Here is a 72,089-nt window from a genome sequence, read left to right on the forward strand (position 1 = left end):
TAATCCGTTCATATAACATTCTAGACACCATAACCATCATCCATGCATATCAATTACACCATACATACATGGTTAGGGTTTTATTTGATCTCAAAATCAAAGACACAACAATTAACATGTAATAATATCAATTCTAGTTATCAAATCATCATCAATACATCATCAAATCTAACAAAGATCATATGAACACAATATATGAAATTTCCAGATTTTAGGGTTTATAATTATACCTTCAAAAGCGCAAAAATAAGCAAGAGGAAGGTAGAAGATGACTAGAATCGGGTGTAAGAGGCTTCAATTGTGAAAAACAAGATCAAAAACCAAAAGATATGTGTGTGTGTGTGTGTGAGCCGATCATGAGGAGGGGGAAGGGGGGCTGGCCGTCGGTTTTGGGAGGAGGGAAAGGGAGGAGAGGTTAGGGTTTATATTTATTAATAATAATAACATGTTACACTTTAGTCCCTCAACTTCTAGTTTGTACTTTTTTAGCTTAAATAACTAGTTCTAGCACATTGAGTTAACGTTTATAACAATGTTATCACATAACACATAAGTCTAACACATAATTATCACATAATTATTGTTTTGACGTTTTTCGTTTATGTGACAATTGTTTGCGTCAACTCGTTTGCGTTTCGGTGCAATTCCCGAAAGACTACACATGTAGTAAGTGTCAAGCGTCATTTAAACCCTAGTTTAAATGTAATGAGGTGTGCGTTATAGATTCAGTGATCTTTAAGTTTAAATTGACGGAGTTGAGTTAACGGAGTTAACCTGAAATTGACGATTGTCACATTGTTGTTGTGTCGGGAGGAGTTGGAGTAGTTTATAGCTTGTGGTGCGGATTCAATCTTGGCTTGGGGAGCGGGCTCGGTTTTGGCTTTCTCGATTGTTTTCTTGAGGGTTAGGGTCCTCCTTCACGTGATTTTCCGATAGCCAACTGGCTAAAGTGATGGCTTCCTCAAGGTTCGCGGGTTTGCTACTCATGACTGAGTCCCGGATTTTTCATCGGTAAACCCCCAATATATTTGTCAATTTCACGTTCGGTTGGGGTGACCAAGTGAGGTACAAGAACGCTTAGCTCGTGGAAACGGAGCGAGTAAGCGGCGTTATCACCACCTTCTTGTTTTAGGTCCCAAAAATCTACCTCAAGCTTTTGGAGCTCGTGTTTAGGACATAATTTCTTCTTCATCAGCGCCTTGAGCTCGGCCTATGGAAGAGCCATGGCCACATCCGTACCTTGGAGGTGCATGACACTACCCCACCATGTTAGGGCGGTTCCCTTAAACATGCTTGAAGCGAAGTTTGTTTTTTTCGCTTCGGGGCATTCGCTGTGTAAAAACACATTCTCCACAGATTCGAACCACTGCAACAACGTAGTCGCACAGTTGGTTCCATATAATTCGGACGGGTTGGCACTAGTAAATTGTTTAAGCAGGTAGGATGCGGGTTTGGGCTCAATAGGTGCAACAACGGGTGCGGGTTGGTTTGCTTGTATTTGGGTTATTAGTTCGGGAATCACAGCGGCCATTTGCTTGGCGATGATGGCGGCCATACGTCGAGTGGAGTTCTTGCGCGGTTGGCGTCTTAGCGGAGGCATGCTAAAAAATTATAAAGAAAATGGGATAAGTTTTTGGGTAAAAAGGAAATGAATATAAAGGTGTATAAAATAAAATAAGATTTCAATTTTTGATTTGTGAATCCTAGAGTTAGTATGGAGAAGATGTTAGTGTTAGATAAAATATAAAACTTTGTTTATAAATAACAAAACCGAAAACAATAGTAAATGGTTTTTTTTTTTTTTGAGAATTTAAAGCTTAAAAATTTGAGATTTTGAGATTTATAGAGTTGGAAAAATCGTGCATGAACCACCATGACTTGATATTCTAACACTAAAAAGTTTTATAAAACAACATATTGGAGTCTAAACATGTGTACGAACCACCGAAACTTTTTCATGTTTTCGACTCAAATAACGATAATAACAAAATAAATCGAGATACAACGTCATGTCAAAACACTAGTCCACGAAATCACCGTAGTTCTATTGTTTTAACACCGAAAATTAGGATGGCGACCGGAACGCTCGCATTCGACTACTTAAAGCATTGACATTTATAACACGATTTATGGCCTAGAAAACGAGCATTATAACTCAACCATCCCAGGTAAGTAAATCACCTTCGATTCTTGGAATCTTTTTGTCAAATGGTCATTTTATAATTTCTCGTTTCATTTGATGGCTACAAACCCGAAATAAACGCAACCTTTAAGGGATTTGAAACAACGGGATCCAAGTTAATCTTGTAATCCATAAAACACAATGAAAATCTACTTTTTGCGTTTTAAGGTAAGGATACCTTGGAAATACTATGAAAGTGTGTGTATGTGATCATTTAGGATATTGGTGAATTTTAAACAAGTTAATAAATAAACATGCGATATGAACAATTAGATAGAGTAAACACGTATGAACACACGTATATGACCCTAAGCATAACAATTCTAGGTCGTTACGTCTAACCACCTATCTTAATTGTCATGGCTCTGATACCAATCTGTCACACCCCGACCAAAGGCGGCGGAACATGCCGGGGTGCAACGATTGCTCATAAGCGCATGACACTATTTAAAGCAACAATATTTAACAAACTCATTTCATTTCACATCATCGAAAATGTCACATAACCAAATATTCATAACTCAAATACAACAAAATATAGCAAATCAAATATTGTTCAGTTTTGCTAATATCCTAACGGTATTTGTGACGTTTTCTTCACCGAACTCCATAATCAACCTAGATGCAAACCTGTAACATTTCATAAAATAAAGTTTATCAACACAAAGGTTGGTGAGCAATTCATAAGTTTGAACAATAGATATATAGTATGAAAAGCCACAAAACTAGTATACAAAACCATAAATAATAGCTATAAACTTGGATAAATAGTTATCGCTAACAAGTTAGCGACACCCAACTATAAGGGGTTGCCAAATAGTTTAGGATTTTATAGTTATCGTTAATTGCATTACGTTAACGACACCTTGCCATGAGGGGTTGCCAAATGGTCTAGGATTTATAGTTCCACCATCCAAAAGCGATAAACACATAGTCAAATAAGCATAGAACACCAAATCGAGCAATTATTCAAGTAAGGTATACAACAACGTTTGTGGTTTAAGACCCAAGTATAAAACATTTAGTTTAGATAAGTTGAAATGTCACCCCCAAAATAAAAGATAGAAAACGGGGTATGAAGTTACTCACATTCAAGTAATAAACTTGAAAGATTGATTATTTGGAGATTTGCCGGAACGACGAGTTTAACGTATGAAGCCTAAATAAAAGAAAGTCTTGGATTTAGAAAGGTTGTCTTGAAGATCTTTAAATAAAATAATTGTTGCAAAAACTAATCAATTAAAGTTCAAGGTTTAAAATGTAACTATTTAAGAATTTATAATAATAACCCTTTTAAAAAATGTAAGTTTGCTCAAAACCGGGTTAAAGTATCTAACCTTAATATTTACTTAACCAATGTTAAGTAATAAGGTGGGGAAAATGCTAAAATGCAAGTTCCATTAGGCTAAAGATACTAAAACGGGTTTTTAACGAGTGTTCAGGTTGTCGGTTCGTGTCTTGACAAATGATCAGACCCAAAGTCAACTTTCCAAAATATTAATTGTTATGAGATAACTCATTAAAACATACTAACACTTAACCAAGTATGTAGATCTATTGTTTAGAACTAACAACGCACGTTAAGCGAGTGTTCGGTTTTGTCGGTCCAAGCTATGTTATGAGATCAAGTTGGATCAAACTTTTCCAAGTACTTAAGAAAATAATTAAAATCAGTTTGTAAACTATTTTTTAAAGAAATATACAAGTCTTGATAACTAAAAACACACTTGTGTGTCTTAAGCGAGTAAAAGTCGGTATAGTTCGGTCTCCATCTCACAAATAGTTCATAGATGGTTTCTACATGCCCAAATATCATAGAACTTGTATATTGGTTTATAAATGAAGAAAACTTAAATTTTACAACAAAAAAAGTTAACTACAAATCTTTTAAGCAAAAGTTTTGGTTTAGTTTGGTTTACATCTCCCAACGAGTTCATAGATGGATTCCATATGCTTAATATCAAAGAACTTGTAAAAATGATTTTTGAAACTCAAATCTAGCAATAAACATGTTTAAACAACTATTTTAACAAAACTAGTAAACAAAAGTTCGGTTTCCGGTTTGGACTAGTTTCGGTTAAACCGATGTTAGTCTTATACAAACCCACACCATGGAACTTGTAAATAAGATGAACAAACTAAAGGGTTAGAAGTTAATCATAAGTGATATGTATAATAAGTTATGTGTGTGTAAATATATATCAAGAACACGAAGTCCTCCATGAAGCCTTGCCTTATGACATTCGAAACTTAACCAACCACAGTCGGTGAAGTAACAAATAAAGGAAACAAGGGCTGTGTATTATATATATGTTGTACCACCATATTCAAGAGTTAGTAATGTTAGATGAACAAGTTAGAATGAAAGACTATAGTTAGTTTGACTTGAGAAGTCAAAACTTCAAGAATACATAAGAAATAACAACCTTGAATCTATGGAGTTTGAGAGAGTTTTTGGAGATGTAGCAAGAGTAAAATGAAGAAGATGGGTGTGTATATATAGGGAAGGAGTGAAGGGTTGGGTATAAAGATTCTTTTATGGTTTGCATAAAAATGGGTATGTTTAAATGGTCAAACAATGCATAATAAAAAAATATATTTTATATATATTATATATTTTAAATGACAAGATCCAATATTTTATATATTTGAAATGTTCGGGTTACAAACGGGTCGGGTTTACATAACAAAAGTGACCCGAAATTGACGAATGTCACATGATGACCGTCGTTTGAGTCAATCAAAAACCTAATTATTCTAAATAGATAGAGCAAGTAAGGTATCGTATCACAAGGAGTTGTGGTCAATGCAATTCGTGTAACAGATTTATAATTATGAAGTAATTGGTTTTAGTGCTGATCACACAAGCAATAGTTTGAATTAAAAGAACTAAGCAACGAACGAACAGGCGAGTTGTAAACAATTAACAAAACAAATCACACCCGGGAATTCAAGTATGCAACCAAACAGTATCTCATGCAACCTAACAGATTGATTATCAACGATTAACTGAAAACTGATCAACCAGACAAAACCTTAGACGCCAACAATTACTTTACACACGACAATGGTTATCAAACAGTCATTGCTAGTGTGACTCGGTTAAGGGTAATTGCACGTTTTATCGTATTCAATCTAACCAAACAGTTATATGACTAATTATCTAGCAACTGGTAACAGATCGTTCAGACCAACGTAAACCTAAACCTAAACCGACCGAACACACAGAAATACTAAACATCAATAATCATATATCAATAATCAATAATCAAAACATGAGTATTCTTAATCACAAGAGAAAACTGTAAAGAGTTACAAACTATACATCCCGGGTGCGATTCTAGGAGATTAGCCGAGCCTAGACATCATCAAGTCTTCGATACGGATGATATGGATCATGTAGAAGGTCTTGACACAAGCTATGATGGTGGAATCGCCTATTGAAACTGCTGGAAATCGCATCTCTTCTTCTAAAACCAAGTTAGGGTTTCTTATGATGAAAAATATGTTAATAACCAAAAATCCCGTATGCACTCGCCATCGCGATACGCGATGGGGTCTTCAATGCGCGATGGACCAAAAAGTCAAAGATAATTAACACCCTATAGCGATACGCTATGGGTGTTCAGGGAGCCCATCGCGTATCGCGATGGGTCTCCTCACCAGCAAAAATATTTAAACTTCTCGTTTCGCGTGCTAGACATCCCGGGTCTTCATTCCGTGCTACAACAGGTCCATATTGAGTACTTTAACGCCTATGACATGAAATCCAATAATACACGTATGAAGTATCGATAGTTCTAGAATAAACAGTTAAAACTAAACAATAAACAAACTAAAACATATACAAATTAACCGACCATCAGTAACCCGTGTAGACTTTTAATTTAAAAAACAAATAAATATACACTCATAAAGTCATAATCCTAAAGTCATACTTATACACAACATATCACTCATGTCCGTCAAAACCCTTTATTATAATATTAATTGATGTTATAAGGTTTTTTGTTTCAAGTATTTATGTTTAATTTGTGGTTTTTCGTTCCATATATGTTAAGGATTGTGGTTTTTGTTTCAAATATGCTATGGATTATGTATTAATTAAGACTTCTATGATTCTTTGGAAAAATTTTGTTTCATTCCAAATGTATTAGTCGTTGTATGTTTAAACAGGTCCCTTAACATGTATTAACAGGTTAACCTGTTACTAAACAGGTTTGTGTTTAGAAAAAATGACACGATTAATTATCGTGTCGTGTTCGTGTTTAGTACCACGGATAATCGTGTCTTATCGTGGCATGCCCGACATGTTATGACAGCCCTACCTCCAATATTGTCACATACTCTCGTGATCACCACCCACCGACACATCCCATTGCCACCAACTACCTTAAAAAATAGGGGCGTACCTATTTTGATGTTTTTTCTACGCCGTCTCAGTCTTGACTTCGTTTTGATCATAAATTGTTTTGTCTCAAATCGACATGTTACTTTTTAAAACAACTCTTAACTTTTTTTAGTATGATTAATTAATACTATGTAAAAAGTATTGTGTTTTGAATAATATAATTTGGCACTTTAACATGTCAAGAGAAAAATATAGCCCGCGTTAAATCGTTTATAAGTAAATAACTTATAACCATCACATTAGGGTATGTTTGGTTGAAAGGAATGGAATGGAAGGAGGAATGGAATGGACAAAGAAATGAAATGAATCATTACCATTCCTTTGTCTTGTTTGGTTAACATATGGAAATGAAATGAATAATTACTTTATATTGTTTGGTATCCGAAAAAATATTTAGGAATGAAATAGAAATAACAAAAATATTCTTATCCCAAAATATATATTTTTTACAAAAAATAAAAAATAAAAAAACTGAAATGCCGACGATGGTGGTAGCTCTGGAGATGAAAATGGTGGTGGCGGTGGCGACGGTGATGGTGGTGGCGGTCAGGCGGCGTGGGTGGTGGTTGTGGTGGTGGTGGTCAAGCGATGGTAGCATTGGTAGTGATAGCGGTAGTAGGGTGGTGATGACGGTGGTGGTTGTCAGACAGTGATAGTGGTGGTGACGGTTATGGTCGGGTGACGATGGTGACAATGGTTGTCGTGGTTATGACGACGATGGTAGCGGTGGTAGCTTTGGTGGTAAGGTGGCAATCAGGTGGTGGTGGCGGCAACGGTGATGGCGGCGGAGGTGGTGGTGGTGACGGTGGCGGTCAGGTGGTGGTGGCGGCGCCGGTGGTGGCGGCGGAGGTGGTGGTGGTCACGGTGGCGGTCAGGTGGTGGTGGCCGCGACGGAGGTGGTGGTGGTGACGGTGGAGGTAGTGGTCAGATGATGGTGGTGGCTATGGTAGTGGTGGTGGTGGTGTTGGCGATGGTTGTTGTTAGATGATCGTGTTGTTGAGAAAGTAGGTTGAAGGAGGAATGGAATGAAAAAAAGAAGGGGGGTGGGAAGGAATGGTTTTGATGGAATGGGATTCCATGTGTAATGGATGATTCCATTCCATTGTGCAACCAAACACCTCTTATTTCATTCCCACGTAATAAATCATTCCATTCCGCCTGTCATTACTGCATAACAAACGCTACCTAAAACTTCTAGGAGTTTTAACTTTTCTTTTCCTTATTTACAAAAATATTAGGTGTGTGAACGTGATAGCGAACTTGCTTCCCAACATGTAACAAAAGTTTTTCCGCAGGAAATTAACATGAGTTTTTTCGTTTAATACATAAGCTATGTGATCAATGATCATGACAAACAAATATTGGTATTTTCCGATTATATATAACTTGAAGATGGAAAACTGTTGGCTCGTCGCCTACCTCATTGTTACGTGACAATCTGGTATTCAAGCTATAAGATTTATAAATAGAAGTACACTTATGAGAAGAAGAGTATAGCCCAATTCAATTCATCGATATCTTTTTATTCATAAGATTGTGTACTTAACTAATACAAGAGTGCATGTGTGACCGTCATACTTTGCTATTATCACAACTGCGGAATACGACCCCCCCCCCCCCCCCCAAAAAAAATCTCTCTCTCTCTCTCATAGCAGAGACATAATTCTCAATTTCTCATGGGCATTGGGTTTTTCTTTTTTAGTATTGGGTCTGTCAAGAAAATGATGCCCAGGCCCCAGGGTAATCTATTTTCATCCTGGGCTTCATCATGGGGGTCGGGGTTGACTATTGGGCTGCGATTGTCTTGTCTTTCATGTTCATATGTGTTACAGAATACAGACGATGGTGTACAAAAAAAAACGGTTTGGGACCGGTTTCAGACAAACCAAACCAAACCGGTTTGGGTTTAACACCGGTTTCACGCAAACCGGTTCCCAAACCGATCCAAACCGTAAGTTTCAGGACCGGTTCCCCTTAAGATCTACCAAACCGGTTTGAGAAAAACCGGTATAATACTGGTTAAAACCGGTTTATAAACCGAACCGACGTGACTAAGCCGGCCTATCTTGCTTCTAAACCGGTTTATAAACCGAACCGGTTTTGACCCGTCGTTGACCAAACTGGTTTGGTTTATAAGCCGGTTCGGTTTGGGTTTAAAACCAGATTTGTACACCTCTACCTACAACATTGTTTTTTTTCCTAACCTGCCTAAATTGATCTTCTTTGAATTGGTAGGTTACCGGTCAGACTGACCAAACCATAGAACGAGTGTTAGACCATATTACAAAAAAATATTTTATTTGTTCTTTTTTTTTTAGTAAACTGTGGTTTTCGTCTCTGTGATTTGTCTAAATTTGCGGTTTTAGTCCAATAGTTTTACATTTGCGATTTTTGTCCCTTTGGTTTCATTTTACTTGCAATTAAACCCCAATTCACTAACTCCGTTAAGTTTGGTTGTTAAACTCATCAGCGTGCCCCTCACGTGAAGGACAAATTTGTCCTTTTTCTCTCCAAATACAACCCATCCATCACGTGAGGGGGCTTGCGAATTAGGATTGGGGTTTATTTTGGGAGAAAAAGGACAAAACTGCCCTGACGTGAGGGGCACGCTGATGGATCTAACGACCAAACTTAACGAGGTTAGTGAATTCGGGTTTACTTGTAAGTAAATTGAAACCACAGGGACGAAAATCGCAAATTTAAAACTATTGGACTAAAACCAAAAATTTGGACAAACCACAGGATCAAAAACCGCAGTTTACTTTTTTTTTTACAAAATCATATATATACCGATTCATTTACAACTTCATGTTTCATATTTTTTTGTATATATCGGTTTTATTAACACTTAAATCCGTATCAAATCAAAAGATAAAATAATTTTGTATCATATTTTTTAATTTAGTTACATATATGCACACACTTTTTTATTACTCCCGTTGGATTTGATTACAATGTATTTAATTAAGATTGCTAAAGTCTTGATGAGATGCATTTTAATACTCATTATTGGAAGAAATTTGGGAATGAGGATGCAAAACAACGGATTATGTGGTAGTGGCTAGTGGGGTCAGGCCACACATGCTTGTGCAACCTTTGGGCGAAAATGATTACCATACTATTTCAATCATTTTAGTGACAATAGATTTAATTAGATTTAAATATTTAAACATGGATGGTTGGATTGTTATATTCAATTTTCTGACAACCTTTTATGTTATGAAAAAACACTTTACAATTTTGTTTCTATTAATATTTGTATAAAAAAATTGAGCGAGACTAAATGTACTTTACACACTGAGCGTATTTCATTGGGGTCCTGAAAGGACACACCTTTATACGCCCCGTATAGAACTGTACGGGGACGTATAGGACTCCTTAAGACTATGCAGGCGAGGTAACACCCGACCCCCCCCCCCTTCCGGTATAGCCTATAGAAGGGTGTATGTTGTCCCTAAAAAACCTCTTTCATTATGACTAAAAGTAGAAATCAGACATGACAGATTTAATTAGAGGGGGTACTTTTTGGTAAACATAGGATGGTACATTTAACATAACCTGTATTTTATACATCATAACCAACAAACTTTTTAATTAGCTAATAAATCAAACTACTTTCCCTAAAAGTAAACTATTAAAAGATATTTTTTTTATTTACAATAGAACTAATTTGTTGAAATAAACTAATGAAAGTATCATGTAAACTAAGACTACCCGCAACGGAACTACGGAAGCGCCTTTGAGTGCGCTTACTTAAGGTGGCAATGTATGTCAGGAGTGCAACATTGGTGCTACACTGCTACATGCATTTGGAGGTGATGCACTTGTATGGTGGGCCACGTTGTATTTATAGTATTATTTTTTATTTAAATCTTTTACATAGTTATTTTTAATAACTAAATTTAGTAAATAATAATTAATAAAAAGTTTTAACACAAAATAAAAAATAAATCACATAAATAAAAACGTTTAAACAAATAATAATTTAAATAAAAAACTAAGTAAATATTAATTAATATTTTTAAGTTTCCAACTGTAACTAATAATTTATTTTTTAATTTAAGTTGTTAAATAAAAATAAATAAATAATGGTGATGTAAAATAACAAGTAGGTTTTATGTGAGAAGAATTAATATGGTAGCGTTGAGGGTAAAATGTGTATATGAAAAGAATAAGTAGAAAGCTGATATGACATGTTGACTAAGCCTGCATATTATAAGTGCGTTTGATGTTGTGAATAGTCTAAACAAATTAAACCTACCATCTGATCCAGTACGAACAATGGTTAAAAATGAATATTAAAACAATGTTGTCCTAACTCTTTATGTTCAACTAACGGTAAGCAGGTGAGCCACTGTTCTCATGTTCTTCAAAAAAAATTTGGTTTGCTATAATGATAAGATTTGAAACTCTAAACTCAAATTATAAACGTTAGATTTTCTAGTACAACTTTTCTAAAGAAAAATTAATAAAACTCTACTTTCTGGAGTAACTAAATCAAAGGCTCTAATTATAATAAGGTGTTTCTAAGAAAAGGATAAAAAAATGGTTTCCCTATACGTGTTATAAGTGAACAAACTAATGTAAAGTTTTAAAATTGAACGCAACATGGTTTTAAATATGACAGTTCAAACAATAAGAAAGCAAAAACCAATAATTAAAACTGAATTCTATAATATTTATGTAAAGGAACTATTTATCTATGCAAATTTTCGATACATAAGCGATAAGTTGTTTTTCTTATAAATTCGATTTTGAAAAATAAATTTGCATAAAGACTTACAATTCACATTTCGTATGGTTCAAGTAAATTGGGGAAACATTGCTCATAGACATGCAAGTTTTTAATTTTAGACAAAAAAAAAAACGTGAACGTACAACAAAGGAATAATTATGCTTTGTGAGGGTTATCACAACTTATGATACCAGTATACACCGTTGCGCTTGCTATCTTGATCAGGCTCGATGTACATCCATTCCTTAGCCTCTCTCCACGTAGCTTTGAAGATTGGAGTCCTATCGATCTTATAGTAATCACCCAAAACAGGTTTGATCGCATCCCTAGCTTCTTTTGCATGATAATGTGGAATATATGAGATGAGATGATGCAATACATGAGTGTGCGTAACGTCATGGAATACCCTATTTAGAAATCCAAAATCTCTATCGATTGTCGATAATGCTCCTTTGGTCCCGTTCCACTCGGTGGAGTCATAATGCGGCAGGGAGAGATGGGTGTGGTGCAAATAAGTGATCAAAACGAAGAAAGCATGCACACCTAACACAGGAACGAGATACATGCATGTCACCCAAGTGAATCCTTTCACCACTACAAGCAGCCGAAGAGCATAAAGAACTACAAGAATACCAAGATCCGAGAGCAGAACCTGAATTCTTTCACGCTCGGTGAAAATGGGACTTAATGGTTCGCAAATCTTTGGTATTTCTTCCCAGAAACATTAGTCAAGAGATACAAAGGAAACCCGAGGGTCAACCTAAATACCAAAGTGAAGACTCGGCCAGGTGGGTTGTTAAGAACTTTCGAATAAATCATGATTTTGGATTTACGTTTAGGGATGTAAACTTCATCATTATCAAGTGAGTTTGTGTTGGCATGGTGACTTCGATGGCTGTACTTCCAAGAGAAATAAGGGGTACAGAGAGCCGAATGGAGGATGAATCCAACGGTGTCGTCGACCCACTGGTATTCACTAAAGGCGTGGTGACCACATTCGTGACCAATCACCCACAAGCCAGTCAGGATGCTAAGTAAGCTAAAGGAGCAGGGAGAAGGGGAATGTAAGTGTTTGCAAGGAAGTAAAAGACGTAGGTAACAATAAGATCTTGAACAACATAGTATGATGAACGATCGCTCGAAGCAATTATCTGGGATTACTTTTTTCAGATCACTCAATGAGAATGGCGGGTCAACCGGGACACGTTTGAGGATATCATTCACCTGATCAGATGAATCGGACATCCGGCCACCTGCTCCCATGTTTTTGAAATTTGATAGTGAATACAAGAACAGAAGCTCGATCAAGGAAGAAGAAGAAGGCCCTTGAAAGAGAATATATGTTACTTTGTGTTCTTGTTCTCTGTTGTTCCACATGCATGCTTAGTATTCATGGTCACTAGTGGTCAAAACTGACGGCTCAAATAAAGATTTTAGTCCTGCAAATACTCTCACTTTTGGAGGCTATGAAATTTCTTCGTCTTTTCCTTAGCATATCTAGTTAGTTATATGAATAAAATAATTATATATAATTATATCAAACAAGTTATTTTATTCTTCAATGCAACAACTTGGCTTCAGTCTTTTTGTACATACCACTTGGTGGAGTCAATTAATTGAATAGGCAAATTGACATTATTAATAATACTCATATTAATAAAATAATAAATAAAAATAATCCAATTAGTAGCAAAGCTTGGGCTAAGACACCGAGGGGGGTTTCACAAACGAAGGGGGTCGGGCTCAAAATTTTGGCCGAAAACGGCTAAATTTACACTACGTATAAGAAAATTCGGACGAAAACCGGGAAAATTTACAATACTATGCAAAAAAAAACGGGGGGCCAAGGTCATCCCCGACCCTAACTAACCTTCGCCAAGAATCCGATATTGTTGTAACAACAAAATCACAAACAATGAACCACTAATTTGAGTACAATCAAGCAATAAATTAAAGATAAATGATAGCTGCAAGCAGTTGGAAAATTCCACCACCACACTAGCGCCCCGTTAACAATAGATGACCCCACACCGGAGCATTGACATCAGCACACAACCGCCGCCTAGGGTTCGTAAATAGATACCGACAACAATAGACGATGGTGGCAATAACTAGAGGTGCACAAATCGAGTTTTTTAAATACCCGGGTTCGGGTATAGAATCGGGTTCGGGTATGACCGGGTACGGGTATGACCGGGTATTGGCAATAATCGGGTAGGGTTCGGGTCGGGTATAGAACCAGGTATTCAAAACCAGATTTTTGAATACCCTATTATCAAGTATTTAAAAAACCCTATTTACAGGTTTTTTCGGGTTTTTTCCCGGTATTTTTCGGGTACAGGTTGGATTTTTTTAAAGTTTGTATTTTTTAGGGGTATTTTCGGGTATTTTAAGGTATTTTTCGGGTATACATCGGGTATTTGAAATACCCGGTTTCGGGTATTGGAAAAACCCGGTTCCGGGTATGGAACCGGTTCGGGTTTTCGGGTATTACCGGGTACAAATCGGGTTCGGTTCGGGTTCGGGTTTTAGTGCCAAAATGCATACCCTATCCGTACCCTACGGGTAGGGTCGGGCACAGGTTTGGGTATTAAAAACCCGGGTATTAAAAAAACCGGTTACGGGTTTTTATTTCGGGTCTGGTTCCGGGTTCGGGTTTTTTTTTGCACCTCTAGCACTAACCGATGGAAAACAAAGAGGACGATGTCATGTCGGCGACCGCCGGAAAACAAAAGGCACCACCCAAATGTTAAAATGCAATTATTAGATGGAGTGCATTAGCAGGAAGAAACGACAGAGACATGACACGTGTAAAAGTGCGTGGCCCATCATCACGCATTATTACTTATAACTCTCACAAAAAATGGGAGCACTATAACAATAACAAACTATGAGTGCCGTGAACTTTGAAATTAATATATATATATATATATATATATATATATATATATATATATATATATATATATATATATATATATATATATATATATATATATATATATATATAATATGACTGAACTTGATTAATCAACTAAATATATCAACAAAAACATTTATACATTTAGTTTAAATCAACAAACACATATGCGTTTGGCTAAAAGAGAGAGATCACTATTACTAGATATAATAAATAAGTGAACGAAAGCAATGAGCGATTGATGACTGAGAAAAAATGAGTGGAGCAACAAGGAAGGCGGAGCATGATGATCAGATCAAAGCAATTGTCCATACTTCACTTTGATCCTTGGTTAAATTGAACAACAGAGTGATGTAACGGTATCACTTCGTCAAAATAACTAAACTATATAATTTTTAAATTCTAGTCTTCTATCATCTATCTATTGTAATCTAACCCTCTATTGTAATAACAAGTCAACCTTTTATTTAATTGGATCATTTTATTTAATATATAAAGTATTTCCAATAACACACCTCGCAATGAGAAGATTACCGCGCTAATAACTCCTAACATTAGTAAACCTTTTTGGAAAGAAAAATGCAAATTGAACTCTTATAATTATATAGATTCAGATCGGGTGATAATTTCATAAAATAATAAACGTAACATGTTTTCTTATTAAGTGGCCGGTCATAGAAGGATATACGAAACAATTTATTCTCAAACTTTTTTTTGATAAACCCTTCATATATTAAATAAAATGATCAAATTACAATAGATAGTTGAATAAACGGACAACAAGCTTCTCAAGATGATACAACCTTTTTTTAATTTAATTATTGTTTTAATGTAGAAATAGTTATTTCTTCATTACCTAAAAGTTTTAAATATTAATATTTCTTTTTTGGGGGAAAGGTCGGTGGTAGCATCCTTGGCCGGATCCGAGGGGTGAATTGGCGAGGAATCCAAGTTTGACTTTTGACCCTCATCGATGAATGATAACGGTAATATGGTATTATTATCATTTTTTAATATTATATTTATTATAGTTTATCAAATTAAGGGAACATTGCATGTCTTATGTCAAAAATTGGAGGGCTCTAACTAGTTTGGGGCTTAAAAATAGTTGCTAAATTAAGCGTAATAATTTAATAATAGAGTTATGTTTGTCAAATGTAGTTATTAAAATACGTGTGATAAGTTAATATTAGAGTTATTTCCCATTTTAATTGTACTATGACAGCTAAATCACCTTTTGTGTACCCCTTTTGGTTGTATATGCTAATTATAATTCATTGCAGTTGTGGAATGGCTACGGACGAATGGAGACAATTTTGGTGGTCTGTAAAGAAAATAAGTATGGAGTTTCGAGAGCAAAGAGCAAGCGAGGCCATAGTGTGTGAGAATCTTTTAAATCTTGATTTTTTATATAAAAACAAAGATATTACATCAACATAGCAGGTAGGCCGGCAACAAGCACGCCTAAATTCTCTAAAAAATTTGTTTTTACTTATAGTTAGTCGTTCCCTAAAAAAGGATGGGGTTGTCATTTGTCAAGTAGTCTTTGAATTATTATTTAATGGTCCATTGGTTTTGTGTAAGTCGATATCGCATTTCCATTGAACATAATAATAATCTAACAAAGTTACTAATTAACAATATAGGAATGGTTAAAACTTGTAAAACACATGCCATAAAGACAACACAAAAAATGGCATTCTGATTTAGGGATGAGATCGGGACCGTACCGGTACCGACCGGTCCCGGTCCCGAAAATCCCGGTCCCAATCGCGGATTCTTGGTACCGGTACCGGTACCGAAATATTCGGTTAGGTACCGGGCCGGGACGGTACCGGTATTTAAAGTAAAATTTCAAGAAATTTCGGGAAATACCTGTCCCGTACCTTACCGGTACCGGTCCCGGTACCGAAACTCAAAACGTTGGTACCGATTTCGGTACCGGGTACCGATACCAGTCCCGAATTTGACCGTCCCTGTTCTGATTCACCTTTAGAAAACTCATGTCCTCACCACACTTGTCTTTTATATTCTTTTTAAATGCAAGCCATGAATAGACATGAAGTTTACAAAACTAATCAAATAACAAACATAAGATTTCTCCAAAAGTGACATTCTCTCTCTACTTAATTACAACCATTGCTTACAAACATTAAAATTCCAAATATTATCACAAGTCCTTCGATACATGCATGGGTTTCTTGTCAAGTTGATCGTCACACGGAGCTTTATCTTTGTCTAGTTGACAAGCATGAAGGATTTCGTTTGCCAATTGAGTGACGAGTTAGCCTGTAGTCGCACCCATAAATGATATAAATACTACTGCTGTTTTTTTGCCCAGCAACTCTTTTGATCGAATGCTTGTCCAAATAACGGAATATATGATAGTCTAGGGGCGAGCAATAACCGAAACCAAACCGAAAACCGACGAAACTGAGCCGAAAAAACTGAATTTGTTATTAATTTAATTTTCATGTATTAACTGCTTAATACTATCATTTTCATATATTTACATCTTCATTTCATCTACTAATATCTCAATTTCATATATTTCTACCTTCATTTCATGTAGTTATACATTCATTTCACGTATTTTTAAATAAAGTTTTAGCCCAAGTTTAACATTGATTATTAACCAAAATTAATCAACCAAACCGATAATCGATTAATTCAGTTTAGTTAATGCCAATAACCAAATCGAACTGAACCGTGTACACCCCTATATGATACATCATATATCACAATTTTAGAAAGGAAAAAAATGTTCCATATAGTGTAAGCAGAATGCATGGCATTTGTAATTTAGGGACCCATTGTCTTATTTTTATTTTTAAAGTATTTATTTAAGAGAATTGAGTCACCACCGTTTGATCATGGTCCTCTCTGGATTCACGTGTACAGCGTTTTCATTGAAACACAACCCCCCGACACCTGTTGCCAATAATCACATGAACGAGGTCACATGGGACACTTATTCAATTACAAATATAACCTCTTCGCCACCTTAAACCGCGTGTCCTTCACCGTTATTAGTGGCAGCCTCTAGACACAAAACCTGCTTCCCAAACAGTAAATAGTTTAGTAAATTTAAAATCAAAAAATAAAATAGTCAGTCACCTTACACTATATATACATTTTTTTATATTTTCTTTCATGACCGTAAGTGCTACTACAACCATACAAATCTGGTTACCTCGTTCATGTGATTATTATTCTAATAACAATACAACTATAATACGCTAAGTCATTTTGTTAAGGAATACAAAGGTGATACACTGACACGTGTAACACAATTAGAGTCTTTAATTCATTCAAATCATTCAAATTATGAACCAAAGAGGCTCAGGCAACATTGTCGTCTACAATACCCATTTAGCTATATGGGTCGTTTTTGGTTGAAGTTGTTATGTTCGCTAGTTGACCCTTTAAGTTTTAAACCACGTATAGTCTTAAACTCCTCCAAGTCAACAAAAATATTAACCAAAAAGGCTCAAGCAACATCATCATCGCTATCAAACCTGGTTACCTAAAGGGGCTATGTGCAGTTGAAACTGAAGGGGTTCACACGTTAACCAGTTTAACCCAATTACGGTATTTAATCGATTCTAGCCATAAAATACAGGAGCTAAAGAGGCTCAAACAACATCAACGCCTATAAAGCTCAAAAACCGTCATAACTTTTAATAATCTTAGCAAAAATCATATGCGTATAATTAGCAGCATATTGTAATTCCAAAACACAAATTTTAAACCAAATCTAAACGCGTTTGGTATGAACCAAGGAACCAAGCCAATACCCCAAATCAAACACCATTAAAGAACGAAAGTCCTAACCAAAACCATACCCGGAGTCGATGATCGTAACCACTACGTCATCAACATCATCTAGGGTTGGAACCCGACAACGATAGAAATCAAAGTCAATAACAGAACAACAAGCACCCCCCCCCCCCCCAAAAAAAAAGTCTACCACCAAACATTGTTGCCTAGGGACGTTCCTAAAAGAAACCCGATAAAGTACATACTAATATGCATAGAAAGGTTGATAAATTTATATATCTAAATCTCCTCATTGGTTTGCGTGACATGTCTTTGTCGATATTCAATTCTAACATGTATTTGTCGATTTTCATTTGTTTAATTTATGGAACTCAATTTTCCTTTATATTCAGAAAGGGGTGGCGGCGCAACTTGTTGCCCGCCTACCTGCTATATTGATGTAATATCTATGTTTCTACATATTGGAACCCAATTTTTGACAAAAAATACAAGATTTTGATTTGTGATTCTATTTTGATTCATGATTTTCGATATCTGTATCAACGATGTAGGTTCATTCCAAGTTAATGATAGATATTCATGGTCATCTTTTGGTGTCGTTATTGATGGTGGCATACGATAGCGATCTATTTGTATGTGAACATTTACATTGGAATGTTCATAATTAATTTAATCGCATATAAGAAGAAAATTGAATTTAATCAATTGAAGGAAAGTTTATCATTGTGAGGTATAGGTCTTTAAGTCTCATCTATGATAAATAGAGGTTCCATATTTGGCCCTATCCAATTCCCTCACTTATGATGGGTTTAGTTCTGAGAGAGATCTCCAATACTCGAAGAATAAAGATAATCACGTAAGTTAATGACCCATTAATTAATAAAAAAAACAAAGAATACAAGTCCCACAATTTGACTTTATAGCCTCATTAACATGCAACATTAATCAACATTTCTCGTTTCAATAAAATCTAAATCCACATTTATATCACTTAACAAAAACGAATATTACTCGTATACCCAGTTGGCATATAATAAAACCACCACTCTCTCTTCACCCACACCCATCTATGGCAATACCACCACCATTCTTCTTCTTCTTCTTCTTCACCATCTTATTATCATTACCACTCTCTCACTCCCAACAACAACTCACCACCACATTCTACAAAACCACATGCCCAAGATTCGACCAAATCATGCAAGACACCACCACCAACAAACAAATCGCCTCACCCACCACCGCCGGCGCCGCCCTCCGCCTCTTCTTCCACGACTGCCTCGTCGACGGCTGCGACGCCTCCGTCTTAATCTCCTCCACACCCTTCAACAAAGCCGAGCGTGACGCCGACATCAACTTATCACTCCCCGGTGACGGCTTCGACGTCGTCGTACGCGCCAAAACCGCACTCGAACTCGCCTGCCCGGGTGTCGTCTCCTGCGCCGACATCCTCGCCGTCGCCACGCGCAACCTCGTCACCATGATGGGCGGCCCGTTTTATAACGTTAAACTTGGTCGGAAAGACGGGTTGGTCTCACGCGCCTCACGCGCGCAAAACATACTCCCCACGCCTAAAATGTCGATGAGTAAAATTATTACTATTTTTAAACGGGTCGGGTTTTCGGTTCAGGAGATGGTCGCGTTGACCGGGGCCCACACGATTGGGTTCTCGCATTGTAGTGAGATCAGTTCGGATATTTATAATTACCGGAACTCGTCACGGTTTGACCCGTCTTATAACCCGAGGTATGCTGCGGGTTTGAGGAACGCGTGTGCGGACTACCGGAAGAACCCGTCGTTGTCGGTGTTTAATGATATAATGACCCCGCGGGATTTTGATAACTCGTATTATAAGAATTTGCCTAAGGGGTTGGGGGTTTTGAGGTCGGATAGGGCGATGGCGATGGATCGACGGACGAGGCCGTTTGTGGAGTTGTATGCCAGGGATCAGAAGGCGTTCTTTGAGGCGTTTGCGCGGGCGATTGAGAAGTTGAGTTTGCTTGGTGTGAAGAGCGGGCGGAGTGGGGAGATTCGGCGTCGGTGTGACTCGTTTAACTGAACCGGGTGTCCGGGTTTGGGTTGATATGTTTTTGGATGTTAAAGATTATATAATTTCTATACTAAATGAATCACTTTTGTGGCGTAATTAGCGGAGAATGAAGCCAACAACTTTTGAGTTTGGGTTGTTATCATGTTTCCATTCATCTAAGACAAACACTAAGTGGTATCAAGGTGTGACTGTTCAACTAATCCAGAGTCGGATCTTTGATTTGTCGTTTACTTTAATTGATTCTTGTTTGTGTTTATTTACGTTCGTTTAGGATATCAACACGAACACGTTGAATTCTTGAATGAACACAAAAACGACATTGCATTTGTCACTGACCATGTTCACTCTTTTGTCCATTTAAGAGTTAAAAGAACAAACACACACAATCCCAATTTGTGTTCGGTTGATTCGTTTACAGACCTCACCATGATTTAAAATTAGATGGTTCAGCCTATTGTCCAACGTGCCATAGAACTGAAGTAGAGGTGCACAAACCGGGTATCCTCAAGAACCAGAACCGGTTAGGGGTAATGTCAACAAAAGTCAAAACCGGGTTCGGGTAGGAACCGGTTCCGGGTATTTGACTGGGTTTTGACCTGTTCAATCGTTTTTTTTTTGGTTTTTGGGTAGGGTAGGGTTTTGACCGGTTATTGGCAGAATCGTTCCACCGGGTCCGGGTATAGTTCCGGGGGAAACCCAAAGCCGGTCCCTACCCCAGGGTAGGGTCAGGTCCGGTTCCGGGTAGGAACCGCCTGGTCGGGTCCGGAACCGGTTTTTTTGTGCACCTCTAAACTGAAGTATCATACAGCCGGTTACCAGAAAAGCAGGTTATTTCAGGATTTTACCTGGAACCGCCTGGTCGGGTCCGGAACCGGTTTTTTTGTGCACCTCTAAACTGAAGTATCATACAGCCGGTTACCAGAAAAGCAGGTTATTTCAGGATTTTATAAGATGACAAAACCGTACATTTCTGTCATAAATATATCTTAAGCAAACCCTGCATAAATATGTTCTAGCCCCTTGTTACTTCTCTACAAAACTTACCCCTAATCTCAAAACAATTCAATAATCCATGCACAAGGTATAAAGTTTAATTGCATAATGAAAAACAGGACAGGTGCCCATCATCAGCTAGAAATACAACAATAAAACTGGGAAATTGTGGGTGAAAATGTGAAATGAACTCTACATATGTTTCATTACCCTGTTGCTTCCAAGACAACAAAATACAAATGTAAAGACATCCTGAAAGCAGCATCAGCAAGAATTTTCAAGATACCTTAACTATGCTGATGCGAAATTGCGAACGCTCTTGATTCATAAATAAGAAAATTGACATAACAGAATTGAATATTTAGTTGGCATCATCATCAAAGCTCAAACTTAGTGTCTGTAACTTGAATCCGGAATTTTGTAAGATCTCAACCAAATTAGAAGCCACTCCAGTAGCTTGCACAGTTGTTTTCTTCTTTAACTAACGCGAAACAAAAATGGGTCAGTTTGCATTCAACAATTAAAGATGCCGGATATAAAAAAAGGTATCTATTTCTGGCACTTCGAAAGATATAAAAAAAAAGCTCACCTCAACACTCGCAATACCCTCAAGAACTTGGACTCTTAGATTTGAGACGTCATCTGTCTCCTGAAACAAAATAACAAAGAATACATAGTTGTAAATAGAGGTGTACAAATAAACCAATCTGAGCCAGCCAACCCGGTTTATAACCCGGCCCATGTTAGCACAAAAAAAAACTGGTTTGGACCCGACTCAACCTGCCAGTTCGTAGTCTCATTCCCTGAAACCAGTTTTGGACCTGACCCGATCTGAAAACAATGCCAAAAACAGTTTTCCTCCTAAATCGGTTTTTTTCAAACCAATTTTTATTCTCAGTTGACCAACCCGGTTCGGTTTATAACCAGAACTGGTTTTGCAAAAAGACCTGTTTTGTACACCTCTACTTGTAATGCATAGTTATAAAAGACTGTACCATTTCGCGTAAGGAATAAGTCGAAGACAATTCAAATTTACCTCTAGAGCACTTGTTATAGATGGAATAACTGCTTCACTCATTGATCCCTCAGCCTCCATACACATAAAGATAAAAGATTGTTAGTGTTTTTGAACCAAATTGGATAAGATATATAGGGATGCAAACGAGCCAAGCCCCTCGTGAGCTACTTGAGATTGGCTAATGAGCTTGAGCCTAAAAATAAACAAGCCCAATCCTGAGCTTCACTTGTCGAGCTCGAGCTGGCTCCCTAGCCTAAGTGAGCCTGCTATTTTTATAAAGTTTATTTAATATATTAAATATATAATTTTACAATAACTATTATTATATATAAAATTATGAAAAAATAACTCTAGTTTGAACATAGAGTGGGATAGTTGGGAAATTTTGGCAATGTAATTGTTTTCTGTTGGTAGGATGAGTTAGGATTTGTTTTAATGAAAGTTGTTAAGGATACAAAAAATAAGTATAAATATAATTAAAATAGTTAACAGATAATGTACGAGTTGAGCCCGAGCCGAGCTCTAGAAATAGAGCTCGAAACGAGCTGAGCTCGAGTTTGAAAATCTATTCTTGAGCCGTGCTCGATCCTAGACGAGCTTGGGCTCAGCTCAGCTCGGTTACACCCCTAAACATATGCAAGAAATTTTAGCTATATTTTGTATGAAATCAGGTAATGTGGAAGCTAGATTTTGAAATGATAGCTAAATGTTGAATTTGTTCAATTACATATGAATTTTAAGTAACAGGATTCCACAATTTCTGTTAGAACAATTATCAAACAGTTGGTGTGCATTCACTCATTTTACAAATTTAACAAAACAAAACCCATAATAAAAACAAGAGTGACCTTAAAGAACATGGTGAGCATATCAGACCGGGAAACCGGAACAGCTACGGTGGCCTCCGGTTCACCTTGGCTGCTGCTACTGCTCTCTAATTCTTCTTCTTCAACAACAACGGGTGGTTCTTCTTCAGCTACAGATAACCTTATCTTGTTCAAACTCGACAATCTTTTCTGGGATATTAACAAATTAGGGTATGAATTGGGAATGGTAATGCAACGATGGGATAATTGGATTGAACAGGTGATGCTGGTGGAAGAAATTCGAGTGGGTAAAAGGGTTTTAGGGTTTTTGTGGGGTTTGAAAACTGGAGAAAGATAGGTGGATGGAGATGCAGAAACAGTAGCCATTGGTGTTGCGGTTGGTTGATTGATTGATTGAATCAATGGAAGCTTGTGTTGTGTTGTGTTGTGTTGAGAACAGAGGATAGAAGCTGAAAATAAGATCACCCTATCCAGTAAACAAACTCATGGAGATGGAACACTATTTTTCAATATATGGTATTAAAACTTTTTTAAAAGAAATTTAGAAGGTTGAGGCGTCGTCATGTTACTGTCATGTCATATAGATGATAGTGTTTTTACAAACAAACACCTTTTAACACTGCGTTGTGATTAAAAGCTCTGTTACGTATTACGCCTCACCATATCATTGTTTTAGTATTTGAGTCCCACAATTTCTTTATTAAAGGGGCGTTACAAATACCATGTTACCATTTTCCTTTACTTTTTGGGTGTTAAATCCCGACGTGGTGTTATCACGCCACATCACTTTTGTTGTTTCTATTGAAGCCCCACAACCAGCCCAACATGTATAAAAATTTATTAATAGATTTAATAATTTTTTTGATTTTTGATGATAAAAGTTACAACTTTCATATATTTTTTCATCTGTTATATAATTTCAAAACAATTGCTTCCTGCCTAAGGCGTTGCGTTGCGTTGCGTTGAAAGTTGTAAACCCCCACCAAGGGAGTGTTGTCCCCTTGAACCTATGGTTTTGTTGGTGTGTGAAATAAGAATAGTTCATGTACTTCAAATCTATGAACTCTTTCTTATCAATCTATATATATTTTTTACTTCCTAGTTAGTCTTCAAGTAAATATCGTTTCCTCAAATAGTTTGATGACATTTAGTCAACGATATATGTCTAGCTAGTGAGTAACTGATTTTAAAGAGTTAGTTACATTAACAACAATAATACTATTACTCACTAAGTCGCTAATGTTATCATAGTGAAAGTATCCTACCGATTTGATTTTTGGTCTATGTTTTAACTATCACAAATACATAAGTTCATCCATGCATTTCAGGGCCCGTCCATTAACCTTATTGAAAAAACCAAGGTTTTGGACCTAAAAGAAAAAAGAAAACTAGAACCCATTTTATGATTCTCTTTTGGTTGTATACTTGTATATAGTCTAAGCCTGATAATTCTTTTTGTTAATTAAATAGAAAGTAACTCAACAAAGTTTATAATAGAAGTCTATATTATAATTAATAAAAAACGGTAAACCAAATCTATTTATACTTGTTGGCCCAAATGATACCAGCAGGCAGCAGTCCAAACTTGTTCAGACCCTATACTTCTATTAGCCCAATTCCAATTGTCCAACAGCCCAAACTTATTCAGACGCAGTACTTCTAAATTTTAATTCAATACATCTGTTGATTTCTTAATGCTTGACTTTGAGTCTTTAACTTTTATACTATTCCGACTTCGGTTCTTTTTACGACCCCGTATACTATTTCCTTCACCTAAAATTATTGTTCTTATTATATAAATTTATTTATTTCATCATCAAGTTCATTATCAAACATTCAAACCCTTTATTTGAAGTATCTATATCCCCTTACGCTTAGAATAATTTGGATTTACGAATTCCTCAACAAGGATACAATCACTTAAGTGTCCAAATATATGAAAAGTTATTTTCTTATTTAATTTTTTCAAAGATTTTTATAACTTTTCTTCTGCTAGTGGCTCGCTAGCTGCTCATATATACATTTTTTTTTAATGTCACTGGATGTTCAAAGAAAATAACGTGACATTTAATAACAAACTTAATTGTTTAAAAAGATTTCATTTGATTTGGTCTGCCTACTCTTATAAACTACCAGCTTGGGTCAGTTTCTTGAAAGTTGACTGGAAGTGAAAACATATTTGGATTTTTAACTAGTCAAGTCAACTATATATTTCAAGATTCGTAGTGTGAACATTTTGAATATCTTTTATAATTTAACAAGTTTATATTTTGAAAACTTTGACCATGAATAATGGACTACTTTTTAAACTCACGTAGTCAACACATCAATTATATTTAAAGGTCCGTATTCGTTGTCAATCATGTTCATAATTGATCATTCAGCTTCTCTTAGTTTTGCTTAATATTGTTTTCTCTAGCCTTTCATTGGTTTGTAAACTTAAAATCATCATCATTTAAGTATTTATATATATAGCAACCAACGGGTTTTTAAGTCTAGCGGTATCATTTAAATTCAAGTCCCATAGTAAACAAATGTATAGAATTAAGATTGAGTAATATCTAAGAGTCACTGAGTTAGCAGTTAAAAATAATTTATGTATACAACCCTCGAAAAATAGGCTTTTGCAACCATCATCAAAATTTATGCTATTTATTACAAATCATTTAATTTCTATACATTTTAATACTCTAAAAACAAACTTTCATCATTAAAAAGTTAATCCATGAATTTCTGATAAAGGATTGTATGTTTACAATAGTCCTCTAATCTGTAAACAATTCACAAACCTCTATCGCAAACAATATTCTAATCCAATAGAACATATACCTTTTATTTCATCAATCTAGATACAATACTTCTTAACCTTTAGGCATAAGAAAATTAAATAATGCATACTTAACAAAAAGAAAAATATTACACAAGGCACCCTAACACCTAATCATACATACTAAACATGTAACAATCTCATCCATCAAAGCATTGTCACTAGGGGAGACGGAAATAAATCGGAACTGGGTTTTGTGGCTCTGGTGCAGTATCCCACACCGAAAAGGCACTCGCTGAGTTCATCCATGTACCGGTCATCTCTGGAAAGTGTCGGTCCAACACATCTTTCAGACTCTCAGTTGTGTTCACCCATTCAACCCCTTTTTTGGTGTACACATCTTCGTTAAAATCGCTAGTGAAGGATCTATCTGCCTGGAGTCTCCTTGATGCCATGGTTAGAAAGATAATAAAAGCTGTCTCGCTAATCGCGAACCCCTTGATCTTTTTCTCAGCCATCATTCCAACCAACAGATCAAGCTGCTCGACATCATCACCGTACACTTTACGCAATGTGGCAATAGCTTCTTCATCTTCAGTTAGATCTTCCCATTTAGAGATTGGGATCAACAAAAGTGATCTACGGAACTCGTTGTATCTTGCTACTTTCCTCTCCCTATCCCTAAAAACTGCATCCATCATCATATATATATATGTTAGGATCAACGATCATATATACACTTACAAACATTCGTTACTGAAAAATAGAAGAGAAGAAGATGCTTACTATCGAGTGATGCTAAGTCGATGTGGTCGGGTCGATCTGTCCCATCCACATTTTGTGGGACAATGTCCCTTAGCCAGACTGGATAGTTAAACAACTCAAGCGCCCCGCACGCTTGATGTCCCATTGATACCATTTGTGCTGTAAATCCAATTTCTGATAGCTTGTTCTCTCCATTCTTCCCAATCAAATCAATCATGTTAACACTGCATGTAAATTCATAATTGTCAACATGCATTGCTCAATAAACCTTCATGACTATATATGTCCATGAAGTAAGTTACCTTCTACTAATTTTAGGCGTCTTGTTAGGTCCTGGTGCGGAATTGACATCCCTAATGACGAGTTCATCTGGCAAGAGAGAATGCATTCTGTAAACACTTGTAAACTCTTCGGTTAGCGAGTAAGGCACGCCATGATTGTTGGGTTTGTTTAACCCTACAAGACCTCCCAATATAGGTCCTCCAACATGCCCAAATGTATCCTTGAATCTTTTCCCCAATAACCCATACCTAAATGTATCAAATTTCAACAAAGTATATATTAATAATGGTACTAACTACTAAGTAACACATAAAACCAGATTTATTGGCTTGTTAAATAAATAAGTATTATAGTTACCAGTTAGCTCTCATTCCAGCTTTAAGCATGTCAGTTTTGAGAAGCTCAATGGTCCAATCAATGGTGTGGATCTTTGCGATCACCGCCGAAGTTACTAGTCTTGCGTGACGATATAGATCTTCATCATCCAACTCAGGATATTCTTCCTGATTATATTATCATTCGTATATTAATTGTTAGTGAGAAATTCATGCTACTAGCTGGCAGTTAAATTGAAAAATATAACTGCATACCTTTAAGGCGTCACAGACGGCATTGTGCTCGTGGATGAAGAGAGCTTGCAAAGTTGAGACCCCGATCCAACTGTTACGAATGTCGCCTGCTACGGGCAGTCCTTCATCGTCATGTTGGAGGAGGCTGTCCTCTGCAATCCTGAGCTTTCCGTCAATGAACGTTCTAACATGACGCGCAGCGCTTGAAGTGCTTCCATACACTGCACTCCCGTCCCTGCACGTTTAATCCCGCTCTTAAGAACTTATTTTATACATATTTATGAATGAAAGTTTTAAATGCAAAAAAACTATATTCATACCACCAAGGAGTCCTGATGTTACGATGGCCTTTCTTAATGCCGGTAAGACCGGTATCAACTTCTTTTGTCGCGTAAAACCTGAAGGATTTTAGAGGGCATTCACTGGCTACATTTGCGGGTGCCTTAAGCTCAATCTGCGATTTAAATCCAATTTTAGTTATGTGTTAATCCTCAATTCATTCTTAATATATACTTATATATCCGTATAGATTGATCGAGTTGAATTATACGTAAATGGAACATTAATCGAACCTGTCTTGTTTCTTCAAGGTGATCAATCCAATCATGAATCATGAATTGAATCCATGAAGCAGCAATCACGTTGAATTGTTTTCCAGTGTCTATAAGTTTTTTACGTGCTAAGAGCTTTGTTGCTATCTCCATTGGATCTGGCTTCAACAGCTGCATAAATTAAACGTACTTTAGGAGGATAATGACAGTACTGATTAATATTGTTTGTGTCGATCATTTTAGTTAAAATTAAATAAAAAATAATGATTTAATATGATCATAAGAATTAATTGACATTAAGTGAAAAATAAAGGAAATTGTAAACGCGTTTATTTTAGTTAAAAGTAAAAGATAAATAATTAATGATTTATATTCAACATAATTAATTATCTTTGTAACAAGAAATTAATAACTATTTGTGTTTACACCTTTTTCTCTTATCTTTTTTTATTTTCTATCTTTTCACATTGATTCAAATAACCATGATTAAGGTTTAAAGTATATCATATATTATTTCACACAAATAATTAAATTGGACAAAACTAATCACATCTAACAAAAGGAAGTCAAGTCAATGTAATTTTTAATAGACAAATCATATAAATGGAAAGTACGTAATTGCATAAAAAAAGTTTTAATATTTATTAACTATCAATGATGGTCTTGCTTCAACCAGGCTACCAGCTGTTTTAGTTATACTTTAATGCAGTTTCAGAAGTAGTAGTTAGATTGTTCAAGTGCTGCCAATAAGGCTGAGGGGTGTGGGGCTTCAACGGGGGCGCTAGAGCCCCTCCGCTCGCGCCCCCAGGCGCTAACACCACACCACCGGGGCGCTAACGGGGGCGCTAACGCGAAAAACCATGCAGGCGTGAGCCTTTTAACGGGAGAAGAGAGAGAAAAACTTGTCTTGGTTTTAGAAAAAGAGCCGTTGGGCTCTTATTAAATTAAAAAAAAAATCCTATATAATACCCCATTTCACCCATTTTTATACCACAACTTCGACCTAAACATTGCGTTGGAGGAAACGTCTTCACCGCCGAGGAGGCGGCCATTGGGAAGGGACGCCAAGGGGAAAAAACCGGCTGAGGGGGAAGCCGTAAACATCGCCAATCTTGTTGAATCCCTCAATAAATTCAACAAAACCATGGAGGTGGTCTCTTATGAAAAAAAGGAAAAAAGTCGAATGAGAGATTTGGACTTTCTTACTAGAGACTTCAGTAACCTAAAGCCGGTCGATCAAATGCTAATGGAAAAGCAAAAGGAACGTATCCGAAAGAGGTTGATCGAAGAAGACCAAGCCGAAGAATAAGAATAATGTTTTTTTAGTACTTTAATTTTTATTTTATTTTTAGATATTAATGTGTTTTTTTTATTAATGTGTGTTTTTTTTAATAATTTATGAGTTTTTTTTAATAATACGTTGTTTGAATATATTTATAAAAAAATAAAAAAAAAAATCGCTGGAGCCCCTCCACACCAGGGCCAGGGGCTCCAACGGGGGCTCCAACACCCCCCTTATCCAGTTTCTCTCTCTGCCACAGGTCATAATATTATTGGTTGGAGCCCCCATTAAAGCCCCCATTAAAACCCCCCACACCCCTCAGCCTAAGTATTAACTACATTATACACAATAAAAGAATATAAAAAAAAACAATATTTATGGTTCATAGCAACTTTAAAACTTAAAGATAGACACAATTCATTAATTTGATGATCACTATAAATTATTATTATTTTTATTATATTTTATATAATTAACTTGATATATATACTTATAAAGTTTAAGGACATATCTATGAATTTGTGTAATGCAATGCAATTTTAATGGTGATATAAGTTAGAAGCCGATCGATATATACCTTATCTTCCTGATCAACAGGTAGCATGTTACGGCCAAAGAAAGTTCCTTCATTCTCATCACCTACATCTAAAGGAACTGAAGAGGTAGGTCCCAGCAGAGCCCAGTTGGACCCGCAAGACTCACCTTGAAGAGGGACGTCTGCGCAGAAACCAACTGGATCCGCAGGACCAACCATGCTCAGAGACGTGACGTCTGTTGGGTTTCTATGGATAATTAACACTTAGTTAACCATTTAACTAGTCACAATTAAGGCGGAAGCGTGATATTTACAAACTAAACATATCTATCCATATGTTTATATATGTATATCTTACAAGTTTATATAAGATAAGTTCATGAATAACCTAGTTCATGCAAGTATTAAGATTACCAATAATCTATTTATTAGAAACCCGAAGCAAGGATCAAATGATACGGAAAAGCTAAACTATCAAAGCTATAAACACTTACATTCTTAACCCTTTAAGATTGTAGTTGATGTTGAAGAAGATGATGATGTTGATGCTAGACTTTCAAAGGAAAATCCTCAAATGGAATATACCCCGAGCCTCCAACACACACCGAGCTATGTTAGGGAGCTTGAACACCAAAAACCCGAGAACCGAGCCTCTTCCTTTCTTTGGCCGATTACAAGAAAAGAAAAAGAAAGAGTGGTGGTCCTTTTTTGGTTACTTGAAAGTTCTCTTATATTCTTGATCATTATCTTTTTATCATCATATCCATCCATCCATGATGTTAGGTATTAGGTTAAGTAAATAATACTCAATCTATACCAAATACATGACAAGATTTGACCAATACATTGGGGTGTGGGGCCCACCCAAAACCGGCCCCAAATATATTTTTTTTTTTTTTTTTTTTATTATTTATTTTATACTTTATAAAATATATAAACACCCCATCTTTTATAAACCATTTTATAAAAGAACACATAGTTAAATAATCATTCCAATAATAATTATTTGAATAAATAAATTAACCAATTAATTTATTTAACACTTTCAAGTAAATATTCAGAAACCCGATTTTCTGAATGTGTCGTGTTCTGTATTTGTCTTATAGATCTTATCTCAACAAATACATAATTGGTGTGTGTCTAACTCGTTATTGGGTATGACCCGACTTGGATCAAACACGACTAGCCACATTAACCTAATTATGTGTCTCGGGCATACGGTATTCCAACAATCTCCCACTTGCACGTGACTCATAAGAAGTTAAAGCTAATGGTGAATACCGCCTAACAACAGGTCACCACCCCTAGTGTGTTTGACTAAGTGTCATTCAATAACATCATCCCCTTCAAGTCCATACTTGATATGATATAGGTAAGTCTTATCACTACATCCCTTTGTTACTAGATGTCCTGTCAAATCGAAGAGACACAGAGTGATCATTCTCTCAACGATTCAACTTAACAGGCCTTAGACATCTAAACTCTCAACACATAAGAGGAACAAATCCCATCTTGACTGCATACATCCTCGTTGACATCTCATATAATATCTGAGCTCTTTCTTACACGTCATCGTGTTACCGAAATAACAAAGAATAGAGTCAAGATATCAGACTTGATGAAAAACCAGATCCGATATGCATCTCAGGTCAAAGGACACAATGATACTCGCCTTTACTCAAGGATTACTTATGATCAATTGCACTAACTCCATGCAGTGATCCTTGAGAGCGGATCATGTCCAATATTTGTATCCCACAAATATCTATGAACCTTGGTGGCAAACCTATGCCCTATATTCATCACATGAATATCAACCAATCCGGGTTCATAATAGTCTTAACTTCATACTTGTTCCCACAAGTATGATCGACTACGGACGTTTAGAACAACATAAGTCATTCATGGATTAAACATGCAAATATAGAACATAACTCATTGAATAATTAAAACATAATTAATTTTCATGAGATACCCATTACATTCGTTCTTATACAAACACTAAATACAGATTAAATCCACTCACTAGAATACCGAAGTCCTAATGCACAAACATGACCCTCATGCTTTGGCCTATCGAGGAGCTTCGTGAGTGGGTCCGCAATATTTTGATCGGTATGAACTTTATGAATACATATCTTTCTCTTTTCAACTTCATCCCTTATGTAGTTGAATCTGCGCTCAATGTGCCTCGTTTTCTGATGAGCACGAGGCTCCTTGATCTGTGCAATAGCACCTTCATTGTCACAGAATATCTCTAGGGGCTCCTGAATGGTAGAGATAATCCCTAGATCCATGATGAACTTTTTCATCCATGCAGCCTCTTGGGCTGCCATTGAAGCGGCGATGTACTCAGATTCTGTAGTGGATAACGCGACAACATCCTGCTTCGAACTCTTCCAAGAGACAGCGCCTCCATTCAAAATGAAGACATATCCCGACTGTGATCGAGAATCATCTCGGTCAGTTTGGAAACTCGCATCCACGTAACCCTTTACGACGAGTTCCTCCTCACCAGACCCATATATTAAAAACATATCCTTAGTCCTTCTAAGGTACTTTAATATATTCTTGACAGCCATCCAATGACTGTCACCTGGGTTGTGCTGGTATCTACTCGTTATGCTTAAAGCATACGAGACGTCCGGTCTAGTGCACATCATTGCATACATAATAGATCCTATTGCCGAAGCATAAGGAACATGCTTCATCCTATCCTGCTCTTCCTTAGAGCTAGGACTTTGGGATGAGCTTAACACGGTTCCTCTAGGAATAGGTACCAAACCTTTCTTAGAGTTTTCCATCCTGAACCTTTTTAGGATTTTATCAATGTATGCACTTTGATTAAGTCCGATCAATTTCCTTTTTCTATCCCTATAGACCTTTATTCCCAAGATATATGTCGCTTCTCCAAGATCCTTAATTGAGAAACGACTACTTAACCACGTTTTAACGCTTTCCATACTTGGTATATCATTTCCAAATAAAAGTATATCATCGACATACAAAATAAGGAACATGATTATACTCCCACTAGCCCATTTATACACACACGCCTCATCACCATTTTGGACGAAACCAAACGCTTTGATTTCTTCATTAAAACGATGATTCCACATCCGTGATGCTTGTTTCAACCCGTAGATTGATTTCCTTAACTTACATACTTTATCAGGATTAGATGGATCGACAAAACCTTCAGGCTGAACCATATGGACATCTTCCTCAAGATATCCATTTAGAAAAGCGGTCTTGACATCCATTTGCCATATCTCATAATCAAAATGAGCTGCAATGGCAAATAATATCCTGATCGACTTAAGCATCGCAACCGGCGAGAAGGTTTCATCATAATCAATCCCTTGAGTTTGCGTGAAACCTTTTGCGACAAGTCGAGCTTTGTAAGTATCTAAATTTCCATGCATATCGGTCTTCTTCTTGAAGACCCACTTACATCCAACCATTTTGGAGTTAAGTGGACGATCAACCAATTCCCAAACTTGGTTATCGTGCATGGATTGCATCTCGGCGCTCATGGCTTCAAGCCACTTGTCACAATCAGGTTGTGACATAGCATCTTTGTAGGAGATCGGTTCATCCGAATCGACCAAGTAGCAATCATCCACAAGAAATCCATATTTCTTGGGAGGTCGACTAATCCTATTAGATCTGCGAGCAACGTGTGTATGATCAACCATTTGATCACCTTCAACATCCTCGTGTTGAAAGCTAGTATCGACCAACTATGTATCATCCAGTGATTCTTGAACCTCTTCAAGTTCCACTCTCTTTTCACTAGGTCCTTCCATAAGGAACTTAGTTTCTAAGAAGTATCCTTTGCGTGAAACAAACACCTTTTGTTCACTAGGATCATAGAATATATATCCTATATCATCCTTTGGGTATCCTATAAAGATACACCTGATGGATCGAGCCTCAAGCTTATTTGGGGTGTCACTTTTAACATAAACTATGCATCCCCATACCCTTAAATATGAAAAGGATGGAACCTTTCCATGCCACACTTCATAGGGTATTCGATCCACCTTTTTGGTCGGGGCCATATTCAAAATACGAGCCGCTGTAAGTAGCGCATATCCCCAAAATGATGGTGGTAGTGAGCTTCGTGCCATCATTGATCGAACCATGTCCAACAGTGTTCGATTCCTCCTCTCGGATACTCCGTTATGTTGAGGAGTACCAGGAGGAGTGAGCTGTGAAATAATTCCACAATCTCTAAGATGACTTTGAAAAGCATCACTTAGGTATTCGCCTCCTCTATCGGAGCGGAGTACCTTGATTGTTCGGTCGAGCTGATTTTGTACTTCATTTTGAAATTCCTTGAACATTTCAAAGGCTTCATGTTTGTGTTTCATTAGATACACATACCCATATCGACTAAAATCGTCGGTAAAGGTAATGAAGTACCTTTCACTATTCCTACTAGTTGGCTTGAAGGGTCCGCATACATCCGTATGTATGATACCCAACAAGTCCTTAGCCCTTTCATTTGTACCTTTGAAAGGCTCTTTGGTCATCTTGCCTTGAATACAAGATTCACACTCATCAAACGAACCTAACTCATTTGTTTTCAAAAGACCATTCTTTTGGAGAGTATTTACACGATTCTTGTTTATGTGTCCAAGACGACAATGCCAAATGTAGGAATCACTCAAATCCTTTTTGAGTCTTTTAGTGGAAGTTTGATATAATGAGCTATTTAAGGTATTGTCATGAACCAATTCATAAATACCGTTGTTTGGTACAGCTTTAAAATAAAAGATACCATTAGATGATACATGCATTTCTGATTTTACAAATTTAAAGTCAAAGTTACATTGTCTAAGAAGGTGCACAGAAATAATGTTCCTAGTCAAACTAGGAGCATACAAAACATTTCTCAAAACAACTTCCAAACCACTTGGAAGCGATAAAGTGAAGTCTCCTCTAGCGACTACGTGCACCCTTGCACCGTTGCCCATGAAAAGACTCACTTCGCCCTTCTTTAAGTCTTCATTCCTTTTGAACCCCTGCAACCAATTGCAAATATGAGTTCCACATCCGGTATCCAATACCCATGTGTTAGAAGAAATAAGATTTAGCTCAATATTAATCATAAAGACATTACCCGAGGTATGCCCCGCATTCCTCTTGTCTCTTAGCTCCTTTAGGTAGACCGGGCAATTGCGTTTCCAATGTCCGGTCTCCCCACAACCAAAACAAGGATCATCCTTATGACCCCTCGGTTCCATAACCTTTTGTTTCTTTGCCATAACCGGTGATTTGCCCTTACCCTTAAGATGCACAGGAGGACCCTTCCTTTTTGCTACCTTAGCCTTAGGATTGGGCTGAGATCGAATCTTGGATCTACCTTCATTGATCGCAAACACGGGTAAAACCCTTTTACCCATACTCGCCTCGGCTGTTTTAAGCATCGAGTGAAGTTCTCCAATGTTTTTGTCCCACCCGTTCATGTTATAATTTAACACGAATGTGTCGAACCTTTTCGACAAAGAGTTAAGGATCAAATCCGTTGCTAACTCTTTTGAGATGGGACAATTGAGCTTGGCGAGGCGATCAATGTAACTTTTCATCTTAAGTACATAAGTTGAAACTGGTTGATTATCATCCATTCTACATGCATGCAAGGCTCGAACCGTTTCGAACCTTTCAACCCTCGATTGCTTAAGGAACATTTCCTTAAGTTGAGTAATCATGTCGTACGCATTATGGTTTTCGAAATCCTTTTGGATTTCGGGAACCATAGTCGCCAACATGAGGCATGACACTTGAATGGAATCTTCCGTGTGTTTGACCCAATTCATGTATTCGACCTCAGTTCCCTCTTCCGGTTCGTTGGGGATAGGTGTTTCCAAAACATGATATAATTTTTCTTGTTTTAGAACAATCCTTAAGTTTCGGAACCAATCCGAAAAGTTATTATGGTTAAGACGGTCTTTAGCGAGAATAGATCGGAGAGATACGTTTTGGACGTTAGGGATTATGTTGTCGTCGACGTGTGCGGCCATCTGCAGAATTTTAATTAAGTTCATTTTAGTGTTTTACATATTTTAATTATTAATACCCTTTTATATATATACCAAATATAATTAATAATTAAAATCTAGAATCCAACGATAAACCCGACTCCGGTTAGGTGACCTTTTTCCCATTGTCGGTTTATCAAGGTAGTTATTCATAACAATTGCAAACCCTTTTGCAACTTCTAGAGTTTATGGGACCGGTTCGAAATCATATTTCGTGTCGGCATGTTTATCCCATCAACACCTATTAGACCCCATGCTTGGGTGACCCTCTTCACATGGTTCTAATTTAAGTCTTCCTACTTGTATCAACTTGTAATATTAACATGCAAACGGTTAGGTGACCTTTTTCCCATTTATATGCCAATATTACCTCAACATATTAATTTACTCTACGCGGTTAGGTGACCTTTTTCCCACTAAGAGCTTACTAATATGTTAAGCGTTAATACAAAAGGATGGTGTTTAACTTGTTATCCTTAATTTCAAAAAGGGATTTTAGTTTTAATAATTCTAGTTATAAAACTCTAAATCATGTTCTAACATGCATTTAGTAACATGATTATTTTGAAATCATTTTCAAAATTCTAATTTATAATAAAACCATTTTATTATGGGCGTGAGACGGCTAGTTAATAAATCCATTTTATTAAACTATGTGTCACGTAATTACCGATAATTATTAGAACCCGTTTTATGCTTTGTTAATTAATTCTAAGTGACGAAGTTGATATCCTAATATCTAACAACCACACAATCAAACAATCAATTAACAAGCATACATAATTATACTAGACACGAGCCACTAATTTAGACCACACTTGTTAGCCGAAACAAGTGTGTGTCTTAGGTCCAATCCTAAGGGACACATGACACATGGATGTTGTAGCTCCCACTCGATCCCGCATCCAAATGCTTCGAGCATCTTCTTCAACCTCGTTGTGATCCATTGGGCTTGAACTTGGGCCTTAGCTTCCATAAGCTTCCATTTGGGCTCATTGGGTGGGCTTAGGTCCATTTGGGCTTGAATCCCTTTAATGGGCTTGTGAGACCCATTATCACCATACCCGGCCCAATAAGGCCCAAACTTCCAATTTTGCAATCTTCTTTAATTTTACAAAACCAAATGTCCTAATACATTTTTTCTATAAAATAAAGATATTACAAATAATCTATTTATTACATACCCATATGAATAAATAATTACAAAATAGCCCCTAATTAATTATTACAAACCGAAACTTTGAATAATTAACTACAATCACAACATCAACCACAATCAAACATCCATTTTGGTCTACGGCTCGGTCTAGTTTTAACAAACATAACCCGTTATGTCTTAGGAACCCATTCCAAAACCCCTTGACCTTATCGGGCCTAGCCCAACCCATTTGGGCTTGACCCAATAACATGTTTATGGGCTTCGGCCCATATGTCCAAAACACATGGGCTTCGGCCCAATAGAAAGTTTCATGGGCTTCGGCCCATTTAACCAAAAATGGGCTTCGGCCCATTTACTCTTTCCCTTTTTTTTTTTTCGGTTAGCCCATTAACCAAAACAAGTGGGCTTCGGCCCAATTTCACCCGAAATGGGCTTCGGCCCATTAACCCGGTTTTATATATATATATATTTTTTTTTTTGAACAAAGCCAAAATAATAACAAGATTAAATACAAAAAAAATCATGCATGTTTATTTTTGTATAAAATCTTTCAAGGGGAAAAATATAAAACCGAAAACCCGAAGCTTAGTTTCCCGTATCCCGGCTCTTGATGCCATTTTGTTGGGTTTCTATGGATAATTAACACTTAGTTAACCATTTAACTAGTCACAATTAAGGCGGAAGCGTGATATTTACAAACTAAACATATCTATCCATATGTTTATATATGTATATCTTACAAGTTTATATAAGATAAGTTCATGAACAACCTAGTTCATGCAAGTATTAAGATTACCAATAATCTATTTATTAGAAACCCGAAGCAAGGATCAAATGATACGGAAAAGCTAAACTATCAAAGCTATAAACACTTACATTCTTAACCCTTTAAGATTGTAGTTGATGTTGAAGAAGATGATGATGTTGATGCTAGACTTTCAAAGGAAAATCCTCAAATGGAATATACCCCGAGCCTCCAACACACACCGAGCTATGTTAGGGAGCTTGAACACCAAAAACCCGAGAACCGAGCCTCTTCCTTTCTTTGGCCGATTACAAGAAAAGAAAAAGAAAGAGTGGTGGTCCTTTTTTGGTTACTTGAAAGTTCTCTTATATTCTTGATCATTATCTTTTTATCATCATATCCATCCATCCATGATGTTAGGTATTAGGTTAAGTAAATAATACTCAATCTATACCAAATACATGACAAGATTTGACCAATACATTGGGGTGTGGGGCCCACCCAAAACCGGCCCCAAATATATATATATATTTTTTTTTATTATTTATTTTATACTTTATAAAATATATAAACACCCCATCTTTTATAAACCATTTTATAAAAGAACACATAGTTAAATAATTATTCCAATAATAATTATTTGAATAAATAAATTAACCAATTAATTTATTTAACACTTTCAAGTAAATATTCAGAAACCCGATTTTCTGAATGTGTCGTGTTCTGTATTTGTCTTATAGATCTTATCTCAACAAATACATAATTGGTGTGTGTCTAACTCGTTATTGGGTATGACCCGACTTGGATCAAACACGACTAGCCACATTAACCTAATTATGTGTCTCGGGCATACGGTATTCCAACAACGTCCTTACGCGCAGTACGCAAGCTGTTCCCGCAGGAAATGCCTCCCGATGGTGAAGGACTCCGCCTGTTCCCGCAGCTTCGGATACAAGCCATCAGGGAAGGCCACCCGCGCAGCAAGGCTACACGCACAAGGCACTTAGCTCTCAATCATTCAGTGTCACCTGAAGGAATGAGCAAAGCCGGGAACAATCCCGCACAAGGGCGGGAGGGGGAATACTCCCGCCCAAATAAGCCAGTCCGTACGATACGGGAAGATCTTCTGTACTGTACCTGACGAGGTATGGGAAAAAGATCTGACTAAAGATACGACAGCTTATTGACAACAGTATGGCGAGCAGCATGCTCCTGTACTGTATGTCACTATTAGCCGCTGCCTACTCACCAACTACTGCCATACCACGTGCATAGCCGGCAGTTGGTGGAAAAGGAATAGTATACAGCAGGCCTGGTCACTATCAGCCGCTGCCTACCCATCAACTACCAGCAGGGCACGTGCGTAGGCCACTGTTGGTGGAACAGGAACACTGTTGCAGCCGGCCACACCTCCTTGGAAACCTACCTTCGGCTATAAATACCCAAATTGTATGACCATCTCATCTTATCTTGTATCATCATATTATACCTGATATCTGCTCTAGCAATCTCTTAATATACACTTATATTTAAAGAGCAATCTAGTCTGATTCTCACGCCGGAGGGTGGTCACAAGGAGGAACCCCCCCCCCTTCTCAGTGACAAGCTCACGGTGTCTGTTTTGCAGGTTATCAGAAGAACCATCTTCTCTGGGTCTAACCCCTCGTGGGAAACATCTATCTAACCCCCAGGTTACCAGTAATCTGCCCGGGGTCCGGTTAGTGTTTCTTCATTGGCGCCATCCGTGCATAAAGCTAGAACATTTTTCTCCAGTTTTTTCAAACTTCTTGAAAGATGGTTAAAGAAACTCCGGTAACCACAACCCCAGCTACTGGGGGGAATACCGGTTACACAGTCTTTACAAACACTACCCCGGTTACCCAAGCCGGGGCAAGTGAAGTAAATTTTACGAACACTACCCCAGTTACCCAAGCTGGGGCAAGTGCAGTAAATAATCGCTCACTGGGAATCACCGATACCCAGTTAGAAAAACGAACAAGACTCCCCCGCCAAACACTCGATGAAGTTAAGGCATGGGCGGAGGCACGTCAAAAGGAATTCCAAGCTGAGTTGGACGAACGCTTGCGTTCCGTCCAACAGGCTGACGAATTCGAAGAATACTGGGACGATGACTCGGAGTCCGACTCCGACGCGAACCCTCGCCACAGGGCAAAAGGGAAGCGTAAGGAAACGGACTCCCAACCGAGAAGGCATTTTGGAGAAGCCTACAAACCAAAAAACACAGGTGGAAGTCCACGTGACTTCTCCAAAACATTCAGACCAAATGTTGCAAATGCAGGAACGTCCAAATTTGCAAGGGACATTGCAGAAGCAATTGCCCCAAAAAGTGCCAAACAAATGTCCAGCATAGGCACATATGATGGTATATCCGACCCAGATGATCATTTGAACAGATTCATAGCGGGGGCAACCGTCAGTAGTTGGACGGAACCCACGTGGTGTTACATGTTCCAAATGACGCTTGTCGGGGCTGCTAGAGCGTGGTTCGATCGTCTACCGGTCAACCACATCTACGACTGGGCTGACTTCCAACAGAAGTTTAGCCAACACTTCAGCCAGCAAAGAAAGTATACCGAGGAGCAATGGACAATCCTCAAGTGCATTCGAGAAAAAGACGAATCTTTGCTAGACTTCATCACTCGCTTCAATTCGAAGAAGCTAAGTCTGGGTAACATTAGCGAAGATCTTGTTCGCGCTGCCTTTATTCAGGGCGCGAACGACCCAGAGCTCATTCGCACCTTAACGGGTAAAGATGGCATGCCATCCACATGGGATGCCATCATGACAGCAGCTAAACGCTTTGCGGAAACGGAGAAGCAACTGGGTAGAGATCTCCCACAGAGCACAAACCTCTACACCCAGAAAACAAGAGAAGACAACGTCCTTACCGCCCGATTAAACAAAAAGCGGAAGCTAGGCATTTGGCAGTCAAGGGTAAACTTTGACACCTCATCCGGCTTGCAGCATCGGTTAGGCGGAAGGGATAACGTACAGTCAAACAAGAACTCCAGATTGACGCCGCTCACCAAAAGCGTCACCGAGATATTCGCTACTGAGGAGCTCCCATGGCCAAAGCCTCAAATAATCCGACATCGTCACAATGCTGATCGGAGCAAATACTGTGACTTTCACAGGACAAAAGGCCACAACACCGAAGAATGCATAGACGTAAAGGACATGGTCGAAGCATTTGTCAGAGATGGGACGCTCGCGCACCTCATGGCGCAATGAACGCTGAGCAGGCTGATGCGTGTAGAACCCCATCTGGGGAAAACACGAATAAAATTCCAGCTTCAATGTGGAGACTACATGCTGCGTAAAGAACGAGATCCCGAACCAGGTGCGTATCGGCTCGATGGCACTCCCATCCCAACAACATGGAAGGGAGCTCATTTACACAGTTTGCATGTAAATCAATTCCAAATTTGTAAAGAAAAGGCCAAGAGCCACTTCTAATGGAAATGATTCTCCTTAAAACATCGACGCTGATGATTTTACATTTATACTTTTATGAACTATCAAACACGGATATGCCGGTTTTCACCGCATAATTACGTGAAAAGTCATTGCATGGGGAAGGCGGTAAAACCCGCATAAACCCAAAAAACGGCAAACCTTCACGCAGGTCAGTTGAAGGGGAAAAGTTCAGTCATCCCAACAAATGAAAGTGCCGGTCTATCCGCATGAATCATGATAAGAGGAAACTGAACACTAACCTATTAACAACCGCGCGTCGAACGGTTAATTTATTCAACACTGATGCCGGTTTTCACCGCATACATAAGTGTGAGTCGTTGCATGGGGAAGGCGGCAAAACCCGCATAAACCCAAAAAACGACAAACCTTCACGCAGGTCAGTTGAAGGGGAAAAGTTCAGTTATCCCACTAAATGAAAGTGCCGGTCTATCCGCATGAATCATGAGAGGAAACTGAACACTAACCTATTAACAACCGCGCGTCGAACGGTTATTTAAAACAGAGAATTTCTAACAAAAGGATGAGGAAAACCTACACGCAGGTCAGATATAGGTTAAAGTTTAGCCATCCTACTAAGTGCAAGTGACGGTCCTACCCGCACAATCACGAAAGAGGAAGCAAAACTTCAACCTATTATCTACCACGTTCAAAGGTTAACTTATCCTAAACACTTAGAAATTTCAAAAAAGGATGAGGAAAACCTACACGCAGGTCAGATATGGGTAAAGTTTAGCCATCCTACTAAGTGCAAGTGACGGTCCTACCCGCACAATCACGAAAGAGGAAGCAAAACTTCACACCTATTATCTACCACGTTCAAAGGTTAACTTATCCTCAAAAAGGATGAGGAAAACCTACACGCAGGTCAGATATGGGTAAAGTTTAGCCATCCTACTAAGTGCAAGTGACGGTCCTACCCGCACAATCACGAAAGAGGAAGCAAAACTTCACACCTATTATCTACCACGTTCAAAGGTTAACTTATCCTCAGAAAAGATGAGGAAAACCTACACGCAGGTTAGACGCAGGTAAAGTTTAGCCATCCTACTAAGTGCAAGTGACGGTCCTACCCGTATAATCACGAAAGAGGAAGCAAAACTTCAACCTATTATCTACCACGTTCAAAGGTTAACTTATTCTACACTTGGAAAATTGCTAATTTAAACTAAAGAACTAAAGTATGCAAGTCATATAACGTTTATAAAGCAAGGAATCCAATAAAAGAAGCGGTCTTACCCGCACAAAGATTTATATTTCACAATGATTCATTACAAGAATGGCCGGGTAACTACCCGCCTACAAGAAAATAAATCTAAACAAGCTAAATCTATCCTAGCAGTGGGAAGGGATCTTCAGGATCAGGCTTCAGGGCCACTTCCACTTGGACCAGCACCGTCAGTAGAGCGTGGCAGTTCAAGGAAAGCCTTAAGGATAGCTAGCCCATCATCAGCAGCAGCAACTTCATTCACCTTCTCCACCACCGGATGCGGGAAGGCGGCGTACTGATTCACTGCTTGGTCGTAAACAGCTTCAGTATCAACATTGTACAAAGGGAAGTTGGAAGGCGGGATGCCTTTCTCAACGAACCCTAGACCAAGCAGGAAGCCGACCTTTTCCCCATCCTCGTGAGAAGCGTTGAGGGCTGTGCTCATAGCATCGTCATACGACGTCTCAGCGAAGACTCGATGCACAACCTACAAAAGAAAATATACAAGTGTCAAAAACCTTTTCTATTTACAAAGAAAAGCGTAAAGACAAGAAAAGCTTACCTGAGACAACGCTTCTCGAAGAAGCCATTCCTTGGCAACCAGGGCTTCTTGGAGGGCAGCTTGAGCTTCGTTACGGGCGCGATCGGCTTCACTCTTGTTGAGGTTGGCAAGCAACACTTCTTTAGCCGCAGCCTCTTCGACGCCCTTTAGCTTACGCTCAGCATGGTCAAGCACCCCCCTCTGGTCCAGGATTTCTTGGAGCTTTTTGGCGTCTTCCATCGCCAAGGCATCATGAGCCTGCTGGAGAGCCTCTAATTTGGCTTTAAGCTCCTCATTCTCCACGCGTAGAGGCTCAGCAACAGCTTCAGCCTTGGTGGCCCTCTCGGTTGCGTTCCTTGCAGTTTCCTTAGCCAGCCGAAGCTGTTCATTAACAGCTTGGGCAGCCTTGGAACGGGCCTCGAGCCGGGCCTGAACTTCAACCTCGAGGGCCTTGAAGGCCTTCTCCTTCTCCGCAGCCACTGCGGTAAGTTTTTGGTTCTCCCGGACAGCCCGCGCCTGAGCTACTTCTTTAACGCGAGCTGCTTTTAACTTGTCGTTTTCACGACAAAGCAGCTCGACGCGCGGCTGCATCCGGGCCAGGAGAACCCGAAGCTCATTGCTTAGCCTACCCTCCTGGTAGCTAGCCATGGCTTCCCCCAACGCACCACTGGGAGCAGCGTGACGAGCCCATTCCACGCACTCCACAGGGGTGTGAAGGGTTGTTCCTCGGCGAATGTTCCATCGTGGAACATACACTTCATTGGAATCCGACACTGCAAAAAACATAAAGCAGTTAGGAAAAGATGATAAAGAAAATATATATATAAAATGGGCCAAAAGAACCCTACTCACCTGTAGGGTCAATTACAGGCCGATAGCCGCCGAACCCATCACCTGAACCCAAGGGAAATCCATCCAAGAGGTCAGGCAGATGGGAAGGTGGCAGAGATTGGCGAGAAGCCCCATGCGTACCTGATGGATCGGCCGTCGTGGCCGATGGCGGGGGCATGGTAGCAGCCGCCGCGGTCGCCGCCGCGGAATCCGCAGCAATAGTAACCGCCGGCTCGGTGAAGGATGCTGTAAAAATAGCACTCACAGCCGGCGGTGACGGCATCACAGCTGGAACAGTCGGCTCAAAGGAGTGAGCAACTGAACCAGCGGAAGCAGGCGCAGGCGCAGCCGCCTGGGTCGTCGCCTCAGGTAGGCTGACCGGGCCTACCGTCATTGGCGGGGAGGTACCACTCTACGCTCCACCCTGGAATGCGTCAACATCCACGCATGCACAAAGAAGATAAGTGTTAAATGATAATAAGCTATGAAGATAAAAGCTAAAGGAAGTTGTACTTACGGGTTTTCTTGAGCCTAAAGGTACGGAGAGGCGGGGACGAACCCGATGGAGCCGGCCTCTTTGCGCCGCTCACCGTCGTCTTCTTGGGCTCTCCGGAGGTGACGGTCGCAACCTCCGGAGCGGTGGTCTTATCACCACCAGGATTCCCCGCCACCTCTTCGCTCTCGGTCTCCGAATCAGACCGAGGCGCTGGATCGGCAGTGGAGGCCACCTTCTCCTTCCCCTTCCTGCCGGCAGCCTTCTTCTTCCGCACCAACGGAGGACCATCTGCGGATTCCTCATCAGAACATACGATTAGAGGAATTCCAGCAGAGGTTTCAACATTGAGGGGGCGAGGGTCGAATAGCGCCTTACCTGGCCGCCTGGCGCTAAGGATCTCATGGCCTAGCGGATAGACCTCCACGAACCGATCCGCCGTTTGTTCTAGGATGGGTAACTCGTTCTCGTCTAGAGCGCGAGTACCCATCCGAGCGGGACCGTCAGCCTCCCGCGGGTTCAGGAGCGACTGCAAGTCGTTCCCCTCTGAAATAAACAGGAAAGAAGTTAGAAGAGATTCGAAATCAACAAAAAGAAACAAAGCATACCGTAAGGAACAGAGTTCAAACCGTATTCGAGGACGATTGGGATCTTATGCGCATCCGCAGCCTTCCACACCCGACTCATCCCCAGCATCACCATCCCGGACTCCGCAAACCGGTAAACCGGAGATTGGGCTCGGGATATCTTCGAAAACCATTCCGCCTCCTCGTAGTTGGAGGCGTGAAGGCTGGGAAGTACTTTCCCGTTCTTAAATTTCATGGCAAGGGGGGTGGCGCGAGCGGAGAGGTAGAAGAACTCCCTCTTCCACGAACGAAGACTGCGCTCGGTTGCCCAAATCTTCAAACCCTTGATCCGGGTTATCAACGTGTACCACCCCTGGATGCACCTCCAAGTGTAGAAGGTCATCAGGCGGTCAACATAGGGCTCAATGCCCAAAATCCGGCACACCCACTCGAAGTGGCGAATCTTCGCGATCGCCATGGGGTGCAACTCGGTCAAATGAACACCGTGCCTCTCAAGGACACGGTAAACAAACTTTGTCAATGGGAACCTAAGATTCCCATAAACAAAGAATGCAGCATAAACCCCGATCTTGCCTCTGGGGGCATCGTACACCGTTTGATGGGGTTCAGGAAACTCAGGCTCGAGAGACTCGAGCATGAACTTCCTGACGACGTACCGATACAGATCGCCAGGCAGAGCACACTGGCACTCGCCAGCAGTACTCTTGTCATCGGCTGTAGACTCGAGATCACGTGAAGACATCTTGAAGATGAAAGAAAACGATTTCAAGAGAATGCTTGCCTGAAAAGGTGAGTATTCGCCGGAAATCGTTTAGAAGAAGAGAAAAGTGAAAAGTGTGGATTACAAAGAACCCTCTCCCCCTTTATATACTAATCGCAATTAATGCGATGAATTTAATGCGGAGGAGAGAGAAATCGAAGGTGCAATGAAACTATGACACGTGGCAAAGAGCAAGCTGGCAACAGCTGTAGACAGGACGCATACCATTAATTTCGCGGCCACGCGCCCGAAAAAGCGCGCCCACGCGCCTGAAAAAGCGTCTGGAATGACCATGTACTGTCACGTCACCATAACTTCCTGCACGTCCTGACATAGTCAGAAGAAACCGTCGCACGACGTTTCAGAGGTTTGGACTGTTCTTATCCTTCCACCAACTCTTCGAATTTCAAAATTCAAAATTCAAAAAGATTAAAAAGTAAGCGGGAAAATACCCCTTACCTTGGCAAACAAGTAACCGTAAGACGGATGCGGGTACAGTGTTAAGGAAAAACCCTTCACATACCTAGCACCCGCAGGGAATTGAAGCCAAGAAAATCTTGGCAAACAAGTAACCGTAAGACGGATGCGGGTACAGTGTTAAGGCAAAACCCTTCACATACCTAGCACCCGCAGGGAATTGAAGCCAAGAAAACCTTGGCAAACAAGTAACCGTAAGACGGATGCGGGTACAGTGTTAAGGCAAAACCCTTCACATACCTAGCACCCGCAGGGAATTGAAGCCAAGTAAACCTTGGCAAACAAGTAACTGTAAGACGGATGCGGGTACAGTGTTAAGGCAAAACCCTTCACATACCTAGCACCCGCAGGGAATTGAAGCCAAGAAAACCTTGGCAAACAAGTAACCGTAAGACGGATGCGGGTACAGTGTTAAGGCAAAACCCTTCACATACCTAGCACCCGCAGGGAATTGAAGCCAAGTAAACCTTGGCAAACAAGTAACCGTAAGACGGATGCGGGTACAGTGTTAAGGCAAAACCCTTCACATACCTAGCACCCGCAGGGAATTGAAGCCAAGTATACCTCGGCAACCAAGTAACTATAAGACGGGTGCGGGTACAGTGTAAAGGCAAAACCCTTCACATACCTAGCACCCGCATGGAATTGACGCCAGGAATACCTTGGAAGTAAAGTAACCGTAAGACGAGCGCAGGTACAGTGTTAAGGCAAAACCCTTCACATACCTAGCGCTCCGCTGGGAATTGAAACCAAGAAGGATCTTCTGGGCAATGCTTGCGGAAACGGAAATAACATCCCCGCATAGCGGGAACGTCGAGAACTACGTTGTTTGAAGCTCCAGGATGGAATTGGTGGTTTTAACATAATTGATCACTATGTTCAAAACTACCAAAACCTCATGGAGAATCCACACAAGTGGGACTCAACGCTCCTGACTTGCGAGGAGGTTACAGACCTACCCGCATCATACCCAAAGACCAAGCAGGAAACTCGGGAATTTCTGCAAGAGACAAGGACTTCCGCGGGAGGAATCCCCATGGAAAACCTTAAAAAACCCTTTTCAAAACCCTTTGCTTAAGTCCAAAAGTTCACCTCACTTTATTAAACACTCATGAGAAGAACATTGGACTGGGGGGACTTGAAGAGGTAGGTCCCAGCAGAGCCCAGTTGGACCCGCAAGACTCACCTTGAAGAGGGACGTCTGCGCAGAAACCAACTGGATCCGCAGGACCAACCATGCTCAGAGACGTGACGTCCTTACGCGCAGTACGCAAGCTGTTCCCGCAGGAAATGCCTCCCGATGTGAAGGACTCCGCCTGTTCCCGCAGCTTCGGATACAAGCCATCAGGGAAGGCCACCCGCGCAGCAAGGCTACACGCACAAGGCACTTAGCTCTCAATCATTCAGTGTCACCTGAAGGAATGAGCAAAGCCGGGAACAATCCCGCACAAGGGCGGGAGGGGGAATACTCCCGCCCAAATAAGCCAGTCCATACGATACGGGAAGATCTTCTGTACTGTAGCTGACGAGGTATGGGAAAAAGATCTGACTAAAGATACGACAGCTTATTGACAACAGTATGGCGAGCAGCATGCTCCTGTACTGTATGTCACTATTAGCCGCTGCCTACTCACCAACTACTGCCATACCACGTGCATAGCCGGCAGTTGGTGGAAAAGGAATAGTATACAGCAGGCCTGGTCACTATCAGCCGCTGCCTACCCACCAACTACCAGCAGGGCACGTGCGTAGGCCACTGTTGGTGGAACAGGAACACTGTTGCAGCCGGCCACACCTCCTTGGAAACCTACCTTCGGCTATAAATACCACAAATGGTATGACCATCTCATCTTATCTTGTATCATCATATTATACCTGATATCTGCTCTAGCAATCTCTTAATATACACTTATATTTAAAGAGCAATCTAGTCTGATTCTCACGCCGGAGGGTGGTCACAAGGAGGAACCCCCCCCCCCTTCTCAGTGACAAGCTCACGGTGTCTGTTTTGCAGGTTATCAGAAGAACCATCTTCTCTGGGTCTAACCCCTCGTGGGAAACATCTATCTAACCCCCAGGTTACCAGTAATCTGCCCGGGGTCCGGTTAGTGTTTCTTCAGGAACGTTGTGGCCGGAATCAAACTGAACCTCCACCCGATGTTTCCCAACGTTGAGCAAGTTATACTTGTCATGAAGAATCCGACGAATAGCCAAGTAAGCAAGCCCTAAGAACACGGGGAAACGATGCCACCCGAACCCAGACTTATCAACACTATGAATGATCTGCACCAAGATAACAAATCCCATCAGAATCCCGCACTGTTAAAGATTTCTTGTACTAATTGAAACTAGTATAAGTATTAGTTAATAAACATGCATGCATAGATTAGTATTAACGTACCAAGAAGAGAAACCTGTCGATAAGTGACATCCGGTTAAAGATTTCGTGAAAGTCGGCATGGATGAAGTGTTTGATGGGTGAAAAAAATAGGTGTGTAATGAATGATTTCATTTTGTGTAAGTGAAATGTTTTTGTGAGCTTACAACACCAAGATGGCCTATTTATATAGTTGTAATAACTATGGGCACTTTAGACACGTTTGTTTTTTGACTGAATATTCAACGGTTGACAAAGGTTAGTTAAAGACAAAATCTGTGAAGAACCACAACTTGGAAATGTTCTAAGTCGAGATTGTACAACCAGCTCATGCTACGAAACCACTACTCTATACAAACTGCACCAAATTATTACAGGTGGTGAAATAACACATGGGATATATAATAATTAATGTATTTAATATTGTTATGTTACAGTAATATTATCATAAAAATGGTGGGTGTACATTATTATCATCCTTTGAACGTTCACTCAGCGACTGTCAAGTGACACTTGTTGTATAATAGTTATTATAGTGATATTTTTTTCTTTTCTAGATAGCTTTTATAATAGTTAAGAGCATTTTTATCCAACTCCTTATTTCATTATTATTATATTATTATTATTTTTCTATTAACTCAAATTAATTCTTCTAATATATAATATTTTAATATTATTCATAAAATATTCGAGATATTACATGAAGATTAAATATAGATCGATACCACTATGTCAATTTTATTCAGATGAAACTATTGCTTATGTGATATTCGGTATAAGATATCATTTAATTTTTATGTAAATTAAAATATATGTTGTTAAATTTTTTTAATGAATTAGTAAATACAATTAATAATAATAAAAATTGTAGACAAAGACAAAACCATTGAAAAAGTAATAAAAAAAAGTAAAATAATCATAAACTAACATCAAATGTTGATTATTAATAGTTATGGTGATTTAATTATCATAAATATAAAATATAAAACATTTAAATGATATAAAACACTTAGCTTTAATTTCGTTTTATATTAAAAGTTTGAAAAATTAGATTTTAATAATCACAACTTAATACACTTGGTCGATAATAATTCAAACTTAGAAAATAATTGTCACCGGTCCCAACTTTCACATTATTTGTTTTCATTGACCGCCGTTTAAAAAAAACTTAACGACGCTAAGTTTTTTCCAAATTTCAAATTGATGTTTTAGGGCTTTTGATCAAAATGAGAATATAAATCGATTGATGTAAAATTTAACTCGAAACGGTGGTTCTAACGACTAAAGGATGCTTCAATTCCGGTGTTTAAACTTTTAATTAACAAAAATTAAGTTGTTTGGAGTCTCGTTTCGAGTTAAGTATTACATCAATCGATTCCCATTCTCATTCCGATCAAAAGCCTTAAAACATCATTTTGAAATTTGGAAAAAAACTTAACGCCGTTAAATTTTTTTATAACGGAGGTAACAAATAGTTTGAAAGTTTAGACTGGTGACAACTATTTTTTAAGCTTGGATTAATATCGTCTAACTGCATTAAGTTGAGATTATTAACTTAATCACAATATTGATTTTATAATTAAATGTATTTAATCACAATATTGATTTTATAAACCCCAAAATTATAAGTTTCGCTCAAAATTTTCCTTTACCCTCGATAGAACTTGATTTCCAACCTCGCCAAAATATTCCCCGCACAATTTTTCATTGTCAACAAAACCCCCCCAAAAATTTCCGGCTCCTCAAAACCTAAACCAAACCTCACAAATCATCTTATCTCAAACCGTTCGAAGAACATCAACCGCCACCAAAATCGTGTCACAAATCGGCCGCACATCTCAAATCGCCGATCAAACACCACGACGCACACCATGACACCAATGGTAAGAAATGCGTATATTCTCTCACTCAAACATGTGCACTTTTTATTAGAAAATTATTTTAAATGTATGATAAATAGTAAATAGTTTACTTCAACTATTTGAAAATTATTAGATGTAAAAAGTTTTCAAAGATTTTAGGACTTTTGGCCCGCAAATGTTGATGGCACTTTTTTCACGATTTCATGTCTTTTGGTTTCTGTAAATGATGATTTAGTTATCCGTATGTTTGTTATTATTGCATTAAAACTAGTAAGGAAGTTTAAGGTCTCACTGATAGAATGACAACATTTGTGTTAGTGAGAATTACAGGTGCAGCAACTTAAAAATAGCTGAGTTGGAACGGGGCAAAATAGTGGAGCTTGAATAAGGAAAAATAGAGAAAGATGCTATGTTGGAGAACTTTGAAGAAAATATGCTGAAATGAATGAGAAACTTCAGTTGTTGTCACGAAACTAGCAACAAAAATTTTCATCAAGTTAAGATATATAAGTGTTTATGTTGGTAAACTAAATTTTAGTATTTATTGTATTACTTTTTTGATAATTTAGATATTTCTTGTATTACATTTGGATATTTTATGCTATTTGGTTTAGATATTTGTCTTTGGTATGCTATTTTATAGAATTTTGAATATTGAATAATATGTTTACATGGAAAAAGAAGAATAAATATAAAAATAAAAAAAATTTGAAAAAATCCATACAAAATCTGTAGCTAAAACTTTATATATTATGTAGCAAAATCATGTGGATTTAGGTAGCTACATACGTAGCAAAATATCATCCAAAATTTGTATCTAAATTTCATGGCAAAAATCAGTAGCAAAAGCCAGAGCAAATTTTCGTAGCTAGTACATAGTAAAAACTTAAGTGAAATCCGTAGCCAAGATTGTAGCTAAAACTTCCATAGCTAAAAGTCGGTAGCAAAAGAAACGTAGCAAAATTCTGTAGCTAACAATTCGTAGCCGAAAATCCGTAGCAAACATTTTTGTAGCAAAATCCATAGCTAATGTAGCAAAAGTAGCAACGTCTCTAGTTGTAGCTATAATCGTTGCAAAAGTCTGATACCGTAGCAAAAATCCGTATCAAATAAGTTAGCTACAAGACTTGTACTTACGGACCTATTTCGTAGCAAATCGGTAGCAAACTGGGTGTTTGCTACGGATTTGCCACATATTTGGCCGTAGCAAATGCCTCCATTCTTTAAAAATTAAATGGGAATATATGAAAATTAAAATTAAAAAAATAAGTGTAAAATGATCATATATATTTTAACTATTTTGTATTTTGTAAAGACATATATAATATTTTAAGTTTAGAATGATATATATGATAATATATAATTTTTGTAAAGTATACATGAAATAAATCCTAATAAATAAATAAGTGTCTAAACTATTTCTCAATTACTACCGGTGGCTTGATCCAGTGCTAAAAAGTGTAAAGTTTTCAACCAAATAATTATAGGTTCTTGTATCACTTGAGATATGAGGTAAAATAGTTAGGAAACAAATTTTATTATTCAACAAAACATAAATAAATCAAAACTACTCAATATATTGAATTTATACATATTATTTCATCAAAATAAATACAATTCCATTTCTGATATGTTTCTTTATTCCACAAGAAAGTTAAATAATGCATAGTTAACAAAAAATATATTTTACATAAGGCACCCCAATGGAGTATACCTATACACATGTATACGAAACATGTAACGAATTTCTTTCGTGGAAGCATTATCATTTAGGGAGACGGAAATAAATTGGTACGGGGTTATGAGGCTCCGGGGCAGCATCCCACACTGAAAAAGCACTCGACGAGTTCATCCATCTATCGGTCATCTCTGGAAAGTGTCGATCTAACACATCTTTCAGACTCTCGGTTGTGTTCACCCATTCGAACCCTTTTTTGGTGTACACATCTTCGTTAAAATCGCTAGTGAAGAATCTATATGCTTGGAGTCTCCTTGATGCCATGGCTAGAAAGATTATAAACGCTGTCTCGCTAATAGCGAACCCTTTGATCTTTTTCTCGGCCATCATTCCTACCAACAGGTCAAGCTGTTCGACATCATCACCGTACACTTCACGAAGTGTGGCAATAGCTTCTTCATGCTCAGTTAGATCTTCCCATTTAGCGATTGGGATCAAGAAAAGTGATCTACGGAACTCATTGTATCTTGCTACTTTCCTCTACCTGTCTCTATAAACTGCATCCATCATCATATATATGTTAGGATTACACATATTGTATGTACACATTCTTTTGTTAAAGAAAGAAAATACTTACTCTCGAGTGACGCTAAGTCAACGTGGTCAGGGCGATCTGTCCCGTCCACATTTTGAGGGACAATGTCCCTCAGCCAGACTGGATAGTTAAATAGCTCAAGCGCTCCACACCCTTGATGTCCCATTGATACCATTTGTGTCGTAAATCCAATTTCTGATAGTTCATTTTCTCCTTTCTTCCCAATCAAATTTATCATGTCAACCCTGCATGTAAACTCATGATGATTAACAAACTTTTTTATTGTTATTACATGAACAAACATGCATACAACCATATACATGTCTTACTTTTTAGTAATTTTCGGGGACTTGTTAGGGCCGGGTGTGGAATGGACATCCCTAATGATGAGTTGATCAGGTAAGAGAGAATGCATTCTGTAAACACTTGTAAACTCTTCGGTTAGCGAGTAGGGAACACCATGGTTCTCGGGTTTGTCTAACCCTACAAGACCTCCTAAAATACCTCCTCCAACATGCCCAAATGTATCCTAGAATCTTTTCCCCAATAACCCATACCTAAATGTATCAACTTTCAACAAAGTATTAATAATAATGGTACTAACACATTAAACCATATTGGTTAGCTTGTAATTAATTAATTAACTAAGTAATCACCAGTTAGCTCTCATTCCAGCTTTAAGCATGTCAGTTTTGAGAAGCTCGATGGTCCAATCAATGGTGTGGACCTTAGCGATCACCGCCAAAGTTACTAGTCTTGCGTGACGATACAGATCTTCGTCATCCAAATCGGGATATTCTTTCTGATTATCATAAGTATATTATCAATAAGTCAATAAGTGAGAAATTTATATTGCTGGTTGGTAATTGAATGGCAAATAAATATTTATATACCTTTAAGGTGTCACAAACTGCATTATGCTCGTGGATGAAGAGGGCTTGCAAAGTGGACACCCCAATCCAACTGTTACGAATGTCGCCTGCTATGGGCAGTCCATCGTTGTCGTGTTGGAGGAGGACGTCTTTTGCAATCTTGAGCTTTCCGTCAATGAACGTTCTGACATGATTCGCAGCCCTTGAGTTGCTACCATATACTGCACTTCCGTCCCTGTTCGTATGCAAACCGCTCTTAAATATTAAGTAACTTCATATATACTCAGGGGCGGACCCACATAGTGTGGATCGGGGTCCCGGGACACCAATGTTTTTTAAAAATTTATTAGAAGCGGTATATTAAATTTTTTGAGGACCCTATAAGATTTAATACTTGGAACCCATACTATTAATGTTGATGTGGTCTGGTGGAAAGTCCCTTGTTTTATCTTTGAAAGGTCATGGGTTCAAGTCTTACAAGGCTCAGTTTTTGGTTTTTTGTGTTAATTTTTATTGTTAATCAATCATTTGATTGCTAATGTTGCAATGATAACTTTGGAAACATTCAAACACCTCTAAAATACATATCATTGTTTTCAACTTTATGCATGGTTTTCTTTAGAAACATTCAAACACTTTAAAATATCAGTTTTATTTTTCACTAGTTTAAGTTAATGGTTTTCAACACATGCTTATGAAAGGGTGGATCTAGGTTCTATCTCAAAAATGTTTAAGAAAGGGAAAACAAAGTGTTTATGTGTCAACCTGACCCATTTTGACCCGTTCAGGTAGTGATGATTGAAAAGAAAGTTTTATTATGATATTGTTTTTTATTATGTTCTTCGCCTCGACCCGACCTGAACAACGACCGACCCGAAAAATTTGAACACCGAAAATATGGGACCCCATTGGCAAAAAATCCTGGGTCCGCCACTGTATATACTATTCAGTATCTACATTGACTTTAACTTAATTCTATAGAATATGATAGGGGATTGATAATTCGAATGAACACTCATACTGCGGAACAAGTATCCGTAATCTATATCTGTTTATTAAGAACAACTTGTGATATATTAATATATATTTTCTCGCTTACATACGTGTTTTATCTAAACATTTACTAGAACCAGAGATTGTTATCCGTTGCCAGAAATTGATCTCAAGGTGGATTCGGTGGCACCATTTCGCCTTAAATGCTTCTTGGATGCGTATAAGGGGTACCATCAAATCCACATGGCTGTAGATGACCAGGACAAAACCGCCTTTCGGACGCCCGATGGCACATTTTGTTATAAAATGATGCCATTCGGACTTAAGAACGCGGGGTCCACGTACCAACGACTAATGGACAAAGAGTTTCACGCCCAAATTGGGAGAAACTTGGAAGTCTATATGGATGATTTGGTCATCAAAAGCCCCGAGCCAGAGGCGATGTTGAAAGACATTGACGAAACTTTCAACACGCTCAGAAAGATAAACATGAAGCTCAACCCGAGCAAGTGTTCATTTGGGGTGGAAGAAGGGAAGTTCTTGGGAGTCATTATTACTAAAGATGGCTTCAGAGCGAACCCTGAAAAGGTCGAAGCCATTGTCAAAATGGAATCACCTACCACCATAAAACAGGCTCAAACACTGAATGGACGACTAGTCGCGCTTAACCGCTTTTTGGCAAACCATGCGGATAGGTCGTTCCCTTTTGTGTCAACGCTAAGAAATTGTTTAAAGAAAACGCACTTCCGCTGGACACCAGAAGCGGAAGCAGCTTTTCAGGAGATTCGATCACGCCTGATCGAACTCCCAACACTCACAGCACCACAAGCGGGGGAGGAGTTAATCCTATACCTCTCCGCAACAGATAGAGCAACCGGGGCAGTCCTGCTTGTAGAACGAAAAGGCATCCAGATGCCAATCTATTATGTTAGCCGCGTGCTGGCAGACGCGGAAACCCGGTACTCTACCCTGGAAAAACTAGTCTTGGCACTTATACACGCTTCACGCAGGTTGAGACGATATTTTCAGGGTCACCCAATCACTATTCTCACCAACTTCAAACTCTCAAATGTTCTAGGCAAACCCGAGTTATCGGGACGTCTAGCCAAATGGGCAATTGAATTGGGAGAATATGCGATTCAATACAAGCCGAGACCAGCCATTAAAGGCCAGGTCCTGGCTGATTTTATTGCAGAAGTCCCCGCTTCACGGGAGAAAGAGTGTCAGGAGGAGGTTCAACCCTCCCCAGCACACGAAATCAATGAGGTCTGGCGACTCTACACTGATGGAGCAGCTAGTAACGAGGGTTCAGGCGCAGGGTTAAAATTAACAAATCCAGCAGGCCAGGAATATACTTATGCTATTCGGCTGGATTTTCCAAGTACGAATAACGAAGCTGAATATGAAGCATTCCTGGCCGGATTGAGGATTGCGCGTAAAATGGGTGTAAAAAATTTGGAAGCCCATGTAGATTCCATGCTAGTGGCAAACCAAATAAACGGGACGTACACGGCTGTGAACGACACAATGGCCCTGTACCTTGCCCAGGCCAAAGCCATCATGCGCGATTTTAATGATTGTAAAGTGATACACGTCAAGCGCAGCGAAAACAAATCTGCGGATGCGTTAAGCAAGCTTGCATCACTGGCCTTCACCCACTTGGGAAAGGACATCCGCGTTGAACTCCTCGAAACACCATCAGTCCCGCACAAGGAAATTTGTGTCATCCAAACCGGTACAGAAACATGGATGACCCCAATAATAAAATACCTTGAAGCAGGAACGTTACCAGAGTCAAAGTCACAGGCAAGAAAACTACGCTGTAAAGCACTGAATTATCAGCTGGTCAATGACACCCTTTACAGACGTAACTTTCTTGGCCCATTGTTAAGATGCGTGGACAACCAAGATGCTGACTACCTCCTAAGGGAGGTTCACGAAGGCATCTGTGGAGTACACGCAGGCCCCCGCGCTGTGGTAGCCAAGCTAAACAACGCGGGATACTTCTGGCCGGGGATGCATATGGACGCGTTGGCATACATCAGAAAATGCAGATCTTGCCAGCTTTACGCACCCAACACGCATCGCCCGAAAAATGAACTTGTTCCTGTCACTTCCTCGTGGCCATTTCAGAAGTGGGCCATTGACGTGACAGGCCCATTTCCTACAGCAGCTGGGAATGTTCAGTTCCTAGTGGTAGCCATTGACTACTTCACCAAATGGATAGAAGCGAAACCTTTAGCCCAAACAACCGCAAAGCATATCAAAAAATTCATTTGGGAATTTATTATTTGTCGTTTTGGACTTCCACAGAATTTGGTAAGCGATAATGGCACCAACTTTGCTGACAAGAAGCTACAGCAGTGGCTGAAAGAACTTCAAATCACCCACACCTTTACCTCAGTGGCACACCCGCAAGGTAACGGTGAGGTGGAAAGAGCAAATAAGAGCATCGTCGAAGGCATAAAGAGAAGACTCTTGGAACATAGATCCGGTTGGGTGGACGAGCTTCCACACGTCCTTTGGGCAAACAGAACGCTGAAGAAGACCAGTACGGGAGAAACCCCGTTCAGTCTCACTTATGGCACTGAAGCCATGATCCCAGTCGAAATCGGTTTACCCTCACCAAGGGTCTTAATCCAACCAGAAGACAATGATGCGGAAAGACGGTTAGACCTTATGCTAACCGAAGAGCGCAGAGACTTAGCCGCCGTGCGTGAAGAAAACTACAAACGAAAAATGCAAAAATACTACAACACGCGGGTAAAACTCTGCAATTTCAATGAAGGAGACTACATACTGCGTAACAACGAGGCTTCGAACCAACAACGCCCAGGAAAGTTGGCCCCGATTTGGGAAGGGCCATACGTTATCAAAGAAGTTCTGGGAAAGGGCGCATACCGGCTCGAAAGGCTCGATGGCACTCCCATCCCTAGAACATGGAATGGAGCTCAATTACGCAAATGTTATATGTAGATCAATTCCAACTTGTAAAGAAAAGGCCTAGAGCCACTTCTAATGGAAATGATTCTCCTTTCATGATGTATTGATAGCTTGTAACCTATGAACTTCCCTTACGGGAAGAAGTAGTTGCGTGTGGAAGGCGGCAATACCCGCATAAACACAACGCCAAAATGTTAAAAAGTTCTAAGGAAAACCTACACGCAGGTCAGATGTAGGTAAAGTTTAGCCATCCTTGTAAGTGCAAGTGACGGTCTTACCCGCACAATCACAAACAAGGAAGCCAAACTTAACTTACCATCTACCACGTTAAAAGGTTAACTTATGAACACTTAAAAAAGGATAAGAAAAACCTACACGCGATCAGATGAAGGCAAAAGTTCAGCCATCCTACCAAGTGCAAGTGACGGTTATACCCGCACAATCACGAAGGAGGAAGCAAAACTCTAACCCATCATCAACCACGTTCACAGGTTAACTTATTCTAAACACTTGGAAAATTGCTAATTTAAACTAAGTATGCAAGTCATAAGTTTATAAAGCAAAGAATCCAATGAAAGGAATAACAATCGTATATTTCAATGATATATTACAACAGTGGCCGGGTAACTACCCGCCTAAAAGAAATCTATACAAAGCTAAGTCTATCCTAGCAGTGGGAAGGGATCTTCAGGATCAGGCTTCAGGACCACCTCCGCTTGGACCAGCACCGTCAGAGCGCGGCTGTCCAAGGAAAGTCTTAAGGATGTTTAGCCCATCATCAGCAGCAGCAGCTTCATTCACCTTCTCCACCACCGGATGCGGGAAGGCAGCGTACTGGTTCACTGCTTGGTCATAAGCAGCTGCAGTGTTAACATTGAATAAAGGGAAGTTGGAGGGCGGAAAGCCTCTCTCAGCAAACCCTAGACCAAGCAGGAAGCCAGTCTTCTCCCCATCCTCATGAGAAGCGTTGAGGGCTGCGCTCATTGCATCGTCGTAAGAGGTCTCTGAAAGGACCCGACGCACAACCTACAAAAGAAAATTACAAGTTAGAACATTTTCTAATTACAAGTAGAAAGAGAAGAAAAAAAGAAGAGGATACCTGAGGCAACGCTTCTCGAAGCAGCCATTGGAGGGTAGCTTGACTTTCTTTGTAAGCACGTTCGGCTCCGCTTTTATCAAGGTTGGCAAGTTGAACTTCCTTGGCGGCAGCTTCTTCGACGCTTTTGAGTTTCCTTTCAGTGCGGTCAAGCACCCCCCTCTGGTCAAGGATCTCCTGCAGCTTCTTGGCATCTTCCATTGCCAAGGCGTCATGAGCATGCTGAAGAGCCTTTAATTTACATTTAAGCTGCTCATTCTCTTCGCGAAGTGGCTCAGCAACAGCTTCAGCCTTGGCAGCCCTCTCAGTTGAGTTTCGCGCAGTCTCCTTGGCCAGCCGAAGCTGTTCATTCACAGCTTGGGCAGCCTTGGAGCGGGCCTCGAGTCGCGCCTGGACTTCAACCTCGAGGGCCTTGAATGCCTTCTCCTTCTCGGCTGCGGCAGCGGCCAACTGCCGGTTCTCCTCCCGAAGAGCCCGCGCTTCAGATACATCTTTGGCGCGCGCTGCTTTTAACTTGTCGTTTTCACGACAAAGCAGCTCGACGCGGGGCTGCGTCCGGACCTGGAGAACCCGAAGCTCATTGGTTAGCCTACCCTCTTGGTAGCTAGCCATGGCTTCCCCCAACGCACCATGAGGAGCAGCGTGGCGAGCCCAGTCCACGCACTCCACAGGGGTGCGAAGGGTTGTTCCTCGGCGTATGTTCCATCTTGGAACATACACTTCATTGGAATCCGACACTGCAAAAGAAACAAAGGCAGTTAGGAAAAGATGATAAAAATATATAAGGGAAAAAGAACCCTACGTACCTGTAGGGTCAATAACAGGCCGATAGCCGCCAGACCCATCACCTGAACCTAAAGGAAATCCATCCAACAGGTCAGGCAGACGGGAAGGTGGCATAGATCGGCGGGAAGCCCGGCGCATACCTGATGGTTCGGCCGTCGGTGCCGGGGGCGCAGGCATAGTGGCAGCCGCTGTGGTTGCCATTGTTGGCGCCGCCTCCTCAGCAGCAGTAACCGCCGGCTCCGTGAGAGATGCTGTAAAAATTGCACTCACAGCCGGCGGAGACATCTTCTCAGCCGGAACAGCCTCAGGAAGGCTGGAACCAGCGGAAGCAGGCGCAGGCGCCTGGGTCGACGCCTCGGGAAGGCTGACCGAGCCTACCGTCATTGGCGGGGGAATACTCGCTCCAAATCCACCCTGGAATGCGTTAACATCCACACCTGCACAAACAAAAGTGTTAGAAAAATTTATTTGAAATAAATTTAGACAAGAATCATGATGGTACTTACGGGGTCTCTTGAGCTTGAACGTACGGACGAGCGGGGGCGAACCCGAGGGAACCGGCCTCTTGACACCGGTAACCGTCGTCGTCGTTTCCTCCCCGGAGGTAACAGCTATAGCCTCCGGAGCGGTGGTCTCCTCACCACCGGGTTTCCCCGCCACTTCTGCACTATCTGATTCTGAGTCAGATAGGACTACCGGGTCGGCCGTAGAGGCGACCTTCTCCTTGCCTTTCCCGACGGCAGCCTTCTTCTTCCGCACCAGCGGAGGACCTTCTGCGGATTCCTCAGAAGAAGACATGTTAACTCCAGCAGCAGGCACAGCATTGAGGGGTTCAGGATAGAAGATAGGCTTACCTGGCCGTCGGTGGCTCAAGATCTCTTGGCCCGGCGGGTAAACCTCCACGAACCGACCCGCGGTCTGCTCTAAGATGGGCAACTCGTTCTCGTCCAGAGCACGAGTACCCATCCGCGCAGGACCATCTTCCTCCCGCGGATTCAGGAGCGACTGAAGATCGTTACCCTCTGAAATCAACAAGAAAGTTAGAAAAAATCGAAGTCAGCAAAAAGAAACAAGACATACCATAAGGGACAGAGTTCGAACCATATTCGAGGACGATCGGAACCTTATCCGCATTCGCCGCCTTCCACACCCGGCTCATCCCCAGCATCACCATCGCCGACTCCGGAAAACGGAAAACCGGGGACTGGACCCGGGATATCTTCGCGAACCATTCCGCCTCCTCATAGTTGATGGCGGGAAGGTTCGGAAGCGTCTGGCCATTCTTGAACTTCATGGCAATGGGGATGGCTCGAGCGGATATGAAGAAGAACTCTCTTCTCCATGAGCGAAGACTCCGCTCGGTGGTACAAATCTTTAAACCCTTGATACGGGTTGTAAGAGTGTACCACCCTTGGATGCACCTCCAAGTATAGAAGGTCATCAGGCGGTCAACGAGGGGCTCAAGGCCCAGTATCCGGCACACCCACTCAAAGTGCCGGACCTTGGCAATGGCCATGGGGTGCACCTCTGTCAGGTGCACACCGTGCCTCTCTAGGACACGGTACACAAACTTTGTCAACGGAAACCTAAGGTTCCCGTAGACAAAGAATGCAGCATAAACCCCGATCTTGCCACTAGGGGCATCGTACACAGTATGGTGGGGCTCAGGAAACTCAGGCTCGAGAGACTCGAGCATGAACTTCCTGACGATATACTGGTACAGCTCGACAGGAAGAGAACACTGGCATTCGCCAGCAGTCTTCTGATCATCAGCATCGTGAGAAGACATGGTGGAAGAAAGAAGAGATTTCAGAGTAATGCTTTACCGAAAAAGAGAAATTCGCCGGAAATTACTGGAGAAGAAGAGATGAAAGTGGAAAGTGTGAATTGCAAATAACCCTCTCCCCCTTTATATAGTAATCGCAATTAATGCGATGAATTTAATACGGAAGAGAGAGAAATCAAAGGTGCAATGAAACTATGACGCGTGGCAAAGGCAAGCTGGCAACAGCTGTCAAAAGGACGTGTGCCAGAGATTTCGCGGCTACGCGCCCGAAATCCCGTGCCCACGCGCCTGAAAAAGCAACTGGAATGACCACATAATGTCATGTCGCCATAACTTCTGGCACGTCCTGACACAGTCAGAAGAAACCGTCGCACGACGTTTGAGGTATTGGGTTGTTATCCATCCACCAACTCTTCAAATTTCAAAATTTAAAAATTTGAAGACTAAGGTTCAAAAAAGTAAGCGGGAAAATACCCCTTACCTTGGCAAACAAGTAACCATAAGCCGGGTGTGGGTACAGTGTAAAGGCAAAACCCTTCACATACCTAACACCCGCAGGGAATTGAAGCCAAAATATTTGGCAACCAAGTAACCATAAGACGGGTGCGGGTACAGTGTAAAGGCAAAACCCTTCACATACCTAGCACCCGCAGGGAATGGACGCCAGGAATACCTTGGAAGTAAAGTAACCGTAAGACGGATGCAGGTACAGTGTAAAGGCAAAACCCTTCACATACCTAGCACCCGCTGAGAATTGAAACCAGGAAGGATCTTCTGGGCAATGCTTGTGAAAACGGAAATAATATCCCCGCATAGCGGGAACATCGAGTACTACGTTGTTTGAGGCTCCAAGATGGAATTGGTGGTTTAAACATAATTGATCACTATGTTCAAAAACTACCAGAACCACAGGGAGAATCCGCACAACTAAGACTCAATGCTCCTGACTTGCGAGGAGGTTACAGACCTACCCGCATCATACCCAAAGACCAAGCAGGAAACTCGGGAATTTCTGCAAGTGACAAGGACTTCCGCGGGAAGAACCCCCATGGAAAACCTTACAAAAACCCCTTTTCAAAACCCTTTGCTTAAGTCCAAAAGTTCACCTCACTTTATTAGACATTCGTGAGAAGAACATTGGACTGGGGGGACTTGAAGAGGTAGGTCCCAGCAGGGCTCAGTTGGTCCCGCATGACTCACCTTGAACAAGGATGTCTGCGCAAAGACCATCTACTCCCGCAGGACCCACCATGCTCAGAGAAGCCTACGCGCAGTATGCAAGCTGCATACGCAGGGAAAAGCCTCCCAATGGTAAAGTAACCCGCCTGTTCCCGCAGTTGCGGATACAAGCCATCAGGGAAGGCTACCCGCACAGCATAGCTACACGCATAAGGCTTAACACTTACAAATATTCAGTGTCACCTGAAAGAATGAGCAAAGGCGGGAGGGGGAAAACTCCCGCCAAAATGGGCCAGTCCGTATGATGGAGGATCTTTTGCGTGATACCTGACGAGGTAAAGACAAAAGATCTGACCAAGAATGCGACAGCTCACTGACAGCAGCGTGGCAGACAGCACGCCACAACACTGTGACCAATAGCCGCCGCCTGCCCACCAACTCCTGCCAGACCACGTGCCTAGCCTGCAGTTGGTAGAAGACGAAGAGTGCACGGCACGCCTGCTCTGTGTCAGCCGCTACCTATCCACCACTCACAGGTAGGGCACGTGCATAGGTTACAGTTGGTAGCGTGTTGGGCCGGCTAAACCCCTTGGAAACCCACCTTCGGCTATAAAAGACAGCAAATGGTATTATCATTTCATCATCTACTATCTCGTATAACTTACTTGATAATTGCTCTAATAGTATTCATATACTTTTATATTTAAAGAGCAATATAGACTGATTCTCACGCCGGAGGGTGGTCACAAGGAGGAACCCCCCCCCCCCTTCTCAGTGACGAGCTCACGGTGTCTGTTTTGCAGGTTCCCTGAAGTACAACTTACTCTGCTGGACCTAACCTTCGAGGGAAACATTACTTAGCCCCCAGATTACCCATAATCTGCCCGGGGTCACTTAGTGTTTCTTCAATATCTATCGCTTTAATTTATTTTCGCGACATATATTTATGAATGGGAATATATTTAACATGCAAATATACAAAACTATATGTATACATACCACCAAGGGGTTCTGATGTTACGATGACCTTTCTTAATGTCCAAAAGACCAGTATCAACTTCTTTTGTCGCGAAGAACTTGAAGGATTTTAGAGGGCATTCACTAGCTACTTCCGCAGGCGCCTTAAGCTCAATCTGTAAATCCATGGTTAATGCATATATGTGTTAGTTAGCACTTCAATTTATCCTTAAGTCTTATGTCGTTGGTGTTAGGATTAAACGCACACACGAAACTGAACACACACACAAAAGCAATAAACGAACACGAGGATTTAACGTGGTTCGGTCTAAACTGACCTACGTCCACGGGTGGCAACTAGATATTCTTTATTGAGTGACAAAAGATTACAAGTACATAATGTTGTTTATATAGAGACTGAACTAGGGTTAGTAAATTATTATGCAAGAAATCTAAACCGGGCCGGGCTTCGGTCTGGCCACCCTACACCCATCTGCCCTTTGGACTTCAAATAATAAATCGGGCCAACAAAAGGCCTACGAAACCCAACAATCTCCCACTCGGAGGCCTTGAATACTCTCGTCTGCACTCCTGATTGTACTTATGTAATCTGAACATTAAACTTCTTCTAGTTGCCACTGCCTTCTCATCAATTAACCAGAAGGCCCGTTGAAGCTCCCCAGAGCTCCAACACGTCAGTCACGGCTGAAACTGCCCCTGACCCATTCTCTGTCCCTACCGGCTCCCACTGTAACGAACTACCGGATCCTGAGATAACCTGAGAACAAACACTCTCCATATTCAGCAAGTAATTCATTGGAGAGACTTTTACAGTTGGAATACTGGTTTTCTTAATCCACTGTCGACCTGGAACTGTAACTGAAACACGACCTGTGCTCCCACTGTCACGATGTCCCCCAACTGATTTAACCTTCCTAGCTCGTCCATCCTGAATCTTCACTTTGGCTCTGGGTTTGTTACTTGCAAAACGAACCTTCTTCTGCCCACGAGATTCTGTGAACCGGATTTTGTCTTTCACCAAAACTGGATCCACTCCTTTCGATGACATGCCGACCATATACAATGAACCTATTTTCGTGCCACGAGCAACCACAAGATTCCCTTTGACTACTTTCTACTGCCCATTCCCGAACTTAACATCGTGCCCCTGGTCATCCAACTGCCCAACTGAAATCAAACGTTTCTTCAAACTTGGAATAACCTTCACGTCTTTTAAAGTCCAAGAAGTACCGGCTGAAGTTATCAAATCAACGTCTCCCATACCCGTAACCTCTAAAATATCATCATTCGCTAGTCGAACCTTTCCAAAATCCCCAAATTTAAGATTCTTCATCGTTTCACTACAGTGAGTGGCATGAAACGATGCACCAGAATCCATCACCCAAGCATCAACGCTACTCTCAACACTACAAACCAAAGCCTCATCACTACTGACCCCGTCATCTGTGTCGTCTTCTGTAACGTTCACCTCTTTCTTACCATTCGGACACTGATTCCTGAAGTGCCCTTTCTCTTTACAACCCCAACATTCAATATCCTTACGAGTCTTAGACTGACTCCTCTTCATGCTCCCACTGCCTCGCTGTTTTCCTCTACCTCTACCTTCTGTGACTAGCATATTGCCTGATGATTCACCTGAACTTCTGCGTCTTGAATCTTCTCCCAGAATCAGATCTCGAATCCCATCGAAAGTAATATTTGTAGACGAACTACAAACTGCAGTCACTGTTTGCGACCAACTGTCGGGCAAAGAGGATAATAACAAGAGGCCTTGAACTTCATCATCAAACTTAATGTCAACTGACACTAAGCGGGACAAGATCGAATTAAGATTATTGATATGCGTTGTAACTGACCCACCCTCTTTCATTCTTGTTGTCACTAGCTCTCGGATAAGATAGACTTTATTCGCTGCCGAAGGCTTCTCATACATGTTGGATAGCGCCTCCATCATACCACGTGCTGTGGTTTCTTTCATGATGTTAAACGCCACATCTTCCGACAACGACAAAGTAATACAAGCCCTAGCTTTCTTGTCTAACTTCTTCCAATCTGCTTCTGACATCTTTTCTGGTTTTTCAGCCTCAAGCACTACATCTAAGTCTTTTTGACAAAGTAACGCTTCAATCTGCATCTTCCACCAACCAAATTTCTGTCCATCAAACTTCTGTATTGAAACCTTTCCATCTTCTGCCATGACAATGACTAAAACGGAAAAACTAGATAAAACACATACAAACACGCAATGGCATGGGCCTGAACTTAACTACTGTTCTACTGAACTCTGTTAAATAATCAACCTATTTAACGCAGCGGAATATTGAACTGAAAATCAGAAACTGAAACTTTAAACTGAAACAATAAAATCTGACAAACGCGGTTAGCACTGGTTCCCGGTTTCTTTATCGTTTCTTCTGATTAACAACGGTTCTTCAATAAAATAGGATCTTGATTCAACTGTTATTTGCTCAATTGAAAAACAACAAAAATAAAACTTGTGCCCAAACAAAACAGCCCCAACTGATCGAAGAAGATTGCTGGAATAAAAGAAAAAAAAACAATTCTCTTTTCTATTTCCTTAGAACGGTGCACCCAAAAAAAAAATAACAAATGGCTTTCTTTCTTTGTGCAACTACTAAGCTTCTAGAACCTTGGGAGTTTGCTTAGATCACATAAGACAAATCATCTTTGACTTTTGATGCCTATTCAATTTGTGATGAACTGTTACGGTGGCGGCTTAATATTGGACGTGCGATTATATAAACCGCAGACCGCTGGGTTTCTTTCGACTACGACTGCCAAGATACAAACCCTAGATCGACCCAATTCTTCTCCTACAATCGTGTTCTTCGTGTGATCCGAACCTAAGCTCTTGATACCACTTGTTAGGATTAAACGCACACACGAAACTGAACACACACACAAAAGCAATAAACGAACACGAGGATTTAACGTGGTTCGGTCTAAACTGACCTACGTCCACGGGTGGCAACTAGATATTCTTTATTGAGTGACAAAAGATTACAAGTACATAATGTTGTTTATATAGAGACTGAACTAGGGTTAGTAAATTATTATGCAAGAAATCTAAACCGGGCCGGGCTTCGGTCTGGCCACCCTACACCCATCTGCCCTTTGGACTTCAAATAATAAATCGGGCCAACAAAAGGCCTACGAAACCCAACAGTTGGAGGTGCGTATATTAATAAACCAGACCTGTTTTGTTTCTTCGAGATGATCAATCCAATCGTGAATCATGAACTGAATCCATGAAGCAGCAATCATGTTGAACTGTTTTCCCGTGTCTAGAAGTTGTTTACGTGCTTGAAGCTTTGTTGCTATCACCATCGGATCTGGCTTCAATAGCTGATGCACAAAAATACGTTTAGTACACATAATTTGCGCGCCTCACCCTAGCGACTTCATAACTATTTACACCGTTTATTTTGTTGGACGTAATTTCCAAGTTATGGAAATTTGAATAAAATTAGCGAAGCTTATATAATTTATAAGTTCATTCCATCGTTTTATTCTATCAATTCATTTACTATTTACGAACCGTTTAACCAGTTGTACTAATTACAACCCATTTATTATAACGGGTAACATGGGTTGATTAATTGTAAACGGGTTTCTGTGTATATGATCTATCACTTCTCATAAATAATTATGTTGGACAAAACTGCTATGCCCGTCATGAAAAAGTATTGATCAAGTCACTGTGATTAAACAAAATCAAATAATTGAAAAGTATGCATGTACATGTGCATTAAAATGTTCTAGTAGTACAGTAATTATCAGTGTGGAGCCTACGATGCTCTATACATCAATGGGTCAGCAGGGTAGCAGTTAGAATTTCAGGTACAGCCAACTACTGCATTATAAAAAGAAAATAAATAAATAAATAAGTAAATAAATAAATATTGGATATCGGATCTTAGTCACTGGAACTTAATTACGTTATTTACCAGAGAGATACCCAACTTTAAAAATTAAACTTAATACATAATTCATTGATGATTGATATATTATTAGAAAAAATCTTCTTTTTTTTCTTTCAAATTTGTTAAATTTATCATGTGTCTCAAGATTATGTATATAAGCCCATCCGTGTCTTCCGCAGTTCCGCACGTGGCCAAGAACTGATGCACGTACGTAGTTTTGTTTTTTTTGTTTTCCCTCACTAACTAATAAATTAAATAGTAAAAATAGGTTGTATGTGGAATGATGGGTACGATAGTATTGGGGTGAAAATGCTTCTAGGTAAAAAAGCTGATGTGGGATTCTTGATATATAGGCCAACATGTGAGAAGTGAGAACGATGATTTGTAGCATTACGGACAATCTAAGATTATTTTTCAATTCTCAAAGCCGGCCCTGTTCATCTACATAACAGTGACATGGCGAGACGTTATTCATTTCTTTGTGAAACCATTACTGTTGACCTTAATATTCTAAACGTCTTACAAAAATATATATTTGATTGAAATTTTATTATATTTATCACGTTTCTTAATATTATCATACGTTCGGGAAAGAAACATGTGCTTATAAAAAGCTTTGAAATTAAATCAAAAACTTCGTCGTGTGCGGACCTAAAAAGAGATTTGGCCTAATCAAACTTAAAATGCAACTTAAGAAAAGAAGTTGGAAAAGAACACTAGAAGCTCAATCACCGATTAATATATAATTATATACACATACCTTATCTTTCTGATCAACAGGTGACATGTTACGGCCAAAGAAACTTCCTTCACTACCGGCACCATCATTCAAAGGATCGTTAAACGTTCCGTTGGCCGTCCTGAAAGCAACCTCATCGGTATCAAACCGAACCCCCACTCGAGTTTTCCCAACATTGAGTAAGTTATACTTGTCATGGAGAATTCGACGTATAGCCAAGTAAGCAAGCCCTAAGAACACAGGGAACCGATGCCACCCTATCCGGGACTTATTGACAACATGAATGATCTGCCAAAGTATATAATATTCATCATGTTTTCTTGAACTAATTATTTAAATTTTAAAGTAGTCTAACTGTCTAAGTATTAGTTAATGAACATGCATGCATGGATTAAATAATATTAACGTACCAAGAAGAGAAACTTGTGGATGAGTGTCATCCTGTCGAAGAGTTCATGAAAGTCGGCATGGATGAAGTGTTTGATGGGTGAAAAAAATATTTGTGTTGCAGAAGATATGAATGTTTTCATTTTGTGTGTTTTTGGTATAATGTTTTTGTGAGAATTACAACGCTAAAATGGCCTATATATAGAACTATATATGATATGGGCACTTCAAACACGTTTGTGGTTTGACTCTGAATATTCTAACACTTGAAAGTTGAAAAATACGAAAAGTAAGAAGGTTAATTAGTTGCACGCCAAATTAAAATGTACAAGAACCACAATTTGGAAAATGGAAAATTTCTAAGTCGAGATTGTACAACCATATATGCTACGAAACCACTACTCTATAGCACTGTGTTCTCGGGTTTAAAATACAAGGAAAAGAAATGATAAGATTGGATAGAGGAAGAAAGGAAAAGAAATTATATACTTAAAAGACATTCACAAGTTAAAATAAATGAAAAGAAAAGAAAGTGTTTATTACATTCTTGAGCTAGATTGGAAGGAAAAGATAGAAAAAAAATTTATAACTTTACAATTATGTCCTCATAGCAACATGAAAAAAAAATTAAAATAGGGTAAATTGGTAATATGGTAATGAGATATAAACTTTCATTCACAATCCGGCCATATTTGGCAGGAAAGTTTTGAAGGAAAAAAGGTTTAACTTTTCCTTCCATTCTCTTTCTTTTCTTTTAATGAAAAAACTCAAGAATGAAAAAAGAAAAATTTTCTTATCTTTTCTTTTCCAATCCCTTAAATAAAAAACTCAAGAATGCAGTGTAAAAGTATAAAACAGGTAGACGCATGATTGTTTCTAAGTTTGCTAGGTTCGCAATTTAAGTCCCCTACGTTTAACAACTTGATTTAATCCCCGAAGTCTAACAATATGGTTAAATTGAATAAAAATAAGGTTTGTGGGATTTTAATATTCCTTATTGAATAGTAATTGTCGATAATAATTTATATTTATTCTATCGCCGTTGGCGGATTCAAATTTAAAAAAGTTAGGCCCCAATAATTTCCGTCAAAAAGGACTAAACGACGTTATACATTTTTCTGAATTTCAAATTAATGTTTTAGAGTTTTTTATCAGAAGGGGGGATACGAGTCGATTAATGTAAATCTTAGCTCGAAACGATGATCCAATCGACTTGATTTTTGTTAATTGTAAGTTCAAACACCCGAATTGAAGTATTGTTTCGTTGTTTTGGAGAACTATTTCGAACTAAGTTTTACATCAATCGACTCGTATCCTCTTCCGATCTAAAGCCCTAAAACATTAGTTTGAAATTTGGCAAAATATAACGCCGTTAAGTCTTTTTTAACGAATGACTATTGAGAGCCAACTTTTTAAATTTTGAGATTGTCAATGGCGATAAAATGAGTGTGGGTTATTATCGGTCAATATCATTCAATAGAGATTATTAAAATCCAATAAACCTAAAAATAATAATTAGCTTTGATAACTGGGGTATTCCAAGAATATATTCACCTACGTTTCAGTACTATAAGTTTTAATCAAGTCATTTTCGTTTCTTTACCTACATCCTACTACACTATTAAAACAAATTAGTTTGCCTCCAGATGCCCCTTTTCTATTGGATGATTTCATTTCTTTCCAAATATATCTTGTATTTCTCTATTTTTCTTACCAATTAAATAAATAAAAAATAAAATCAATGTCACCTTAATGCCATGTCACCAATTCCTTTCATACTAACGCCAACTCATCCTCTAACCTATATTTAAACAATAACATTTCTTAATTTTTTACCATAATCATGTTTTTCTTTCTTTCTCTACTAGCTGGATCTTCTTTCATCCTCTCCCATATTCCGACCAATCCAAACCTATATCTTTATTAATTATTTTCCGGTAAGTTTCTATTATATATTAAATTTCGATTGTTGATATATGTATTTCCGGCAATATTATATTTCTTCCGTTTATTGTTTCCTCTAATCTTTTTATGTTTCTTTTAATTGTTAACTAATTTTATTAAAATCAGTTTAGGTATTTAATAAAGGAAGGCGATGTCTACAATTTTTGGACGTGTTTACGTTTTTCCGGTAAGTATTGACGGTAATTTTTTCCGGTTATGTGTTATACTTATAACAATGATGATTGTTTTATATTTATTAGTATTTTTTTAATTTTTCATGTTCTTTTGTTTGACATGCTGTTAATCTATGTTCTAGATCAAAATTATGTTCATCCATTGACGGTATCAAAATCGGAGATACCATGGTTATAAACCATATTTCTTATTTTCCGGTAAGACATTCAATTTTTCCGGTTACGAATTAAAAATCAAATATTCCATAATATCAACATTAATATTCTACTTTCTAATTTCAGGTCAATGCCAAGACTAATAGATGTTCATTTCTCTGGAAATTATACAAAAAAATTCGACATACCATGGTCATTGTCACAATATCGTTTTTTCGGTTACATCTTTTAAATTTTCCGGTTATTAACTATAATTCAAAAAAACATAATATCAATATTAATTTTTGATTTTATTATTTTAGGTTATTTTCCGACTCATATAATATGATTTCACGATGGATCAAGACTTTATAAGATGCATTTTTATTATATTATCATGTATAGGTTTTCTTTTTTGAATATTCATGTATTTCAATAGTTCAATTTCATAAATTTTAGTTAAAGCTAAATATCAATCTATACCTTGATGTATATTTTTTTTTTCTGCGCCTTAATAAATGACACAATTAACTACTCCATTAACTCGAATTATTTAGTTTGACTTTCCTAATTTATGGTCATAACATGATTCCCATTTTATATGCATTGACTTTCTCAATTAACTATTTTCTAATTTTGTTGCTTAATACAATTTATTTCATTCACATTTTATACACAATTTCTTTCCTTAATATTTTAAAGAAAACCGATTTTACAAATTAACTTCATTTTTTTTCTCATTTACTGTTTGGCCATATCAATGATAATTATAAAATAACATTTACACATACATAGAACTTTGTTGCTACCTTTTATAATATAATTATTGTATTCCCTTTTATATAAAAATTTAAATCTTAACGAAATACAAATTAATTTACAATCATTTCACCCAACTCAAAGTTAATATGAGTTTACCGTAATTGTATATACTTTTGGTGTATCATAAAAACTTAATTTTAAATTAATTATCCATAATTTACATAATAATAATTTATCTAACATTAAATGTCCATAATCTATAAATAATAATACATAATAACAGGTTTACTAATTTACATAAATAAGTAAATCAAGATATCGAATTTATTTATGGTATCTCTCTACATTTTTGGTATATTATTTAAATTTGAATTTGAATTTCTAATTAATGTCCATACTAATTATTTGACTAACATTTACACGAAATATTAACATACTTCCTATTTAACAGGTTTTCTTTAATTGTTTGACTAACATTTGAATTTCTAATTAATGTTTATTCGTTCCTTCATTTTGTATATATAACCGAATTAACATCAATATTGTAATTTATATACTTTAATACTTTAATTATCCCATAATTTATATACTTTAATTATACATAATTTACATAATAATAAGTTCCCATAAATTTTAATTTATAATTAATGTTCATAATAATGGTTTGACCAACATTTACATGGAATATATACCAACATTCAGATTATGTTTTAGGTAACATATTAAAATTATACTTTACAAGTATGTTATTATTTTTATTTTTGTTAAAAGATTACAAGCTACCATTCATACCATTACAAATTCAAAATTCGTTCTAAATGTTAAAA

General features: G+C 39.1%; 4 protein-coding genes across 5 annotated transcripts; all 4 read right to left on the reverse strand.

The window, feature by feature from the left end:
- Positions 1-19,092: 19,092 nt before the first annotated feature.
- On the reverse strand, positions 19,093-20,076 carry LOC143567123 (uncharacterized). The gene has a single exon (XM_077053617.1). The coding sequence runs from the start codon at positions 19,508-19,510 to the stop codon at positions 19,193-19,195; it is 318 nt and encodes a 105-aa protein (XP_076909732.1). The 5' UTR covers positions 19,511-20,076; the 3' UTR covers positions 19,093-19,192.
- Positions 20,077-21,144: 1,068 nt separating this feature from the next.
- Positions 21,145-23,427, reverse strand: LOC143567124 (uncharacterized). Of its 2 annotated transcripts, XM_077053618.1 has the most exons (4): positions 22,938-23,418; positions 22,108-22,161; positions 21,661-21,720; positions 21,145-21,552 (listed from the first exon to the last, which is right to left on the reverse strand). In XM_077053618.1, the coding sequence occupies exons 1-4, from the start codon at positions 23,280-23,282 to the stop codon at positions 21,433-21,435; spliced, it is 579 nt and encodes a 192-aa protein (XP_076909733.1). In that variant the 5' UTR covers positions 23,283-23,418; the 3' UTR covers positions 21,145-21,432. The 2 variants fall into 2 exon arrangements, with proteins under 2 accessions (XP_076909733.1, XP_076909734.1); XM_077053619.1 differs by lacking the exon at positions 22,108-22,161 and having other exon boundaries at positions 22,938-23,427.
- Positions 23,428-25,696: 2,269 nt separating this feature from the next.
- On the reverse strand, positions 25,697-29,781 carry LOC143567128 (alpha-dioxygenase PIOX-like). The gene is made up of 8 exons (XM_077053620.1): positions 29,710-29,781; positions 27,872-28,021; positions 27,620-27,753; positions 27,321-27,534; positions 27,088-27,233; positions 26,751-26,978; positions 26,470-26,672; positions 25,697-26,371 (listed from the first exon to the last, which is right to left on the reverse strand). The coding sequence occupies exons 1-8, from the start codon at positions 29,734-29,736 to the stop codon at positions 25,905-25,907; spliced, it is 1,569 nt and encodes a 522-aa protein (XP_076909735.1). The 5' UTR covers positions 29,737-29,781; the 3' UTR covers positions 25,697-25,904.
- A 22,166-nt stretch (positions 29,782-51,947) lies between these two features.
- On the reverse strand, positions 51,948-68,476 carry LOC143567129 (alpha-dioxygenase PIOX-like). The gene is made up of 9 exons (XM_077053621.1): positions 68,251-68,476; positions 67,862-68,128; positions 66,374-66,523; positions 63,179-63,312; positions 53,418-53,631; positions 53,181-53,326; positions 52,854-53,081; positions 52,567-52,769; positions 51,948-52,486 (listed from the first exon to the last, which is right to left on the reverse strand). Exons 1-7 carry the CDS (start codon positions 68,368-68,370, stop codon positions 53,054-53,056), a joined length of 1,059 nt encoding a protein of 352 aa, XP_076909736.1. The 5' UTR covers positions 68,371-68,476; the 3' UTR covers positions 51,948-52,486; positions 52,567-52,769; positions 52,854-53,053.
- Positions 68,477-72,089: the final 3,613 nt, after the last annotated feature.

The sequence above is a fragment of the Bidens hawaiensis genome, unplaced genomic scaffold, assembly GCF_021521415.1.
Source record: "Bidens hawaiensis isolate Kalapana, Puna unplaced genomic scaffold, B.hawaiensis_p1.1 tig00023222_1, whole genome shotgun sequence".
NCBI classification, from domain to species: Eukaryota; Viridiplantae; Streptophyta; class Magnoliopsida; order Asterales; family Asteraceae; genus Bidens; species Bidens hawaiensis.

Excerpts from the sequence above, each read along its gene's own strand:
- LOC143567128 (XM_077053620.1), bottom strand. The coding sequence starts at position 29,736 with ATGCTACCTGTTGATCAGGAAGATAAG. Across the intron at positions 27,754-27,871 it reads ACCTTGAAGAAACAAGACAG|ATTGAGCTTAAGGCACCCGC; the intron begins GTTCGATTAATG and ends TTTAAATCGCAG. Across the intron at positions 26,372-26,469 it reads CGACTTAGCATCACTCGATA|TTTTTAGGGATAGGGAGAGG; the intron begins GTAAGCATCTTC and ends TGATGGATGCAG.
- LOC143567129 (XM_077053621.1), bottom strand. The coding sequence starts at position 68,370 with ATGAAAACATTCATATCTTCTGCAACACAAATATTTTTTTCACCCATC. Across the intron at positions 53,632-63,178 it reads AACATCAGAACCCCTTGGTG|GGACGGAAGTGCAGTATATG; the intron begins GTATGTATACAT and ends GCATACGAACAG. Across the intron at positions 53,327-53,417 it reads CAGTTTGTGACACCTTAAAG|AAAGAATATCCCGATTTGGA; the intron begins GTATATAAATAT and ends TATGATAATCAG.
- LOC143567124 (XM_077053618.1), bottom strand. The coding sequence starts at position 23,282 with ATGGCTACTGTTTCTGCATCTCCATCCACCTATCTTTCTCCAGTTTTC. Across the intron at positions 21,721-22,107 it reads CTATAACAAGTGCTCTAGAG|GAGACAGATGACGTCTCAAA; the intron begins GTAAATTTGAAT and ends ATTTTGTTTCAG. Across the intron at positions 21,553-21,660 it reads AGGGTATTGCGAGTGTTGAG|TTAAAGAAGAAAACAACTGT; the intron begins GTGAGCTTTTTT and ends GTTTCGCGTTAG.
- LOC143567123 (XM_077053617.1), bottom strand. The coding sequence starts at position 19,510 with ATGGTGACGAGGTTGCGCGTGGCGACGGCGAGGATGTCGGCGCAGGAG.